We start from the raw sequence: 72,089 nt of genomic DNA, 5'->3' as shown, positions 1-72,089 counted from the left end.
GTTTTTTTTTTTTTTCTGGAAGGATTGTCTGCCTGATTTCATGTTAGCTTTATACACAAAGTATAAATATGTATATGATTTATTGAGAAATCGCTATTATTGTTATATTTAGAACACACTCTATATAAATCATTGCATCCAATTATTGGTAAGAAAACACATTCAGAAAGATTATGATAACATAGATGGTGAGTAAATTGATACTTTAATCTATACAACTTCAGAGGGATCACTCCAAAAATACTCTGTAATACTTTCTTAGTAGTATGTTCCATCCATCCATCCATCCATCGATCCATCCATCCATCCATCCATCATCATTCCATCCATCATTCCATCACATCATTCATTTCTTAATTCACTGATTTATTTTTATAACATAATGGTTATGCAAAAGGCTTTCTTTTTGAATTACTTTTTTTTCTTCCACTTAAAAAGGTTTTTAATAGAGACCTAGAGAGAGAGAGAGAGTTGGAGACAGAGAAAGAGAGACAGATACACATTGGGGATGGGTAATGATGCACCTGGTTGAATGCATATGTTTCAATGTGCAAGGACCAAGATTCAAGCACCAAGTCCTCATCTGTAGAAGGAAAGCTTCCCGAGTAGTGAAGCAAGTCTCCAGGTGTTTCTCTATCTCTATCCCTTACTATCTTCCCCTTCTCTCTTGATATCTAGCTGTCTCTATCAAATAAATAAGATGATTAAAAAACTTAGAGGCATACACCTGCAGTATTGCCTTACCACTTGTAAAGTTTCTCCCCTGCATGTTGGATCTGGGGGACTGAACCGAGGTCCTTGTGCATAGTGATGTATGTGCTCAACTGGGTGTGCCACCCTCCAGGGTTTTCCTAAGAATTTAACTAACTATTCATGCCGCATATATCATATACCAGTTATTTGATACTGAGAACTAGAGACAGAATACAGTGAAACAGCAAAATCCCTGCAATATTCTGCAGAAGTTTACGTACTGTAGTAGATAAGCAGAGAAACTGAAATATAAAAAAGGTAATGTAAACAGTGACACAGACTCTGTGAAGAGTGCAGTGTGTGAGGAAATACAAATCTGTACATAACTGAGTTTACAGTGCTTTTTGAGACGTGTCTGAGGAGGACTCTCTTGAGAAGGTTATGTCTGACCTAAGGCCCTCAGAATGAAACAGAGGCATCCAAGTACATAGTTAGAAGACAAGAGTGTTCCAGGAAGAGGAAGTGGTATTGCAGAATCATTTTTTAAGAGAACAATTTTCAGGTCATGTAAGCTAATTATTTTAAGTACCAATTTTTAACAACAAAGTAACTAGTTTATAGAAAACTGTTTATCATCAACTATATACCATGCTGCTCTGACGAAGAGAGGTCATATGGTGTGTCCTTTGTATTTTGTTGTTGATTGCACTAAGACAACTATTAGTTCTTTAGATTTTCATTTTAGATAAGACAAACAAACAGAACTCAAGAGCCTTATCCTGTTTACACATTTTTGTTCAAAACCAAGAAGTCCCATGTGAATGAATTTACAGAAAATGATGGGCAAATCACACTTAACGATGTTTTTTTTCTTTCCCCACACTACTTAATGTCTTAAATTACCTTTATTGAATAATAATAATAATAATAATTAATAATAAACTGCTGAGTGTTTATAAACACTATCCTTCCAGATGGGAATCATGCACACCAGAGCTTAGCATGAACTTTGAGTTCGGTCATTAGCTGTAGGAATTTCATCAAGAAGGGGATGCCATGCCAATTGTTGTGTTGAACAATGACCTGAATTGTCTCATACGATTTCTTGTTTCACTTTCCCCCCAGTGAAAAGTACCTTTTGCAGACTTTAGTTAGTTCAGTTTGCAAGTAAACAAGACATGAGGTGGGACATACTGATTCTCTGGGGAGTTATGGAACAGCTGCTAAATCATCAGACCTTTTTGGGCTAGTAGGTAGAAGACAGCCTTGGGAGTTTCCCAGAGAATGAACAGCAGTGGGAAGGAAATAGCTTCATTACTGATGCTACATTTAAATTCATCAGATAGCTGTTGCCCCCCAAAAAAATTTGGTTTAAAAATTTTTTTTAGTGCAATATTTTTGGCAGCAAAATAATATTACATTTCATGTGTTTGTGTATAATATTATAATGGAGGGCATATAGCATACATTTCTCTCAAATCCACTTCTTCTGAAGTGACTGGCTATTGGAATGAAAATTTTGTTTGAGAAGAGTTTAATACATTTGGAGTATAAGCCATTAGATGAACATTCAATGATCAGTTCTACCAGGGAAGAGTTTGGGTTAGTAACTGACAACTGCATGTGTTAGGGTGGAATGCTTAAAGACTATTAATCTGGTCAGTTAACAGTAGAAAATAAATATTTGTGCAGATTGTGAACTCAATGATTTTAAACCTAATAGTTAATTAGCATACTTCACTTTGGTTGGGGGCCTACTCTCAATTAAAAAGTTAGGAAGAAATGACTGCATAGTAATAGAGATTGAAAGAAACTAGTCTTTATTTTCTGACAACAAAATTCATAATAGTGATGATTCAAAGAAATGGTGTAGAATTAATAGTCATTAGGACATTGCATTAATCTTAGAATTGATTTCTACTTCTGTTTCTTTCAATAAAAGACAGTTAATGGGCATCTGAGTTTATTATTTACCAGTTTCTGCGGGAGCTCACTTGCAACTAGGAAATGGGAATTGTACCAAATCCTTTTATAACTAACTCTTATCAAAACTTGTTTGCACTGTTTTGCTATAGTTATTTTTGTCACAAAAATAAAGCATAAAATACAAGGCCATTATCACTGCATCTTGGATTTGTTATTGTATCAGTTTAATTTATATACTAGAACGTTAAAAACAAAACTTTTATTTTATGAGTGATAATGCATCACAATTTTCTTTAGAAGTATCTGTTGCCATATCTAATGTTTTCAATGTGTTGCTTGAGCACCAAGATTAAATATTTTTCTTCCTTTTAGAGTTAGCTGACTGCAAAAGGAAATGAAAGTGTCTGTAATCTATTCACTGACCAATATCTGGGTGATTGAGGAGAGAGCTTATGGTTGCTATGATGCCTCATTTGTCTGTCGTGGATGCATATTCAAACAGTTCCTCCCATAATGGTGGTGGTGAGATTTGCTGTAATTGGATTAGTGGTATTTTAAAATGTAGATTCACTGGAAGTAAATTCATTAATACCAAAAGAAGAGATGAATTAATTGTAATGCCTTGTGGTTGTGCTTCCAAGCAGAAAACCCAGCTGCTTTCCCTTGATGCATGTTGGGTTTGACGTGAGAAGCAATGGCTCAGACTTTCAGAGGAAAGCTTCCAGGCAGCTTTTGTCTTGTCTCCTGGACTATCTCCTGAGAGGCAGTCTTGCCAGCCTGGAGTCAAATAAATCCAGGCCTCAAGATTCAAAGGGGAAGATGAGCTATGTCTTTGCTCTCTTGGCCTTCATTCCAGGACTTGTGAAAATCTTTCTCCTAAGATGAATTATGGCTCCCATAAACCTTTTACTAGAAGAAAGTAAACTGTACTCATGAAAATTAAATGGTGGTATTCCAGATAATGACAAGAAGATTTTACTTCTTCTTCTCCTTTTTTCCCCTTTAATTTAGCAATTTGGTGTCTTAGTTTTTAGTAAACTTCTGAGCACTTATTTACCAGGGAGCTGGGCTATTAGAAAGTCAATTTTTATGAATTTTTCTTTTAAAAAAATCTTATTTATTTATTTATTATTGAATAGAGACAGAAATTGAGAGGGGGAGGGGAAGTAAAGAAGGGAAAAGACAGAAAGACACTAGCAACCCTGCTTTACCACTTATAAAACTTTCCCTCTGCAGGTGGGGGCCAGGGGCTTGAACCTGGGTTCTTGTGCACTGTAATATGTTCTCTGAACCAGATGCAGCACTGCCTGGCCCTTATATGTTTCTTTCTTTCTTTTTTTTAATTTCTTAAAATAATATCTTCTGTCCTTGGGGCCCTCTGTATTATTTGTCACTATAACAAAATACAGAACATAGACATAAACAGTTGTGAAGATATGAAATCATGAGAAAATTTCCTTGGAGTTTGTAATATCCAGCAACCATATCTATAGCAGAAGATGCATCCTAGGGTTAACTGTTCTAAATTTTCAGGGTTCTTGGAAAAGCCAGTGGGGAGTATGGGATTAATCAGTAAAATATACACTTTGCAAACAGTTTTAAAATAATTTTTATTAGTAACTTAATAATGATTGACAAGATTGTGGGAAAAGAGGGGTACAATTCCATACAATTCCCACCACAAGAGTTCCATATTCCATGTCCGCCACTGGAAGCTTCCCTATTCTTTATCTCTCTGGGAGTATGGACCAAAATTATCTATAAAGTGTAATTTCTTTTTTTTAAATTTATTTATTTTAATTTATTTATTAATGTTTTACATTCAACAGTAAATACAATAGTTTGTACATGCATAACATTCCCCAGTTTCCCATATAACAATACAAACCCCACTAGGTCCTCTAACATCCTTCATGGACCTGTATTTTCAAGAAAGTATTAAATACCAGGAAATGGTTTGTGTTTTATATATGTTTACCTTAGATTAAAATGAGAATTTTATAGCAATGTTAAAAATACAATCCAATTAAATTACCAATATCTTTGTTTTCATCTTCCTAGATGGAACTTTTGAAAAACTTAAACTACAATAATAACAATAAAACCACCTTGCTAAAACTATGGTACCCAACTCAGAAATAATATTTTTATAGTCTATGTCGAGTCTTTAATAGGGAACTATGGAGGGACCAGCCTGTGGTGCACCTTATTAAGCACACATACTGCAGTTTGCAAGGACTCAGGCTCAAGCACTTGGTCCCCACATGCAGGGGGAAAGCTTCACCAGTGGTAAAGTAGGGCTGCAGGTGTCATTCTGTCTCTTTCCCTTCTCTATCTCCTCCTCTCATCTCAATTTCTCTCTGTCTCTATCTAATAATAAGCAAACAAACAAACAAACACATAAACAAAAGGAAGATTAAAAAAATTGGGAACTATGTTAATCTAGTTTGCATTTGCTGTTCTTTTGTGTCCCCCCTCCCCCCAAAGAGAACACAGTTTGAATGGTATTCTACAGCAAAATGGATAGTGTGAGACTGGGATAAATCTATTAGTTGAGAAAATTGAGTCTAAAGAGCTTGAAAGTTTAACTCAGGAGCATACAGCCCCATGGAAGGTTCAAACCTGGGAGCAGTCTTTCCAATAATCTCTGCCTTGATGGACTCTTCCATTCACAGCTAATTCTTCCACCTTTGATAAGCCTGGGACCAATGTCTCAGAGACGGCATGTGTATCTCATTTAGCCTTGACTATGTAGACAACTCTCAGTTGCATGTCAAACACCACATTAATATTTTGATCTACTTTTGTTATTTTAAATTTTTCATATGAAGTCTATAAAACAGTTTAAAAACCCTCCATTTTACAGATGAAAACCTAAAACCACAGAAATCAAGCACTTTGTTAAAGGTCTCAGCTATAAGGAAGTGGACAAACTAAAACTTGAAACTCAAAACTATCTGATTTGAAAGTCCATTCATCAAGTCACCTTACTGTACTGTCTGGTCAAAGAGGCTAGAAAGAATCAAAAAGGATGAAAACACACACACACACACACACACACACACACACACACACACACACAAACACATCTTTTTTTTATTATTATTTAAGAAAGGATTAATTAACAAAACCATAAGGTAGGAGGGGTACAACTCCATACAATTCCCACCACCCAATCTCCATAACCCACCCCCTTCCATGATAGCTTTCCTATTCTCTAGCCCTCTGGGAGCATGGACCCAGGGTCGTTGAGGGTTGCAGAAGGTAGAAGGTCTGGCTTCTGTAACTGCTTCCCCGCTGAACATGGGCGTTGACTGGTTGGTCCATACTCCCAGTCTGCCTCTCTCTTCCCCTAGTAGGGTGTGTCTCTGGGGAAGCTGAGCTCCAGGACACATTGGTGGGGTCTTCAATCCAGGGAAGCCTGGCCAGCATCCTGGTGGCATCTGGAACCTGGTGACTGAAAAGAGAGTTAACATATGAAGCCAAACAAATTGTTGAGCAATCATGGACCCAAATCTTGGAATAGTGGAGAGGAAGTGTTAGGGAGGTACTCACTGCAAACTCTAGTGTACTTCTGCTTTCAGGTATATATTTTGCAGTAGTTTATGGATACGTGTGAACATATGCTCTCTCTCACATAAACTGGTGTATATCTAGGTTATGGGACTTTGTTAGAAAGTGAACCACCTGAGATGGAATTAGAGTATACTATAAAAGGAAAGGTCTCACCCGAGTAATGAAGCTGAAGGGTTGTCATTCCACACGTGAAGTCTCTGGACAGAGTCTGAGGTGAAGCATGTTGAGGTGGCCATCGTTGCGTTGGTTAGGTTGTGATCAGCGGATGCAATATTATTTGGTATGGATTGGGAGATGCACACGGGAAAGTGGGCCCTATCCAAGGGTTCCAGGACTGGGGGAAGTAGGGGCTCTATAGTGGAGATGTGAGGTTCCTGCTGTCTTAGGGTTCCAAAAGACAATGGATAGTTAATGTTATCATCACATTATTTGGTAATTGGGTTAACTTTGAAAAGTCCTTTTGTTAGGGTTTTCTGTACAGTATCCAGTATCTTGTATATAGCTGTGCTATTGGATGCTTCTAATCTACTTGGTCTAGGCTTTTGAGAGAGCCCGCATATCAAATACACACACATCATTTTTCAAGAAGTAGCTACATACAGGTAATAACAATATGAAGACTTTCTGAAATAGGAGTTTAAAGTTGGGGAATCATAGCTGTGAGAGCCCAGCCCTTCAATGGGCTGAAAATGATAAAATATTTTATATAAATGAACATTTTTTTTTCTGCAAGTGAAATACCAGACAATGTGTAAAACACCTGTGTGAATTATTTTTGCACATGAGCACTAGCTACTATTTGTAAAACCCTGTTAAGAAGTTGCTGCTGACAAAAGCTGGCACTAGGGAGCTGAACCAGTTCTTTAGCTGTGTCAGTTATGTTCTTGTGGCTGACAGAGTATTTATTCCCAGTGGTAACTGTTATAAATTGCATTTTGCCCCTTCAGTTGCTACAAGCTTGTGATGGAGAGTGGGCAGAGAGGACGACCTGTAATTCAGAATCCTTTGGAAGCTGGTTGCCTAGGAAACCATGATGAGCAGCATAATGCCCACCAAAATGTCTGTATGTCAAAAAGAGAGGGTTTTTTGTTTGTTTGTTTGTTTATAAATCACCACACCTTCCAAATACATATACTTTGTGACTCACAAAGTCTGGCCAGGGACATTGGCACCCAGTAAGGAATACATGTCAAAGTTGATCAAAGGTCAGTTATGGAGAATGAGATTTTTTTTTCATAAATGTCTTTCAAACACTTATTTTATGAGAGAAAGAGAGATACCAGAGCTTCCCTTGGCCTTAGTCTATGCTGTGCAGGAGCTTGAACCCAGGGCTTCACATGTACAAGTACTGAGTCACTTTCCCTGCCACCAAAACACTTAAATATCCAAGTTTTATTATTTGCTGTAAACCACTGCTTTCTGCTCTGATGCTACTTAAACCAGAAGCTTTGACTTAACATTAAATAGCTTTCTTCAAGGTTAACCTTAAAACATTCAATTTATCAATACTTCAAAAACATGTACATTTACTTTTAAAATTTTAAGTTTACCATAAAAGTACACACATGCATTTTATATCCATGCATATTTGCATTTATCTATCTATATAGCTCTCTCTCTATATATATCTATATTTAAGTAAAAGCTTAAGAAGTTGATACTTGTAGACCGTATTGGACCTAAAATGACAATTTCATATAGTTCAGCTTATAAATAAAAAAGATATTATAGGAGCCATTTTTGTCTTGCCCTCTTTATTCTCTTTCATTTTTGCACCAACTTCCCATGTCTTACATCAGCCTTACACTCTTGACATATTCTGAATCTAATCTTGTCTCACAGGCAATGCACATTGCATTAGCGGTTCTTTTCTGGTTACATACTTCTATCTTCACAGAACAACATACTATTATTTATTTTCTTTACAAAGTCAGGAGCAACAATATGTAAGAAAGGACTGTTTTGATTTATTCTGCAACCACTAGATTCAGAAATTATCCCTCAAGAAAATATGACAACTTAGAACCACTTCTCTGCTTTTTTTTTAAAAAAAAAATTTATAAAACGGAAAAGACCACTGACAAGACCATAAGATAAGAGGGGTACAATTCCACATAATTCCCACCACCAGAACTATTTGTCAAATAAAAGTTACCCATCAGTTAGGCCATAAAAATGTGCTATAGATATGTTATAGATGAAACTGTTTGAAATCATAAACCACCACAGGGTGGATCGGAGATCTAACTTTCTCACTGTTATCCAAAGGTGATTTATTTCCCCATTCTATATCTTTTAAATTTAATGAATTAATTAGGTAAATAGAAATAGGAAAAAGTTGAGAAGGAAGTGGGAGATAGGGAGAGAGACACCTACAGCACTGCTTCACCATTTTTGAAACTTTTCCCCAGCAGGTGGGGAAACTCAGTGCCTATTCTAATTTTCCATGAATCTCATTGTTTTTGTAGATGATTATTTATTATACTAAGTCATTAAAAGTTATCTTTGATAATCTAAATGACACTTTTCCAAAATGATATAGGTCATTGGACTAATTTGCTGTTCTTTTGTGTCCCCTCAAAGAGAACACTGATTTGTCTATTTTCACTGGAAAATTAGTGTTGACAGAAAGGAAGTTGACTCAGGGGACAGTTTATTTTAAAATTTTTTTTTTTACTGCTACTAGGGTTGTCAATGGGCTTTGATGCCAGCACTACAAATCCAGCACTCACGGAGGCTATTTTTTCTTTTTCTGTCTCCTTTTCTTCTCTCTCTTTTTTTATTTGATAAAACAGAGAGTAATTGAGAGGGGAAGGGGAGAAAGACACCTGAAGACCTGCTTTACCTCTTGTGAGGCATCCCTGCTGCAGGTGGAGAGCTAAGCCTTGAACCCAGGTCTGTATGAGGGTCTTTGCACATAGTACTATGTGCACTTAACTGGGTGCACCACTGCCCAGCCTCCAAAGCAATTCATTTTTCATTTACCCACTCTTGCATCATTTGTATGGGTCTTTTTTGGCCCATATCAAATGCCCTAGTTGATTAGCTATTGTTCTTGGACTGTAGTCTTCTATATAGATTTTTGTTGTTGTTGTAAGTTAAAATAACAGTGTTTTAATTTTACTGTTCTATTTTTTTTTTATTTTAACAGGAATATCATTCTGCACCATTCCTACCATCAGAGCTCTGCATCTCCATTCCCTCCATTTGAAGCTACAGTAGTTCAGGTATGGGGTGACTATTATTTCTGTAACTATCTGTATATATGTATATATATAATATACCCTTTCAAAATATTTTTATTTACTTATTATCAGATAGAGACAAATATAAATTGAGAGGGGAAGAGGAGGTAGAGAGGGAAAGAGACAGAGACACCCGCAGCCCTGTTTCACCATTTGTGAAGCTTTCCCCTGGCAGGTGGGGACCAGGGGCTTGAACCTGGGTCTTTGCACACTGTAATGTGTGTGCTTAACCAGTTGCAACACTGCCTGGTCCTCCCCCCTATTTTTTTCTATGTCTCTGCCTTCTCTTTCCTTTTAAGTCACACCAACACTTCTTACTACTTCTGAGTGTCCTCTTTTTCTCTTCTCTCTTCAGTTCCATGATGGAGTTGGAATTCAGAGTACTCTGATCATCTTCCCCTATCATTTTTCCTCCTCTGGGAGTATGAATCAAAAGTCCTTTTAGGGTGCAGAAGGTGGGAGTTCTGGCAATTGTTCCTCCACTGGACAGGGGTATTGGGAGGTCTATTCATACCCCCAGCTCATTTCTATCTTTCCCTAGTGAGATAGGGCTCTGGAGAGGTGAGGTTCTAGGACACATCCGTGAGGTCACCTGCCAAAGAAAGTCAGGATAGAATCATGGTAGCATCAGCAACTTGGTAGCTGAAAGACAGCAAGATATAAAACAGGACAAAATAATTAACGAACAGGGTGTAAAGAACTGAGGAAATTTATTTTAGGTCTGTTCCTAGGGGTCCATGATTTTTGTAGTTTTTACTTGAGTTTGATAACTAACATAGAGTTGGACAAAAAAATATATCTGAGGAGATGATGTTACAATTGGTCTAGAAAGTTAGATTAGGGGAGAGAGTAGCTTCCAAACTTGAAGAAAATCTATGAACAAAATTAACTGTTTACCCCGTCAACTAGATCCAGGGCCCATATATATTTATATTTAACACAGGAGCCTGTGTAACTTCTGAGTTTCTGTCAGTCTGAGCTAGCAGATCATGGTCACAGCTTGGAACATTCTAGGCTGCACTAATTTCAGGATCAGTCTTCCTCTAGTGGCAGTGTAGGATGACCCAGACTCCCTTTGGAGAGTGGGGCAGACCTTATCATTGCTACTTTATGGGGAGAGTAATTTCTGGAGTAGCCCACGAGAGAGTTTATGATGCCGTTCCTGATGGAAGTGACCAGTGATGGTTGAAAGAGGGGTCTATCAGTGTCTGGTCTCCTATATAAATTATAAGGGAAACGATTTTGTAATGAAATAAAGTATCAATACCTAGAAGTTTTGGAGGTTATAAGTCTCATGGAGGCAATCCAGAAGATACCCTTCCTAAAGGTTGTGATTGGTTTGTCTGATAGGGTTTCCTTGAATGAATCTTTCTTGTATTTTGAGCAGAGGAGACCTTGCCCAGAGAAAGCATAGATCATTCTGTCCTTGTGAGATTGAGAGTTGTTATTTATTTAGAAGCTCAGTCTGCCCTTCTCCTGCCCGTTAAAGAGTTTCAGAGCTGCCGCACCAGGAACTATTTCAGATTACAGACTTCAAAGTCAGAGTAACTAATGACCCATGTCCTCCCTTTAGTAGAGAAATACCAAAATGGTCCTAGGACTGGAGAACTAATACCTGACAGCTGCCTAAAGGTTATCTCTGAATTAAACCCCAGGAGAAATATTTTAGGTTGAGAGGGAGTTTCCTCCTTGTTCTCAGGGGGGTGAGGTGAAATAGTAGCTATTTGCAGCTCATTCAGGCATGCTCTGAAGAGTAAAACCTTACATCAGCAATTAGCAGGTAATCCTCCAGTTCCTCCAGCTGTTATAAGCACTGTAGAGATCAGATATGGACTATACACACACACACACAACACACACACACACACACACACACACACACACACACACACACACACACACTTCATATGATTTCACCTGCAAGTCCCCCTAGGATGAAAGAATAAGACCATGTGATGGTTTAAGAAGACTGTAATTTTAGCAGAACTGCTAAAGATTTTTGACGAAGGTGACTTTTACTATTTCAATTCTTTGGAACCTTTTAATTTTTTTTTCCTCTGGAAAGTGTGTTAATAATTGTGGTGCTGCTTTGCTTCCTAAATTGGACAGTAAGTTCATTCTCAGCAGCAGCAGCAGAAGCAACAACAAGCAAAGCCCAGGCTATTATATTGGCCACCATGGAGATTCTTGAAAGAACTTATCTCGTGAATGACAAGACCACCAAGATGTACGCCGTCACATTAGACAGGTAACAGCCATATTTTTTTCACTTCAACAATGTTCTGTATCTCAATATTGAAGAAATTAATATTAAACACTATTGATTCAAAATTGGAAGTTTTTGTTGTACAAACTGTGGAAATTTTATGCAATTTTGTAAATTGTTGACTAATTTGTAAAATTCTTATCCTGAAAAATGCAATACCTGCATAGTTGTTTTCATTCCCTAAATGTCTTAAATGTGTGATAGACATATTTTATGAATGTATTTTTCACCTGTATTTTTTTTCTCCAAGAAAGTAGACATACACGATATTACACATTTAATATTCTTACCTTCCCTCCTCAAGTATCCTCATGTTTATGATGGAATTTACATTTTGTTAAAGTATACTTAGAAATAGTTAAGGCTTCTCAACTGGCAAATTAATGGTTATAGTGATCTTTAAATTAACCAATTAAATTTACCAATCATGAGATATATTTATCAAACATATACTATAATAAATAATATTAAGGTAATAAATATCCTACGTAGTTGTAGCTCCTTTTGGTATTTCCTATAGTACCACATGCAATATATTTGCTCATATTTTCTGTAACAATTATTCATCACACCTGTATATAAAGTGGAGTAGAAAATATTCCCAGTCCCAGATATATGTTCTCTTCCAACATGAGTCTATGTGGAATACATGTAAGAACTAGACAATTACTAGGAGTCACTCTGGAAGCACTCAATGAGGATACCTCAAAGGAATCTAGGTCTTAGCTGGGCTATGGAGTCAGAGAATGTCTTTCAGAAGCAGCACAGTGAGAACTGAGAACATAAAAAAATAAAGAAAGAAAGAAGAAGAAGAAAAGAAAAAGAAAGGAGTTAAAATAGCATTAGGAAAACCTTACTTAGAAAGTAGGGTAGGGAGTTGGACGGTAGTGCAGTGGGTTAAGCACACGTGGCACAAAGCGCAAGGACCAGCATAAGGATCCCAGTTCGACCCCCCAGCTCCCCACCTGCAAGGGAGTCTTTTCACAAGAGGTGAAGCAGGTCTGCAGGTGTCTTTCTCTTCCCCTCTCTGTCTTCTCCTCCTCTCTCCATTTTTCTCTGTCCTATCCAACAACGATGATTATGTTAATAAACATAAATAAATAAATAAATATTAAAAAAAGAAAATAGGGTGGATAGGTGGTGGTGCCTCTGGTTGAGTGCACATGTCACAATGCACAAGGACCCAGGTTCAAGCCCCAGGCCCCCACCTGCAGAGGGAGAGCTTAGCAAGTGATGAAGCAGGGCTGCAGATGTTTCTCTGTCTCTCTCCTTCTCTATATCCCCCTCCCCTCTCAGTTTCTGGCTGTCTCTATTAAATAAATAAAGATAATTTTTATAAAAAATTAAAAAGGGTTAGGGAACGTTTTCTAGCTGAGAGAATTGACTGGTAAAGTCAGAGACATGTAAAAATAGGTGTGAATGTGTATGTGTGTGTAATTAATTCTAGTGGAAAACAAAAAGAGACATTCAGTGTGTATGTATAGTCAAGAGAAAAATCTGCAATGAGGCTGGCAAGATAGTTCACTTGGAAGAATGTCTGTTATCCATGCACACAGCCTGAGTTTGCGCCCAGTCCCTACTACATTAAAGGAAGTTTCGGTGCTACGGTGTCTTCCTTTACCTTCTTTCCATTTCTGTCTTTATTTATTTATTTATTTATTTATTTATTCATTCATTTATTTTTAACTTGATAGGACAGAGAGAAATTGAGAAGAAAGTGGATATAAACAGTGAGGGAGAAAGAGAAACACTGCAGCACTGCTTCACCACTCCTGTAGCTTCCCTCGACAGGTGGGAAGCAGGGGCTTAAGCCTGGATCCTTGTGTGTGTGTGGTTAGCTGGATGCACTAACCTCTAGTGGTCCTATTTGTCTCTTTCCGTCTAAAAAAACCTGACCCAAAGCAATGGAGCTCAGGTGATCGCAAAGGAAAATAAAAAGAAAGAAAATATAAATGGAATTCATTATATGAACAGAACTTAGGAGATTATTTATATTTTAATAATGAATTCAATAATGCAATTTTAGTAATGTTTTTTAAAATTATTTTTGAGGCCAAATTAGTTTTATAAGGAGTACTAAGACTGTGTTTGTATCAAAAATGACTAAGCTATTCCTTAGAATATTTATACCAGCATAAAAAAGGTATGACAAAGAATATAATGGTTTATTGTTCACATCATTAGAATTCTATTTCTTAGAAAATAATCAAATGTGATCTATTTGGGTCATAAACAATAAAAACTCATTTGGGCAGAAATTTTAGATAACAAATTTTCAACACTATAGCACTTTTTCAAAACGCTCTAGGCAATATTAATATTAGTAGAACATCTGTATCTTGTTGAAATAATCATCTTTTTTTTTTCTCATTAAAACAGACCACTAGCATTCTGCAATGCAAATACGTCATCAATAATAGTTCCAGGATCTCATACATGTCATATGTGGGTATGGTTTTCAGGTTATAGTTATAGTAAAAACTGCCAAATTTATTTTTCTTTTATTTTCATGTAAAAAGTTTACTTGGAAGAGATGTTTTTGGATACTTTATTTTACTGGTAAGGAAACTAAATGTCAGAGGGAAAAATGCTTTTCTTAAGGTCAGATGTGTAATTATAGCAGAACTGGAATCTGGACACATGACTCCTATTGATTAATTAAGAGTTCCCTTTCCTCTCCATCTCTTCTACATACACAATTTTCCCATGTGGTCTTCTGAATTTTTCATCTGTTTCTTTTCAAAGATCACTTTATTTATTCACTTTTTTTTTTTTTTTTGCCTCGAGGGTTATCACTGGGGCTCAGAGCAGGCACTATGAATCCACTGCTCCTGGAGGCCCCTTTTTCTTTCCCCCTTCCTTCCTTCCTTCCTTCCTTCCTTCCTTCCTTCCTTCCTTCCTTCCTTCCTTCCTTCCTCCCTCCCTCCCTCCCTCCCTCCCTCTCTCTCTTTTTATTGAATAGGACAGAGAGGAGTAACGAGGGGAGGGGGAAATAGAGAAGGAGATAGAGAGACACCTGCACACCTGCTTCACTGCTTGCGAAGTGAACCCCCCTGCAGGTGGGGAGCAAGGGCTTGAACCAGGCTCCTTGAGCGGGACCTTGAGCTGTGTACTTTTTGCGCTTAAGCCTGTGCGCTGCCTCCGGGCCCTTTATTCACTTTCTTTTCCTTACATCTGCAAATTTGCTTTCTTGTTTTGTTCTATCTTTATTTTATAGATAACTTTGTTTCCTGATGCTCCTTTTTATCTTTCCTTCTACATTTTCTACTTATCAGATTTATATTTTTATTGAACATTAGACTGTGCCCTTATAAAAGTCCCATGTATACAGCAGTATAATTTGCCTTCTACCTGTGTTACAGTTTCATAGGCACCAAATGTCCAGTTCACCCTGTATATTTGCAACAGACTTCCAAATCTGACTCACACTCTATCTCGTTTCATTTTGGTATCACTGTTTTGTTTTTAGGGTCTATGAGCTTGTTTTTCCTTAATTTTATTCTATTTCTTTGTTTCCTTATTTTCCATATATGAATAGGTACTATACTTGTCTTTTTACATCAGATTTATTCCGTTTAATAACTTCCAGATCTATGTGTTACTAATGATAGCATTGCATCATTTTAAAATAAATTTCATTGTGTATATATACCTTGTCAATTTATCTGTCACTAGACACTTAAGTTATTTCCAAATTTTGACCACTGTAAATAATGATGTAATGAGCAGAGGGGTGCAAATATTCTTAGACTTATTTAAATATTTTTCTCATATTTTACTGGTAGTTATGTAAGAAGAGATTACAAGTATTATAGGATAATCTTTATTATTATGTATTTTAAAATCTTCAAAAATGCTAACAAACAAATATACATATAAAAAATATGGACTATGATAAATTGGAATTTAGCCCAATATTGCATGCTTGAGAAAAATCTAAAAGACAATCTATACCACATTGAGAGAATAAAATACAAAAACCTCTATATGATCACCTCTTCAGATCTTTTTATATGTCTTTCTTCTTTTTTTATTATTTTTAAAAATATTTATTTATTCCCTTTTGTTGCCCTTATTGTTTTATTGTTGCAGTTATTATTGTTGTTGTCATTGTTGGATAGGACAGAGAGAAATGGAGAGAGGAGGGGAAGACAGAGAGGGGGAGAGAAAGATAGACACCTGCAGACCTGCTTCACCGCCTGTGAAGCGACTCCCCTGGAGGTGGGGAACCGGGGCTCGAACTGGGATTCTTCCACCAGTCCTTGCAGTTAACCCGCTTCACTACAGCCAGACTCCCACCTCTTCAGTTTTTGTCAGAAAAAAAAAAAAAAACCTGATATGATTCAACACTTGATTACCATAGCTTTTACCATGTGAAGGAAACTTCTTTTTCTAAAAAATATTTTATTTATTTATTAATGAGAAAGTTAGGAGAGAAGAAGAACCAGACATCACTGTGGCACATGTGCTGCTGGGGATTGAACTCAGGACCTCATGCTTGAGAGTCCAAAGCCTTATCACTGCACCACCTCCTGGACTACTGAAGGGAACTTCTTTATAGAGAAAAATCTGTGGACAATCTGCTGCTGACACCAGACTTAGTGGTGAAAGGCTGAAACTTCAGTTAAGAAGAGGAACAAGATAAGACTATTCATTGTCATCCTTTCTTTCTTTCTTTCTTTCTTTCTTTCTTTCTTTCTTTCTTTCTTTCTTTCTTTCTTTTTTCCTTTATTGGGGGATTAATGTTTTACATTTGACAGTGAACAATTATTTGTATATGCATAACATTTCTCAGTTTGCCACATAACAATACAACCCCCACTAGGTCCTCTGTCATCCTTTTCCAGGAATATACTCTCCCCCCCTCCACCCACCCCAGAGTCTTTTACTTTGGTGCAGTATAACAACTCCAGTTCAGGATCTACTTTTGCTTTTTCTTCTGATCTTGTTTTTCAACTTCTGCCTGTGAGTGAATCCATCCCATATTCATCCTTCTGTTTCTGACTTATTGCACTTAACATGAATTTTTCAAGCTCCATACAAGATGGGCTGAAAACAGTGACAGTGAAATCACCATTTTTAATAGCTGAGTAGTATTCCATTATACATACATACATACACACACACACACACATATATATATATATATATATATGCATGCCACAACTTGCTCAGCCACTCATCTGTTGTTGGACACCTGGGTTGCTTCAAGGTTTTGACTATTACAGATTGTGCTGCTATGAACATAGGTATACACAAATCTTTTTAGATGAATATGTTGGGTTCCTTAGGATATATCCCTAGGAGAGGAATTGCAGGGTCATAGGGTAAGTCCATTTCTAGCTTTCTGAGAGTTTTCCAGACTGCTCTCCACAGAGGTTGGACAAATTTACATTCCCACCAGCAGATTATCATCATTTCTATCCAACATTATATTCTAGCATTCTAGCTAGGACAATTAGCCTGGACATACATAAATAAATAAATTATTTATTTAGAATAGAAACCGAAGAATTAAAATTCTTTTAGTTGCAAATTATATAACTTGCTTATAAAAAAAATCCTATGAAGAGAAAACATAATGGTTCTGCAGAAAGGCTTTCATCCCTGAGACAGCAAAGGGCCCACTTTCAATCCCCACTTTCAATCCCTAGCACCACCATAAACTGGAGCTGAGCAATGTTCTGGTAAAAGCAAAATAGAAATAAAACAAAAAAAGTTCAGAACTCCTAAGGGAACCTCTAAGAATCTTTAGAATTGATAAGCATATTTAGTAAGACTGTGGGTAAAAGATAAATTTATAAAAATAGTATTTTTGAGTGGAACGAAAGATTTGAAAGTGAAATTAAGAAAATAATCTTATTTATAATAATATGTTGTATTGTGACATACTTGGGAATATATTTAACAAAGTGAAAAAATTGTATGTTGAAATTTACAAAGAATTAAAGAAGAATTCGTTTTTTGTTTACATGGAAAGCTACCCCATATTTATGAACAGGAAAGCAATAATAATATGACATAATTATTCAAATTAGAGTGTTATTATAATCCCTTCTAAATCTCTGGGCCTTTTGAAAAGAAATTGAAAAGATAATCCCACAATTAATATGCAAACGGAAGGTACCTGAGGGGCAAAAGAAGCCACCTCGGAAAAATAAAAGTCTTGAAAGGTTAATACAAAAGCTATAATAGTCAAGACAGTATGATGTTGGCGTAGAGATAGAAAAAGAGCAGAGAAATAGATTTGATTGTTCAGAAATCAATCCTCATATGTTTTGGTAAATATTTTTCAGCAAATGCACTGAATTACTCAATGGGGGAGATAGTCTTTTCAACAAATGCTTCCAGCCAAATTGAATATTTAGATATGGAAGAATGAACTTGAACAAGTTTCTCATACCATACTAAATTTTTTTATCTCTGAGTGGATCATAAACCTAAATGTTAAAGCTGAAACTATGAAACACTTAAAAGCAAACATGAATACATTTTTATGATCTTGGGTTAGACCAATTTCTATGCTTTCCAATTTGTCCATTTTTTCTTTTATGACATATGCTTTTGGTGTTGTATCAAGAAAGCATGAACTAGTCCACAATCATAAAAATGTATTCATGTTTTCTATTTTTTTTCCTCTGATTTCAATAAAATCAAACAACTTGTCCAAAAGTTTGTGTGGAATCATAAAAACAAACAAAAAATTACAAATAATCGAAGCACTTCTGAGAAAAAAGAAAGAAAAAAAAAAGGAGGTATCATGCTCCCCAACTTCAGTTTATATTGCAAAACAATTGTAATTAAAACAGTATGGTTACTAGACTATCACTGGACACGGGGATGAATGGGACATAAGTGAAATCCCAGAAATAAAGCTTTGTAGTATTCCATTGTGTATATATGACTTTATTTTTTTTTAACCACTTCTCTGTTGTTGAACACTTGGGTTGTATTCAGATACTGGCTATCACAAATAACACTGCCACAAACAGGGTTTTATGTACAGATCTTTTTGGAAAGGTGCTTGTGTGTTCTTTCAGTAGGTGCCTATAAGGGGAATTGTTGGGTCATATGGTAATCTGACTTTTAATCTTTTGAAAAATTCCAAACGTTTTCATGAGGATTGCACTAACAGATTTTGTTGGAAGGTTATTGGTGCCTTAATGGTGGGTATGACGTGGTAACATATATGAAGAAGAGGTATAAAATGACACCATGGAAACATACAGCTTGGGGACTGTTTTCTTTCTAAACTTTGTGCATATATTTTTTAAATTTTTATTTACTTATTATTCCATAGAGACAGAGAAATTGGGAGAAGAAGGGGAAGATAGAGAAGGAAAGAGACAGAGAGATACCTGCAGCCCTGCTTTACCACCTGTGAAAGCAGGTGGGGACCAGCAGGTGGGAACCAGGGGGTTGAACCTGTGTAGAAACATACATCTTGGTAAACCAATGTTAGCACAACAAAAACTTAAATAATACAGAGCATTCTAATTACTATAGTCTCTGTGTAAAAGAAGAATATTTATAAATTACAAAGCTAAACAAAAAATATCAGTAAGTAGGCTTTTCTTGGAAGTAGAGTTACCTACCAGTTCATCCCCTGATTTGTGCTTTCTGTAATTTCATATTTTCTATAATGAATATGCTATTTTATTCAGAAAATTCAAATATGATAATTAAAGTCATAATTATCATCATAATCTAAGCCCAGCCTACCAGGCTTTTAGTTCCAGATGATAAGACAAATGAAATAACTCAAGTGGATGCTAATTTATTTCTGTTTATAACTTTCAAAGCCATGAGTGTAAAAAAATTAATTCTAAAAATATAATTAATGTTTTCTAATATGTTCATTAAAATCAAATCTGATTAGTTCAGGAACCATGGACATTCACATTTGCATCAGGAAAGATTGGTTTTTGGTGTCATGATTGATGTTTAGAAAAGCAAACAAAATTTGGCATTGTTAAAAAAAACATGACTGGGAATTTCAGCACTGCTGTTTCTTGACTATTTAACTTTTTAACTTCGAATAATTACTTCATCTCTCTGAATTTTATTTCATCAGCTAAGAAACTATGGGATTGCCTTAAATGCTATCTTTACTCCTTTCATGTTTGAAATTCTGTAGTTCTACAAATTACTCTAATAGTTCTTTTTTATTTGAGCAGAATAGATAAGAGCACCTCCTTTAGGAAGTGTAAGTTTCAGTTGCCATTATAACTTTGACTAACAAAGAATTTATGCAAAGTTGTGCTAAGTTTTCTAAGGGTCTGTATTGTCCCAGGAAAGAAAAGTGCTGTAACAACATTATAGTGAAGAGTATGGCTGGTAATAACTGGTAGGTATTTGAGTCATCAGACTGGTTCATATAAACATATTTAAATCCACTCCTTTTCTTTGAATTTGCAGCGGTGTTCCAGTTTGTTTTCCAAAGTGAAGTAGCTGAGGAGAAATTGCATCCAAGTGTATCTGTTTCTTTTCTCATTTTTCTTTGATGTCTTAAATTACTGCTAGTGTATATTAAATAAGAACTTGACTGAAAGCAGCACTTGTGGTAGCTGATCATCCCAGAGGGAATTTCTTGTTTGTTTCTGATACCGGTATTTCTGTAGAAGAAGTTGTAATTGATAAATTCCTAGCTGGTGAGTGAATGTCCTCTTTGTGGTTGATGGTTAAAGAGGACTAGCAGGGAAGTGTTCAGTGTGCACTTGTGTTCACTTTTTACTTCTGTCTAACTCACCCACAGTGTGGGGTTCCAGCAGAAACCCTTGAATAACAATCAATGTCCTGGAGAGAAGCCAGAGGAGCTCAAGTCAGGAGCCATCTATCACTGCCACAGCAACTCCAAGGCTAGGGAAAACAGGGCAAACGAGCAAATCTATGCCAAGTGGAAACTCAGCGCTGCTTCGGCAATCTGCTTTATTTTCATGATTGCAGAGGTTGTGGGTGAGTATTTCTCCTGAAGACTTCTCTGATTCAATAAGCAACCAGCCAAAATTCTGTATTACATTGTGAGAGCAACTTAAGTTATTTTTTTTTCTTTATTGGGGGATTAATGTTTTACATTTGACAGCGAATACAATAGTTTGTAAATGCATAACATTTCTCAGTTTTCCACATAACATATAACCCCCACTAAGCCCTCTTGTCATCCTTTTCCAGGACCTGTATTCTCCCCCCACCTACCCCAGAGTCTTTTACTTTTTTAAAGCATACTTGAACATTTTCTGTAAGTATAAAATATCTGTATGCACATTGGAGACACATTGGGAAATGAAAGGAAACAAAGTAAGATTCATTATTATCCTACACTTAAGTGAAAGGTTTCAATAACATCTTGGAGTATTTTTATACAATTTATTTTCTTTCATAGTTCACAGTTGTTATTTTTTAAAGCACAATTGAGAGTATAGTGAATGTTTTGACTATATCATCAATAACATTCAGAAATGCTTTTATGCCAGAATAATCTTCTATAATATGTTCCACTAAAATTTATATAACCATTTTATCTACTAGTTTAAATTTACAGTTTTTTTTCTATTCATAGACAAAATTGTAGTAAAAACTCTTGAAGCATTCTCTTTCTTTCTTTTTCTTTCTCTCTTTCTTCTGCTTCTTCTTTTTCTTTTTCTTTCTTTTTTTTTGTTAATCCATTCTAAGAGATTCCTAGAAGTGGAAAAAATTTATTGCTTTTTATTTTTTTCATGACTCGTACTGCCAAACTTCTATATAGAAAGACTGAAACAGTTCATTTGTTTACCAGCTCTATACAAAATGTATTTTTCTTCCCAACTCTTTGCATGACTTTATCTTCTTAAATTCCTTCTTAATGTACAGGTAGATAAGATTTATTATAATAGTCACTTCTTAGGATATTTTTCATGCTTGCTAGTAAACTCTAGTTCTATCTGTGTTTTAGACAACTTTAAAGCCTCTATCTTGATCGCTGGGGTCTTTAGATATAGTTAGGATATTAAACTTTTGTTAAATTTGTTGCACATACTTTCCTACTTTCCTGTCATTGACTTTTAAAATTTTTAATTGCCTAAATAAAATTTCAGTTTTATATGACTAATTGTATCAAATATTTCATTTAATTTTTTTCACTAATCTTTTACTATTTTAGAACTTAAAATTATCTTTCTTACTAAGAAAACAACTATATTTTGTTATTTTTAGTAATTAAATATCCTTTATATCAACAAATATGAGACATTTTCCTACTTATTATAATACATCTTTCAAGATTTTACTGCTTTAGTTTTCTTACTAGTTGTTTCAACTCAGACCATCTATTTCTTCCTAGAGATACTTATATTTATAATTGTCTATCTGGTTTCCTTTGTTTTTTATATCTGTGAGTACATATTCTTTTTCTTCCCTTTTTAAATATTTTTATTTATTTATTGGAAAGAGACAGAGAGAAACTAAGAGAGGAGAGCTGTGGTAGAGAAGGAAAGAGGCAGAGAGACACCTGTAGCCCTGCTTTATCTCTTGTGAAGCTTTCCGCGTGAAGGTGGAGATGGGGGGGGCTTGAACTGGCATCTTTGCACATTGTAACATGTGCACTCAACTGGTAGCACCCCTGCCTGGTTTTTTAGATGTTCCTCTTCTTTTGTCCTGCTTTCTAGATTACATTTATTTATTTTCCCTTTTGTTGCCCTTTTTTATTGTTGTTGTAGTTGTTGTTATTGATGTCGTTGGTGTTAGGACAGAGAGAAATGGAGAGAAGACAGAGAGGAGGATAGAAAGACACCTAGAGACCTGCTTCACTGCTTGTGAAGTGACTCCCTGCAGGTGGGGATTGGGGGGGTGGGCGCTCAAACCCGGATCCTTACTCTGGTCCTTGCGCTTGGTGCCACGTTCGCTTAACCCACTGCGCTACCACCAGACTCCCAATTATTTTTGGTATACTGGAAAGTTTCTTCCTTCCTTCCTTCCTTCCTTCCTTCCTTCCTTCCTTCCTTCCTTCCTTCCTTCCTTCCTTCCTTCCTTCCTTCCTTTCTCTCTTTCTTTCTTTCTCTCTCTCTTTCTTTTTTATTGTTGTAGTTCTTACTGATGTCTCTGTTGGATAGGACAGAAAGTAATGGAGAGAGGAGGGGAAGACAGAGAGGGGGAGATAAAGATAGATGCCTGTATACCTGCGCTTAACCTGCTGCGCTACAGCCCGACTCCCGAAAGTTTCTTTCTTATACTCATTTTGCACTCAACAGTTTTTAATGTTATTATAAATGTAGGTCAGTCAGTTTTCATTGTCTCTCATTCATCATTTGCTTTCCAGAAGATATGTTCTTCTATTGTGGAAAAGACACATTTATCATTATTTTCAATATTTATATCTTCCATGTTTCTCATTTTATTATGTTAAATAATAGCATATGCTAAGTCATATCTCATGTTCAAAAATTTGTTAAGTGCTTCTGAGCAGTTAGATGTCTTTATTACATTATCACGTTAACAAATTTTGTTCTAGCTTTATTTATTTATTTATTTGCCTTTGGGATTATTGCTGGGATACAGTGCCTGCATGACTACTGTTCCTAGCAGCTGTTTCTTCCCTTCCTCTAGACAGAGGATAAAGACAGGGAGAGTAAGGTAGAGAGAGAGATAAAGGAACTCCAACACCACTCCACTGCTCATGAAGCTTCCCTCCTCTCCTCCCCTCAACCTCCAGCTTCTCCTGTGTGGTTGCCAGGGGCTCAAGTGTAGCCAGATTTGGGTGCCATTATTTGTAAATGGACTGGCAGTGCCTGTTCAGCAAACTTTCTCTTAACTAACAACAAGGCTCCAGTTCTGTTCTTGTTGGCCCAAATACCTCATGCTTAAAGGTAAGGCTGAGTGTGAGACACCAAACTACATTGATCAGAGATTTTAGGTCTTCAAATAAGGAAACTGTTACTCTAAATTGCTATGCTGAGATGATCTAAAAGATGAGTTTCTAGATGCTTCATTTCTTTGCTGGTAGGAGTAAGTCATTCTTTAGTGGGATAATAAATAGCAATAGTAGAAGACAGATCAGAACTTGTAAAATGTTTAAGATTTGAGCATGTCTGATATAATTCACCCGGACTTGTTTTCAGTCATTTGATCCAATAAAATTTCAATTTATTGTTGTTTAAGTTACTTTGAGCAAGGCATTTATGACTTATAGCTGGAAGAAATTCTAAGTTTTCCAGTTGTATAGGGAATTCAAGATATAGCTTGAGTTAGGCACTTATGACTTACAACTGAATAACCTATCTAATAATTCTAGTTTTGTAGAATATAGGCTAAAGCCCCACTAGTAGAGATAAGACTAGAATGGTAGCTGTTAGTTCATTTAAGGCCTTGAGACTTGGTTGGGGAATCTGGATTCATCCTGTAAACTTAGGGAAGTAACTGACATTAAGGGTCAAGGGAAAGCCAGATCATAAAGCATTATTAGGAGATAAAACTTGCCATCTCCTTTAAGTCATCTTAGTTTGAACTTGAAGACATTATGTTAATTGAGATAAGCCAAAAATAGGACAAATGACTGCACAGTGGAGAGGAAGGACATGAAGAAGGTGGTATGTATGAATATGTGTGCTATGCTAATGGGCTTTCAAAACTGTTGAACTGGGTTTCTTTCTGACTGATGGTGAAAATTCCTAGTTGTAAAAAGATCACAGAGGGGAGTCAGGTGTTAGCGCAGCAGGTTAAGCGCAGGTGGCGCAAAGTGCAAGGACCAGCATAAGGATCCCAGTTTCAGCCCCCAGCTTCCCACCTACAGGGGAGTTGCTTCACAAGCAGTAAAGCAGGTTTGCAGGTGTCTATCTTTATCTCCCCCTTTCTGTCTTCCCCTCCTCTCTCCACTTCTCTCTGTCCTATCCAACAACGATGACATCAATAACAACAACAGTAATAACCACAACAACGATTAAAAAAAAAAGATCATAGAGGAGATATCGTGCAGATATAAACATGCACTTTTTATTAGTAAAAATGAATATACATGGACTGAGAAATCAGTTCAATATGATCACTATTGAAAGGCATTGAGAATGGTTAGTCTATGGCCATACCACCCTGAACATGCCCGATCTAGTCTGATCTTGGAAGTTAAGTGCAGTCAGGCCTGGTTAGTACTAGGATGGGAGAATAGTTAGAAAAAGATGTCCTGAAACAGGACTATTTAGAGGAGTTAATGAAGGATGAAAAAAGTGCTAGACTGTGAGATAGGAATATAGAGTTGAGAAAAGACTAGGAAAATTCCTAAGTATCTTAGAGTAAAAAAAAAAAAATCTCGGAATGGGGGTGGGCATAAGATCCAATTCATGATAGTGAGAAAGGACCTAAGACGGATGTGACAGACAACCACCAAGTGACACCTAGCAAGACTTACCCACCAAGGGAGGTGAGAACATGTATGCAGGTGTCAATAACTGACTATAAATCATTATCCTCCCAATAACCTGATTTAATAATAATATTTCTCTGTTAGTTACAGACAGATATTTCTGGATAGTGTGATAAATATAAGCTTTACTAATAAGCTGAGTAATATCGTGCTAGAACCAAGGATCTCCTTTCTCAGAACACTAGAAATAGACCTATGGCCCAGCATTTTCTCTCCTGGGGATTTACACAAAAGAAATATAAACACCTATCAGAAGAGATCTGTGTGCACCTATGTTCACAGCAGCACCATTTTTCATAGCCAAGACTTGGAAGCAACCTAAATGAGCAAGAATAGATAAGTGGCTAAAAACTGTGGTATAAATACAAGATGGGATACTACTCACCTATTAATAATGATGAATTCATCTCCTTTGAGTCATCTTGGTTTGAACTTGAAGACATCATGTTAACTGAGATAAGGCAAAAACAGAAGGACAAATGATCTCACTTTATAGGCAGAACTTAAATAGTGACAGGGAGGGAGAACACAAAATGGAACTTGGTCTGGGCATGGTGTATTGCATCACAGCAAAGGACTCTGGGGAAGGAGGGGAAAGGTGAGACTGAAGAGAAAACCTTGGGGTCTTGGCATATGAGGCTGTGAAATGATGTAAACTGTGAGTGAGAGTGTTCTGCAGAGAACTTTTATAGGGAGATGAGAAATTGTACCCATGTGTCAGTGACTGCACATTAAGCCATTACCTCCTCCCATAAAAGTTATTTTTTAAAAAATCTTGTTAATTTAGGTCCTAGAATAAAAAAAAAGAATCAAGATTATCTCTTGCTAGGATTAATTAATAACTCAATTGATTTATAACTTATAGTTATTAATTAATAACTTAATTGATTTCTCATGAAAATGAGAGGAGACCAGCTATGATATATAGTAGTGACAGAACTTGAACCTGGAACCTTTTGGGGTCTTCAGCATGTGAATCTGGTATGTTACCATTATTGTACTACCTCCCCAGTCCAGTTACATTTTTCAAGGTTCTTGAAATAAAAAGAAACTGATACCAAAATTCTTACATATACATCAATTTTTTATAATCCCTGGGCATTACTATGCAAATTGTGATGTATTTAAAATGTTAAATAGTGTTTCCATGGGTTTTGACATTGCACATTATGTAGTAGAAAAAAGTGCTATTTGTAACACAAATAAGTTAAATATATGAGTGAATAGTACACACTAGTTGACCTGATAGTGGGAGACAAGGCTAAATGCTGTCAGATTAACATTTACTTATTTCATTCTTGCTGGTATATACCTGTTCTCCATAGGACATTTCCTGTGATGGGGGTAGATAGCATAATGGTTATGCAATGAGATTCTCATACCTGAGGTTCCAAAGTCCCAGGTTCAATTCCCCATACTACCATCAGCCAGAGCTGAGCAGTACTCTGGAAAAAAAAGTCATGTGTATTTTTAACCAATTCTCTAAATATCAGGCTAATACGGGACACAGACCCAATGGCTTTCTTGTCTTCATCACCAGACATAAGTGGAGTCTGTTTCCAGAACTCTTGACATTTCTGTTTCTCCACTGTCCTGGAGGAACGGATTACCCAGCATCTTTATCTTGTCAAGGAATCAAAGAAGTGTGTCCTCCACAAGATTACTTGATGCCTCTACTATAATTTGTTTTGCTTTTGGTTGTTAATGTCTTAACTTCCAGCTCCTTCTGCTTCCAGGTCAGCTTCCATATTCCAAGAGGGAAAATCTCTCATGAAGTCTTACATTTAGACTTTACATAACAATCTTGTATCAAAATCAAATGTATCATCTTATTTCAATGATACCATTGAAATGCTTTGGCATAAGTTACATACATCCATCACAAAGGCCCCCAGCTTCATCTAATCTCATTTTTTTTCTTTATGGTCTGTGAATGAATCCTAGACTTACACACATACAATAATGGTGAGCCCAATTTTTATTTTGTATTAAAGGAGAGAGAGAGAGAGAAGGAGAGAAAGTCTTCACCACCACCCATGGAGTGATCTTGGTGTGATCTGTGGTGGTCACATGTGGTAGTGGTACTAATAATCAAACCCAGGACCTCACATAACATAAGGCTGTGTCATCTCTTGAACCCCATTTCTCCTATATTTGCTCATGTGTTTCTTTCTTCCTGAAAAACCACATTTCTAACTAATAATATCTCTTCTATAAAAGTTTCTCAGCATTCCCAATGAGAATGACTATTTCTTTTAATTTTCAAAAATATTTTAATTTATTTATTGTTGGGAACATGTGTGAGCCTGACAGAGCTTAGGGAGAACCACCCCCATCTTTGGATGGAGGTCTGAGAAGATAACCTCTTGGTAAGTCTCTCTCAACCGAGGTGAGCATAAGGGGGGAAACTCAGACTTGGTTCTTTCCTTCTTGACTCTCAGGCCCACAGATACCCCAGTACTTCCCTCCATTAACTGCAGGCCACATGGCCGCAGATTCACTCATTCAAAGTCACCTTCTGATCACAGAAGAACACACCTTATCACACACTTCATCACATACCTCAGACCCCAGACAAGAGAAGTGCCAAACTATATGGCCTTTTGATATTCATCTTCTCTCTGTCTCACCCTACGGGTTTAACCCCTATGCTTCTCTCAAATACCTTTGGATAATTAAGTTGCTTGTGTTATGGAAAATAACTGTCTTGTATCTCATCAATTCCTGTCATACCAACCCCCTACCTTAGGGGCATGCTGACTGTTAAGAAACCTGTAATTTCTGTCATATTTCAACAATAATTAACTTCATTGCTTTTCTATTTAACTCATGTCCACGTTGCTAATAAACGGACTCTAGGATTCTGGGACTCTAAGGACTCAGATTCTAGATTCACGCTAAGAGTCCCCTGGTGTCTTTTACTTCGTGTCACCCCTGTCGTGAGCGAGAAAGAACCAGCTCATTACCTTTCCCCTGGAGGACACCCTGACGGAGAAGGAGAGAGACACCCCGAAAATTTATTATTGGATAGAGACAGAGAAAAATTGAGGAGGGAGGGGAAATAGAGAGGGAGAGACAGAGAAACACCTGCAGCCCTGCTCTACCACTCTTGAAGCTTTCCCCCTGAAGGTGGGGACCAGGGGCTTGTACCTGGGTGCTTGTGTACTTTAATGTGAGCACTTAACCAGGTACACCACCGCCTGGTCCCTTATAAAATTCCGCATACTTTATTGGTGGGAGAGGAGTTAGTGGTTTACAACTAACTGTGTGGACACATGAGTACATCCCCTCGTTTCCCCATGATAGGTGTCTAGATGTGGCGAGAATGACTTTCTGGTGCTCTAGCACATGGCATCACTGAACAGAAGGACCATGGTTTGTTTGTCTTTGTTTACCCTACCTCTCTATTGTGTACTATAAGCATTCAATAAATATTGGCAAGAGCATTGAATTAGTCATTAATAGTGTCCACACTTTCAAAGACAAGTGCACATTGAGTCATTAACTACCTCTTATAAGCAGTTTGCTCCATAGGGGTCAGTATGATTGCCTACAGTTTTCTCAAGTGATGATCCAGGTAGCTCTGATGGTTATAAAATGGTAGTCAATAACTTGGCCTCCATACTACTATATCTCTTCCAAAGCAAACCTTTACTGTTGTTTTCGACGGGTTATGTTGTTTTCTCCGGGCTGGCTTCACGGGCGGGTAACAGACGACCAGGAACTCATAGCTGGGTTGTACGCAGTATCTCTTTTTCATGCAGGACGCAGCACAATCTAAGACGAGCTAAGCTAAACTCAAGGTACAGTACTGTAAAACTCACAATGCTGTCTTTATATATACTTGCCAAGTAAGGTGGAAACAGGATGTGACATAGAGAGGGTGGAGAGAAAAGTGACTGGTGAAAATCAGGGTGTGATAAAGAAGGGATCAGGGTGTGACAAGGAGGGGGGGTGGAGCAAAAACATATCATGAAACAGTGGGGATTGAACCAATGCCCTGGAGGGAGGTGCTTGTTAACAGCAGTTATATAAATAGAATGAAGTGGTTATGTAAATAGAATAGTGTTAAGCAGGGGGGATTTAAACCAAATGAAACAGAAGGGGTCTCATGCATACCAACAATTCCCCCTTTCTTTTTAACTAATGGCCATTGCGGGGTGAACAGAAACGTATATAGTACAGGCGTTTTCAAAAGAACTGGCATATGACATGGAAAATAAAATAGGCGAGCAGCAATAACCAGTGTGATGCCAAGGGGAGCTTTTCTTGCCTCAAAGGGCAAGGCCTAGCAGGCGAAAGGGCATTTCTTGCCTCTGGGAACGCTTCATACCTCTGGGGGCATCTCTTGCCTCAAAGGGTGTTTCCAACACTTTACTTTCTTCATCCTTGTCTCCTCACTCAGCTGAGCCTGACTTAGGCTCTGTTGTTAATCCAGCACAGTTTTCGTCATCTTTCATTGCTAAGCTTGTGCCATACTGCTTATCTGCATGCAGTCATTCTCTGCACAAGGGATGCTTAGTTAACACAACTTGATTATTGGGCCCCAACTTTGGCAGTTAGGGTAATGCTAGAGGATAATTAGAAGGACAGCTGATTTGTTAGCAAAATCTTGCTTTTGGGCTAATGCATCATTCTGATTTTTGCACTGACAGCTCAGTAACAAGCTAGAAGACTACTTTGCTTCGGACCATTAAACTCTGACAAACCAGTTATTAACTACAGCTAGAGCTAGTGCTCTGTGGGGATTATTGAAATTATTAACCATATATATATATATATATATATATATATATATATTTTTTTTTTTTTTTTTTTTTAAATCATTAGTAGAGACAAGGTGAGTCTGGAGATGGAGGAACTGATGATTGACAGTCTCTGTTCCTTTGTGGTACACAAGGCAATAGGCAGCAACTGACAGGACCAATAGGTAAGCACAGGCACTTTGCTAGGAAGAAGTAGTAAGAACAATAAAGGTTATTACTGCACCCAAACAACAAATCCAGTTCAGGCAAGAGAAAACACAATTTTCCTTGGACTTCTAATTTGGAGGCTTTTCCTTAAAAGAGGACTAGGGGAAAACAAAACAAAACAAAACAAAATAAACAAATAAAAAACAGGCAGAGGTAGATACCATAATAGTTATGCAAAGAGACTCTCATGCCTGAGGCTCCATAGTCCCAGGTTCAATCCCCGCTACTACCATAAGCCAGAGCTGAGCAGTGCTCTGGTAAACAATACAGAAAAAAAAAAAAGTAAACAAAACAAAACATACTAAATGAAGAGAAAAACAGGGCACGATACCCTGAATTGGGCTCTTCCTATCCTTCATTGTATTGTTGCATGCAAGAATTCTATTAGAACGTACCTGCAAAATAGGGAATCTGTATTACTCCTCCCTTACTTCATCTGTTTGCATTTTGCCCCTTTGAAAGTTATACCCCAGTCTAACTGGGATGTTCTCCAAATGGGCTTCAAATGTTCTAATTTCTTTACCTTAGCTTTCCCAGGAAGAGCTTCTCCTTCATTATTCACCTCTACATGTTTAAGTACAACATAATACCTGACAAGTTGAATTATTTGTCAAATTAGGGAGAAGGGGTAAATTCAGAAAATGTTAAGATCCCTTCTCCTTTCAAGTTGTGTGACTGTGCATTTTCACCAATGAGGGTAGCACACACAGGAATCTGGTTGCACTCTGAGATTGGAAAGCTTTGTAACATTCTGCATCCTCCAGGTGGCTATGTTGCTGGGAGTCTTGCCATCATCACAGATGCTGCCCATCTCTTAATTGACCTGACTAGTTTCCTGCTCAGTCTCTTCTCCCTGTGGCTGTCTTCGAAGCCCCCTTCTAAGAGGCTGACCTATGGATGGCACCGAGCAGGTATAGTTCACTGAATATTAATGTCAAAGTAGTGCTCCAGCATCAAGCCAGGATGAAATGAAAAGGGAAAAGGAGGATCTCATTTGAAAATCCCTTAGAGAATGCAAAAAATAAAATAGGTAAGTATGTGGGCACATATGTCCTCAGGATTCATTCAATGAACAGATGAGTGGTGGTACCTCTTCACGGGATAAACAGAACATGTGTATCACTGTACTGGCCATCCCAACCCAAGGACCTCAGTGTGTGGTAAGTGGGTAATATTATTAGTAAATTACTCTTCCTCTGAAGGAGAGAATGGGGTAAAGTTTCTGATATTTTGCAAAGTAAGACACTGAGAGCCCAAGTGAGTAGCAGAAATTAAAGTACTTTAAATTAAAAATTAAAGAGGTGAGTTGGGGGGGTAATACGGATTTTCCAGCTTACACATAGCTATTTAGTGAATGACTGTGCTGAACTCTAGTTCCATCTGTCATCAGCCACAAAAGAAGAAGAGGAAGAGAGAAAGACAATTTTCTTTAACCTTAAAATTTTCTTAAAATGACAATTTTCTTTAACCTATTTGTTGTTGTCATTTGGGCTTCACTGCTCTGGGTCATATTTTTCAGAGAGAGATAGAGTGACAGAGAGACAGAAGGAGAGAGGTAAAGACACCACAGCAGCAAATCTTCCCTTTTTGTTGTGGGGGCTGGACTTGAACATGGGTCTCTTACGTACAAGACAAATGTGCCCCCAAGGTGAACTATCATACTAACCCTAGAAACTGTTCTGTCAGAGGACACAATTGCTTGATTTTGTCTAGGCTTTATGCCTGAGGCTCCTAATTTGTTGTTGATTTTTAATTATTTAATTTATAAAAGGTTACAAAATAGCAGGGGTACCATTTCAGACACGATCAGGCATGTTCAGGGTGGTATGGCTGTAGGCCAAGAATAAAGTTCCACACAATTCCCACCACCAGAGTTCTGTGTCCCTGTTCCCTCCATGGGAAACTGCAGTGGTTCTCCCAAGGTCACAGATATGGGCTGACTATTATTTCTATAACTACCTATTTATCTACACATATTTTGCCCATTTTTTCTATAGTCCTGGCTTCTCTTCCATTTTTAAGTCACACCTATGCCTATCACTGCTTCCGAATATCCTTACTTTTTTTTTTTGTCTTCTCTCTTTGGGTCCTGATGGAAATGAGATTCAGAGCTCTGTAGTCTTCTTCCTCCTATCATTTCTCTCCTCTATGGGAGTATAGACCAAATTTTGGGGGGGTTATGGAAGGTAAGAGTTCTGGCTTCTGTAATTGCTTCTCTGTTGGACATGGGCGTTGCTGGGTCAATCTATATCCCTATCCTGTTTCTGTTTTTCCCTAGTAGTACATAGTAGTATCTAGTAGTAGATTGGGCTCTGAAGAGATGAGGTTCCATGGCACATTGATTATGAAGTCGTCTGCCCAGGAGTTCAGGACAGAATAGTAACATCTGCAACTTGGTATCTGAAAGGCAGTAATTTATGAGGCAGGACAAAATGTTTAATAAATGGGAACCAGAAAGTAAGAATAGAGAAGGTAAGAATAGGGACTTTAGGGTGGAAAGAAGCTAGGAAGTCTATTTTAGGTTATGTTCCTAGGGGCCCATGACTTCAGTGATTTTTTTTTTTTTTTGTCTTAGTTAACATGGAGGTGGGCTAAAAATAGTGTCTGGAAAGATGTAGTCAGAGTTGAGAATAGAACTAGAAAGTGCAATTAGGGCAGAGAGTAGCTCCCAAACTTCAAGAAAAATATAATTAGCTATAAACCCTATCTATCTGACTAGGGCCCATATATATTCATATTTAGCACAAGAGCCTGTGTAATCTCTTGTGTCCCTGTTAGTCTGATCTCAAATTTCATGGTCATAGCTAGGAAAATTCTAGGCTGTACTCATTTCAGGACCAGTTTTCCATAAGTGGCAGCGTGGGATGACCCAGCCTCCCTTCAGAAAGTGGAACAGCCCCTACCATTGCTGCTCTATAGTGAGGGCAAGGTCCTGGAAAAGCCTACAAAAGGGCTTATGATGATGTTCTTGATGGAAGTGACCAATGATGACGGAGAGAGGGGTCTATTAGAGTTCTAGGCCTGGGGATGGGCTGTAGTGCAGTGGGTTAAGAGCACATGGCACAAAGCACAAAGACTGGTGTAAGGATACTGGTTGAAGCCACTGGCTCCCCACTTGCAAGGGGGGTTACTTCACAATTGGTGAAGCAGATCTGCAGTCGTCTTTCTCTCCTCCTCTCTGTCCTCCACTTCTCTCTCGATTTCTCTCTGTCCTAATAACAACAATAACAACCACAACCAGGGCAGCAAAAATGGGAAAAAATAGCCTCCAGGAGCAGTGGATTTGTGGTGCTGGCACCGAGTCCCAGCAATAACCCTGGAGGCAAAAAAAAAAAAAAAAAAAAAGTAGTCTAGGCCCAGTATATCCATGGGACTGTACTAGGGTTCCTTGACTAGGGCCCCAGGTGATGGCATGGCCTCATAGTGACCAAAGAGGCCACCATATTAAATGAAGGCTCTCAATTTTATCTCTAGTACTGTATGTACTGGAGTGGTTCTCTGGTGTACCTCTCCTCCTCTCGTCCTAGTAGGAAATTTTTTTTCTCTTATTTTAACAAATAAGTATATATCTTTTAAAAGGAAAGAAAATGTAGTTATAGAAATGATAAAATTCTGAGGTTGCCTGTGCTTTTACAATGCTTTGGGTTCACCAGTTTATTCCACAGAAGGTCTTGGTACTAGCAAGTTACAAATGTTTTCTGGCAAAAATAAGAGTTACTAAACGCATTTTTAACTCTGTGTTTCATTATTTCATCTCCTAATAAGTTTCAGTCATGTTAGCACCTGTTTAAATGAAAATCCCTGAGGAAAACAGAGGGCAAGCTGCAGTTAATAGGCATAAAAGATTTTCTGGGACTTAGTAATATGGAGCATAATGAACTCAGACACTGGCATTTTATGAATGCCACATTCAGGTGCCTCAACTTAGTGCTAAAACCTATCCACACATCTGCTTTGCAAATTACCCAGTGAATTAGTAACCCCTACCCCCGTAACTTCCCAGGGAGGAGAAAACATTAATGTTAAGAGACACTTGCAGAGGTTAAGGTGATTCACATGTTCTCTGTGTATGGGTGTCTGTGTGCTTGATTCCCTAGAGACCCTTGGTGCCCTGCTGTCCATCCTGTGCATCTGGGTGGCGACTGGTGTGTTGGTGTACCTGGCCTGTGAGCGTCTGCTATACCCCGATTACCACATCCAGGCAACTGTGATGATCATCGTGTCAGGCTGTGCTGTGGTGGCCAATGTCATGTAAGTCACCCCACATATACTGTCCAAGAGGTGGGGGATTTTGTCTGTTTTTTTCCCCCATGTTTGAGGGTGACAAAGACACATCAGAAAGTTCAAATGGCTGCTAAATTAAAAATAAGGCTGCTTGAACTAGTTCAAGCTCTAATATGTTTTAATGATGGCTTCCAGTAACTTCCTTTGTGTCAGAGAACTTCTGATACTGAGATTATCAAGCTCAGTGTTGCCTTTACTTTATGGATTAGGAAACTGAATCTCAATGAGGTTAAATAGACAATTAGGTAGTTCAGAGCCAGGATTTGAATTTAGATACACTAGGTTGAGAATAGGGCTCCTAGCTATTCCTCTGCCATACATGTTGACAGTCCACATGGAAATCAACTAACTTCTGTTCAGTTTTTGAATGTGAGCACATTATAAATGTCTGCAGAGCTGGGTTGGATTGGAAATTTGAAGCTATGTACATTAAAACTTTCTGGTTTTGAATTCTCTTGCATAATTTTCTCATAGAATAATAATTAAATTTTTGGAAGCATCTATATATGTATATATATCAATTTAATATTTGATTAATTTTGGGTAGAGACAGAGAGTAATTGAGAGGATACCAAGGTGATAGAGAGTCAGAATAAGACATCTGCAGCACTATTTCACCACTTGTGAAGCTTTCACCCTACAGATGAGGGTCGTAGGCTTTAACCCAGTCCTTGTGCATTGTAGAATGTGTACTCAACCAGGTGTGCCACCACTTGGCCCCATGATTAATTTTTATATATTTTAGCAGAACTAATAACATATCTGTTTCTCTCAAAAGTAGTGTGCCTTCATTTTTTTGTGTGTCATTGTGATTGCGTGAAAATCCTGTCTTAAAGCTTTGTCTTAAAACTCTGTTTTCCACCTGCTGGAAATTTAAAAAAAAATTTAATTAGTGACTTAATAATAATTTATAAAATTTTAAGATAATAGGGGTATTACTCCATATAATTCCTGCTACCAGAAGTCTGTGTCCTATCCCCTCCATTGGTAACTTCCCTATTATTTACCCCTCTAGGAGTATGGACCAAAATTCTTTTTGGGGGTATAGAAGGTGGAATGTTTGGCTTCTGTAATTGCCTCTCTGCTGGACATGGGCATTGGCAGGTAGATCCATACTCGCAGCCTGTTTCTGTCTTTACTTAGTGGGGTAGATCTTAGAACATTTTCTTATGTAGTTCCATAACTTGTAATCATGTCCTGTTAGACACATGACCATTGTCATTGGTCTTCTCTTCCCACAATGAACTGCACAATTGCTTATAAACATGAGTTTTGATCCTTTGGCTTGGCCTTTTGAGTTTTATCCTTTTTTGTTGATCTTTCCTATTTTATAATCTGATTCTGGGGAACCCTAGTTAACACTGATCTGTTTGTGATCGGTGACAGACAAAATTACCTTTGAAAGGATCCCATGTTCTTATCCTTGAAAATTCTAAGTAAGTTAATTTACATGATAAAAGGAACATTAAAATATAATTAAGATTGAGATTTTTTTTCTGAATTATTCAGGTAAACTAAAGGCACCCACAAGAGCAACTGTAAAAAGGAAGTATGACCTTAAAATTTTTTTCCATGTAATTAACTACTTTTTTTAATAAGAGCACTGATTAGCTCTGGCTTATGATGGTGCAGGGCATTGAACCTGGGACTTTAGAGCCTCAGGCATGAGACGCTCTTTGCATAATCATTATGTTATATACCCCCATCCTGGGAAGTGTGACTTAAAAGAGGAGATTCTATTCTGTACTACTGGATTTAAACATGGATATAGGATTTGTGACCAAATTATGTAAATCATCTCTAGGAGTTATGAAAGGTTAAAAAAAAAATCTCCCTTAAAGCCTCAAGTAAGGAATATAGACCTGTAGATACATTTTAAGACTTCTCACTTTTAGAACTGAAAGTATATGAGTTTGTTATTTTTAATACACAAGTACTCTGTGGTAATCTGTTATAGCTACAAGAAACTCACACATCATCTGCTGATCATCTGTCTTTCAAAGCAACATGATATATTGATGACATAGATTTATATATGCAAATAGAAACAGCAGAGATAGAAGATTAGTTATACTTTTTGCTGTTGTCATCACTGACTTTTTTTTCATTTATAAGTTAATTTATTTGTCATCTAATAGTTTTCACTGATGTACTAGTGTTATTTCATACTAGCATATTGAAAAAGTGTTTTGGGGTTTTATACATATGTATACATTTACAAGATATAGTATTACTTTTCCCTAAGTATAACTTACATACAGCAAAATGCCCAACCCTTAAGGCTAAGGAAGCTGTGGTGCATATACACAATGGGGTACTTTGCAGCTCTTTAAAATGATGAAGCCATCTCCTTTAAGGGCATCATGTTGAGTGAGATAAGCCAGAAAGATAGATACTAAATAACCTCACTTATAGGTAGGAGTTGAGAACAAATAACAGTATAGTAAAACAAGGTGGACTGGGTGTAGCACACTGCACCAAAGAACTCTAGGCAAGGAGAGGAAGGACAGAATGAAGAGACACTGGGTCCTGGTGTGTCTCCTAGGGGAGAGTTGGGGCTTGCCTGTGTGCTCAAGACTAAACTGTAAACCACTATATTCTCAAGAAAATCAAATAAATAAATGAACAAATAAATCTGACCTAATATATATTAAAAACTATTGGGTGCAATTTTAGACTCACAGAAAAATCAAGTATAAGGCAGACAATTTCCCCAAGCCCTGTGCCTAGCACGCCGTTAATCAAGCTTCCTATGCCAACATCCCAACCAAAGTAATGGATATGTTGCTTAAGAGATAAACTTACACTGACACAGATGCTAACCGACAATGAGGACCATCCAGTGTTGTACAATTCCAAAGCTTTGATAGATCTGTGACGTATTCATGATCATAGGATCACAGAGTAATTTTAATACTTTGTCTTTACCCCATCTGTTCATTGCTCCACATCCCCTACCCTTGGGAAGCAGTGACATTTTTTATTGTCTCTATACTTATGCCTTTCCAGGATGCTCTCTGAGAGGTTACCAAGGGGTATGGAGGGTGGAGAAGTGAGGAGGGGTTTTTTTGTGGGGGGAGATGGGAACTCAGAAGCCACTCATTTCTTAGTCCCATCTGAAGAGCATCCAAAAGGGAACATCTTGTTTCAATCCAGTTTTGCTGTAGATGAGCCAGGAAAACTGAGGGGAGGGGGAAGATTATTCCTGATTTGACGATTTCAAACTATTTTCTATTTGAAATCTTATACCTATTTAATAGAAATGCACCTGGGTCTTACAGACTGAAATCCCTTCAGTTACTTTGGACTTATATCAACAAGGAGGGAGGGAGGGGAAAAAAAGAAAAGAAAGAAGAGGGAGACTGAGATATAGAAAGAGATAGAGATAGAGGTTGAGATAGAATGAACTTCTAGAACCTATGTTAATAACACTTTTACCATAAAAAACAACTGGCAGGGAATGAAAGCATACCGAGGAATAAGATACAAAATGGATCATGGATTGTGATCAAAATGCTTCAAGATCAACATATTAACTTATGTTTATAAAAAAAGCTTTCTAAATACAAGTCATGAAAAGCATTTATCTGATAGTTCAGCTAAAAAACAAAGTATTTTCTTAGGTTGAACAGTAAATTAAGAAGGGGCCAGGTTGCAAGTTCAAGCCCCTGCTCCCCACCTGCAGGGGGAAAGTTTCACGAGTGGTGAAACAGGGCTGCAGGTATCTCTCTGTCTCTTTCCCTCTTTTTTTTTTTTTTTTTTTACTGACTTTTTAATATAAGAAGACAGAGACAAATGGAAATATACCACAGCACTGAAACTTCCTCTAGTACATTGGAAACCAGACTTGATCCTGGGTCTATGCTTGGCAAAGTAGAAAGACTGTCCAAGTAAGCTATTTTGATTGCCCAAAGATTAGCATTGTAAACAGTTGTTATTATTATTATTTTTTAAATAGAAAGCACAATGGTGTCTCTGAAATTAGAGGAAAAAATTAAAGATATGTACTCTGGAAAAGATCTTGTATCTGCCTCAGTTTTCAAGCTACGAGTTGGTGGATTATTGTTGAGTGTGCTAAACAATTGCAAGAGAGGTGTTTGATTTGCTGTCACTGACTAGATTCCTATTACCAACATTTAACTTGAATATTTGTTTGACCTTCTCACTGGGAGGGAAAAATGAGGAAAGATCAATGCAAATCATCTCCTTTAGGAGACAGATACCATGCAGTCATGACTGGGGATATATATATATAATAAAGAGAGTAATGTGTTTACAAGGCAGTTGGAAGAAGAGGAATATGAATTACTTCTCTAGATTCATATGTAAACTAGGCTGTGTCAAGGTCACATGAAGATATAGGATACTCCCAATTGAATCCCACACACACCTGGGAACTTGATGTTCAACCTAAACTTTATTTTTTTTTGTTATTATTATTAGTGATTTAGTATTGATTTACAAAATTACAAGATAAGAGGGGTATAACTCTGCACTGTTCCCACCATCAGAGTTTTGAATCCCCAATCCCTCCATTGTAAACTACGGGGGAGTTCCCTTGAGGTTGTAGATATGGGCTAAATATTATTTCTACAACTATTTGTCTATATTTGTATTTATTTGCTCTTTTTTTTTTTTTCCTATGGTCCAATTATCTCTTCCTTTCCAGGTCACATATACACCTATTACTACATCCAAATATCCCTCCATTTTTCTTCTTTCTCTGGATCCTGATGGAGTTGGAGGTCAAAGTACTCTCAACCTTAACTTTCTAAGTAGATCTTGTCCAATTTTTATTTGACTGAAACTTCTTTTGAACTTTAACCACATGTTGTAAGTGCTTTAGAAAGGCACAGAAGTTAAAAAGCATTAACCTTTCTGTGTAAATAGGTAGTTACTTACAGATAAAGATACTGAGTGAATATATCATTTTCTCTTACAACTGATATTAGAGGTTCCAAGTGCAAATACATATATACTTTTTGATATCTGAATATAGAAATATCAGCATTATAATTGAGAATCAGCCTACTCCTTGAGGACTCATAATCAGGACTGAAAAATTCTAGTAGAATTTGCAGAGGTGTTGGGTAGTATGCCACCTCCCCCTGGCTTCTGCTTAACCATATGCCTATATAGGGATTTACTGATCCAAAGCTTTGGTCTATTTACATAAATCACTTTTACATAAAGCACTCCAGGACATTGGTGGTTCAGTGATAGGATTCCCGCCTGTTCCGCCCCCTCCTTGTCACACTCTGATTTTCACCAGTCACTTTTCTCTCCACCCTCTCTATATCACATCCTGTTTCCACCCTACTTGGAGAGTATAAAAACAGCTGCTCTTCTGATTAAAGACACCTGGAAATTGCTTTCCGGCTCCGAGAGTTCCAGAGTGTATCTCCTGTGGAAGTTAGTGCGGCACGAGTTCCTGATCCCTCTCCCACGCAGCAGCCTAGATCAGCTCCAGTTGAGTTCTCTCCAAGCCAGAGAGCACTAGCTCAGGAAGAAGTACCCTCAGGCTATCCTGGCACAGAGGGGTCTGGAATGAAGATTAATGACAGAGCCTTAAGACTTGTACACGCTGTTTTCAAATACTCAAGTCTAGTACAACCTTTCGAGTCAGCTCAATTGCTTTGTATTGCTAACTCCAATTCCACTGTTGAGCTGATTTCTAGAGCATCAGTTTTATAAGACAACATCATCAAATTTTTCTACCTATATGTATTTTCAAATCTGCCACCTCTGTGGATCTTCTGACTTTATGGGGAGATAACTGTCAGCTGTATCAAACTATCTGAAAAAATATATGAATGCTAAGCCCTAGCTAAAGGTTAAGTTATCTGAAAACTGAATACTCTGTAATAGTAACAACTCAAGTGGGTAGTAGTTATTCCACTCTGCACTGATAGCCGTGGATTTAACAGGCAGTTTATCAGCAAATGAATTGGAATATATGTTATTAAACAATGAATCTTCTTTCTCCTTAACCTGAGTGGCTTAGTTCCAGAAGATTTAGAAAGGATTTTTAGGCAAATACTTTGTTTCTGGTGGCACCAAAGTCATGCGCATAAGCAATTCCACCAACTCTGGGCTGATATTTTTTATTATTAAAAAAAAAAAATCACACATTTTTAGGAGAATATAACAAATGCTACAGATGTTTATCTGGAACCAGAAAAGACCTAGAATTGCCAAAACAACCATGAGAAGAAAGAGCAGAACTGGAGGCATCACACTCCCAGATCTCAAATGTATTATAGGGCCTTTGTCATCAAAACTGCTTGGTACTGGAACATGAATAGGCACACTGACCAATGGAATAGAATTGAGAGCCCAGAAGTAAGCCCTCACACCTATGGACATCTAATTTTTGACAAAGGTGCTCAGACTATTAAATGGGGAAAGCAAAGTCTCTTCAACAAATGGTGTTTGAAAAAATGGGTTGAAACATGCAGAAGAATGAAACTCAACCACTATATTTCACCAAATACAAAAGTAAATTCCAGGTGGATCAAGGACTTAGATGTTAGACCACAAACTATCAGATACTTAGAAGAAAATATTGGCAGAACTCTTTTCCACATAATTTTTAATGATATTTTCAGTGAAATGAATCCAATTACAAAGAAGACCAAGGCAAGCATAAATGTACGGGACTACATAAAATTAAAAGCTTCTGAACAGCAAAAGAAACCACTACCCAAACCAAGAGACCCCTCACAGAATGGGAGAAGATCTTTACATGCCATACATCAGACAAGAGGCTAATAACCAACATATATAAAGAGCTTGCCAAACTCAACAACAAGAAAACAAATAATCCCATCCAAAAATGGGGAGAGGACATGGACAGAATATTCACCACAGAAGAGATCCAAAAGGCCGAGAAACACATGAAAAAATGCTCCAAGTCTCTGATTGTCAGAGAAATGCAAATCAAGACAACAATGAGATATCACTTCACTCCTGTGAGAATGTCATACATCAGAAAAGGTCACAGCAGCAAATGCTGGAGAGGGTGTGGGGTCAAAGGAACCCTCCTGCACTGCTGGTGGGAATGTCGATTGGTCCAACCTCTGTGGAGAACATTCTGGAGAACTCTCAGAAGGCTAGAAATGGACCTACCCTATGACCCTGCAATTCCTCTCCTGGGGATATATCCTAAGGAACACGACACACCCACCCCAAAAGATCTGTGTACACATATGTTCTTGGCAGCACAATTTGTAGTAGCCAAAACCTGGAAGCAACCCAGCTGTCCAACAACAGATGAGTGGCTGAGCAAGTTGTGGTATATATACACAATGGAATACTACTCAGCTATAAAAAATGTATCTTTACCGTTTTCAGCCGATCTTGGTTGGAGCTTGAAAAATTCATGTTAAGTGAAATAAGTGAGAAACAGAAGGATGAATATGGGATGATCTCACTCTCAGGCAGAAGTTGAAAAACAAGATCAGAAAAGAAAACACAAGTAGAACCTGAACTGGAATTGGCATATTGCACCAAAGTAAAAGACTCTGGGGTGGGTATGAGGGGTAGGGGGTGGGGGTGGGGGAGGGGGGGGAGGTGTACAGGTCCAAGAAGGATGACAGAGGACCTAGTGAGGGTTGTATTGTTATATGGAAAAATATTATGCATGTACAAAGTTTTGTATTTACTGTCAAGTGCAAAACATTAATTCCCCAATAAAAATTTTTTTTTAAAAATCAGATATATAGAGAAACTGAAGGGGACATAGATACACAGAGGAAGACCACACCACTATCCCACCATTCATGGAGTGTTATAGTGCTCCTATTTAATGCCAAATGACTCATATATTAGTGACACTGGCTTGCCTCCACTAGGCAAATATTTTCTGATCTAATATAATATTATTAGTGGTTTAATAATTATTTACAAGATTAAATGAGTATAATTCTGTACTACACCTACATCCAAAATTTTGGGCTACCTTCCTCACTCCCACACACCATAATTCTCCCTGTCTTGAGACAACTTGCTTTTTTTTTTTTAAGTTGATGTGTTTCATAGTCTTCTATATTTTGCATTTGAACAAAACCTATCCACAGTAGTTGTCTTTCACCTTCTTACTTGTTACAGTATGCATTATCACCTCTATAGGCAAAGTCTTCTTTTGGGCCATCAGCAAAATGGCCGTCACCTATTGTCTGGTACCTTTTACTTGTATATCAGAAGAGACAAACACATTTAGAATACGCTGATATATTTCAGTCATGTTTGAGAGAGAGCTTATATGGTAGGGTGTATGATATGGCCCACTCTGGAGCCCCAGGCACCATTGGAAGTGCTATGACAATAAAAGTGAAGTGTTTCTCTCTCTCTCTCTCCTCTCTCTCTCTCTCTCTCTCTCTCTCTCCCTCTCTCCCTCTCTCTCTTTATCTGAATGCAAATGTAACCCAGAGCAATAAAATCAGGCATATATATGGTCCTTTTTCTGTAAATATTAATCAAAACATTTAAATTTTATTGATACTACATTTATGCAAACATGGTATTCTTATCATCTACCATTAAAAAATTATTTGGTTTTCAACTTATCATGGAAATGAAATCAAAAGAAGATGAAAAATTTAAAAAGTTCAACCTTACTATTTTACTTTTTCTCATTCTGCTTTTTTTTTTTTTTTTGTATTTAAAGTCAATATACTGAATTAAGCTCCCAGCAAAGCTTAGCATGAAGTCTAGTTCAGTGCCTAACATTGAGTAGACCCTCAATTAGTTCCCTTCTTTGGTGACTTTGTAGTCTTCAGTTCAGAAGTGATACTTTTTAGATTTCATGTGAGAATAACACTGGAAAGATGAGTGGAAAAACTCAGTTGAATTGTATCCATCTGTCCTTTTCTGAAAAATTAAAAATTCTGGATAGAACTGTGTTTAAAATGAACCCCAAAGAGTATATTTTAAAGCATTAATGTGTAGCTATCTTGCGCTCTAGATAACACAGTTGTCAACTCCTCCATCTTCCATGCCTATGATTTTAAGAGCGAGTCTTATTTCCCTCTTTTAGACTAAGTGTGATTTTACACCAGAGACACTTTGACCACAATCACAAGGAATTACAAGCTAATGCCAGTGTGAGAGCAGCATTTGTACATGCCTTGGGTGATCTATTTCAGAGCATCAGTGTGCTGACCAGTGCACTGATTATCTACTTTAAGGTGAGTATGTTGGAGTTGACTTATTGTTATAGTAATTTGACAGATGAGTACAGAAGAAGTTGATCTTCCAAATGTTAACTGAATATGATCAGCCCGTGTGCTGTCATAAAAATTGCTTTGCAAAGCTCAATACTTCCTCAAGGGCAAAAATCCTATGCTGAGATTAAAGATCTATTAAAGTGCAAGAGACACATATCCTTGGGATTGTATCAAAGGTGCCTGCCTTGAGTCTATGTTGTGCCTGCCTTGAGTCTATGTTGTACTTAAAAGGAAAAAATGATGATCTCCAGTCTACCAAGAGCGAAAGTTGCTTGAAACTTGGCCATTACTCACTCTGAGCAGATAATACCCTTCCTTCTCTTCATAATCAAAGTGAAAAAGTCTTTGAATATTTTCATCACATACTCTGATCTTTTGTTTAATTGAAAAAAACCAAATCAGATATTTTGAGAGAGCACAGGCGGATGCCTTCTTCTTTACTTCATAAATTTGGAGGAGAATGTATCCCAGGAGATTTTTCAGTTGTTGGTAGTTTTATCCTGAGGAAGTTTTGCTTTTGAGTTGGACCTTAAAAGTGTTAATAGGGTGAAAGGATTATAGCAAGAGGTTTACTTACATGAGTAATCAGATTTTGAGTAGGGGACATGCATTCAATTAACAAAAGCCCCCCCCCCCCATTTCTTTTTTAGCCAGACTACAAAATAGCTGACCCAATCTGTACATTTGTGTTTTCCATCCTGGTTTTGGCCAGTACCATCACAATCTTAAAGGACATCTCCATCTTATTCATGGAAGGTAGGAGTGGTTTTTTATTATCGTTGCCACTGTTGCTAATGCTTTCTTTCCCTCAATAATCAATGGCATCAAGGAATTCTCACTATTAATTTGCTTGATGGGGGGAACGTAAACCTGCAAGACATGCTTGTGGATAAAAATAAAGTGTTTGTCAGTCATATGAGCAGAAAGATAAGCGATTGGTTTCTATTCTTCCTTCAGCAATTGTTAAGTAATATGGAACAGTGTACAAACAACAATTCATACAAACACTAAAGATAGTCATTGAAAAAAATGCGTTGCAAAAGTGTAAATTTATTCCTAATTGTATGGAGATATGAGAAATATGTAGTAAATACATTTCTCTGGCAGCACTGAAACTAACATGAAGGATTCTCCAAGTCTTTTCTTAGACTATATAGGCAATTCTTCAATTTTCACATCAAAATTATTTGAAGTGTTTTTTAAAATGCATACTGTTGATTCCATGCTAATAGTTCCCGAACCAGTGGAACTTAGGTGGAGTCTGAGATTTGTATTCCTTTTTACTTTTCTTTTCTGCCACCAGGGTTATCACTGAGGTTCAACATCTACACAGTGACTTCACTGTTCCTAGTAGCCATTTTTATTTTTTGATGGAGAGTGAGAGACAAAGAAAGATACAGAGAGAAGGGGAGACACTTGAAGCACTGCTCCACTATTTGTGAAACTTCCTACTTCAGGTTGAGACAGGGGACTTGAACCCAGGTCTTTTTTGCACATGATAATTTATGCTTTCTACCAGGTGAGCCACCATCTACCCCAGAGGTTTGTACTGAGGATGCTAGTCCAGGGACCATATTTCAGAATCGACTATTGAATTCGTCTTTTATATCATCAAATGGTTCTCACTTGAACACAATGGGATCATCACCTATGAAATCCAGTGAGACATAGAAGTTTGCATACCTCAACAGTATCCAGACAATGACTGAACTCCCCCCCTACCCCTACTCCTGCCCTGTAGCACATTATTGACATAAATAGAATCAGTGTTAATGGACAGTTGCCTTCAGTGACAGCTCACACTTTCTTAGAGTCCACTGACAAGTATACATTTAAGATGTATGTTCTTGCACCAACAAGTAAGCTCACCTGGCAGGATACCTACACACAAACCCAGCTTAAGGCCAGGCCACCAGCACATGGGGTAAGCCGTGGTGCTGCAGTGTCTTTCTATTTCCCTTTCTAAAAAAGTTAATTTGGAGCAAGGAAACCTTGGAAATAACAACAGAAATAGAGAAGAAGATGATGAAAAAGAAGAAGGAGGAGGAGGAGGAGGAGGAGGAGAAGAAGGAGGAGGAGGAGGAGAAGGAGAAGGAGGAGGAGAAGAAGGAGAAGGAGGAGGAGAAGAAGGAGAAGGAGGAGGAGAAGAAGAAGAAGAAGGAGGAGGAGGAGGAGGAGAAGGAGGAGGAGAAGAAGAAGAAGAAGCAGGAGGAGGAGGAGGTGAAGGAGAAGAAGGAGGAGGAAAAAGAAGAAGAAGAAGAAGGAGGAGAAGGAGAAGGAGAAAGAAGGAGAAGGAGGAGAAGGAGAAGAGAAGGAGAAAGAGAAGGAGAAGAAGAGATGCACGTTTTTGGCTGGGCACCATAATTATGGCAGTTGATAGTATTGACAAGAGCAAAACAGAAAATGGAATCAGCATCACTGAGTAACAAGTGAACTTCCTCAGTCTGAGGGTTATAAGAGTTGATTTGTCAAGTCACAGATGCATTCATTTCCTTTTTTGAGAATCAGATGCTGAGCTGCAGCTGTTGTTGACTTTATGATCATTATTGACTTAAAGTGGGAGACTAAAAGATAAATTGCTACACAATTTTGAGATGATTATATTTCACTTTTCTCTCAGCATAGCTCTTCTCTCACATTATATTTCTTATTTAAAGGAAAAAAAACCTAATTATCCAAACTAGCAAGTAGCTGCTATCTAAGATGCTTAGTTATTAAGCTTGGTTTTCAAATTAGGTTAGCGTAAATGTGTACTTATAGTTTGTAAAAGTTTAAAATAAAACAGAAAAGTATAAACAGTGAGGAAAAGTACTCTCATTTTTTCACCTTTGAATTTTCCATCACATTTATCAGCTGTAGCACATAAAAATAAACTGAAAGATGACTTTCAACAAAGTCTGCACATATATACACATATGTGTGTGTGTGTAATGTATGCATTTTGTCTTTTTATATACAAGAGGGGTGGGTTATGCTTTGATACATATTATATTCTTGTTTGTTCATTTGGAGATCTTTCCATGTTAGCACACACAGTGATTCATCCCATTTTTTTATCTTAACTACAAAATATTCTACTCTATGAATGTATTTGCATACATGTACTACTTTGTTGATAATACAAACTACGCACAGATTCTTCATTTTTTTTAATCTATGGATTAATTCCTTAGAAATATTATTGCTATTTCAAATGTTACAGGGATTCTAGCATTTGTTAGCTACTGTCCTTTCTCTCTTTCTTTCTTTTTCCTCTTCTCCTCCTCCTTCTCCTTTTTATTATTAAATCTTCATATCGTTTCATTTTTAAAAACATTTTAAATTTATTATTGGATAGAGGCAGAGAGAATTTGAGAGGAGAAGGAAGGTAGAGAGAGAGAGAGAGAGACACCTGCAGCCCTGCTCTACCACTCTTGAAGCTTTCCCCTTGCAGGTGGGGACCAGGGGTTTGAACCTGGGTGCTTGTATTTTGTAATGGGAGCACTCAACCTGGTATGCCACTGCCTGGCTCCATATCATATCATTTTTTTCATATCAACTTCTTCCCTACCGAAAGCGTATAGGAGTGCTCAAATCTCCACATTCTCACTATTTTGGGACATTGTGTCTCTTTTTCTAACCTAATAGGTAAAATACTGTATCTTACTAATTATGTACTAGATTCCTTAACCATGAGTTATAGAGTAGTTAATGTACATGATGGCAAGGAAAATTATTTTTAAACATTAAATTTGGCATTTCCCCAAATTAATTAATATTTTTGCCGAGTCTCCCTACAAAAAGTTTCTATTATATACTAGGGCATGAAACCAGTGGGAGCATATCTACTTGTTCAACATTAGTCCATAAAATAAACTAACAATGAATCTGTAGTCTCTCTTAAAATAAGTAGGTATATAAAGTAAGACAGAAAATTCACAGAATGAGTTTGAGGCTTTATCTCAAGGAACTTAAGAAAATGAGAGGGAGTTTTCAAAGGGTCAACTGATGCTCCCCAGATAAGATTTAGGAATGACAACCAACTTTTGTGTTTCAGTACTTAAAGTCTATATCACTTCACGTCACACTCAGAGCATTGTACTTTAGAGCTTGACATCCCTGACTATATCATAAATCTCTTTCACTGGTTGATGCTTTTTAACTTTCCTTTCTCAAGTTAACTAGGAATTGTGGAATTTATAACTACCTCATAAATAGTTATTAAATACATAACCAATCTGAAGTGCCTAGCGCAATCATGGTAGGTTTTTAATAAATATGTATTATTATTATTATTATTATTATTATTATTATTATTATTATACCCCAGTGTAGTCTTCCTCCACCTTTTTTGTTTGTTTGTTTTTGTTTTTGCTTCTGTTACTCTGAACCTTGTGCAGCTTATAGAGTAAAGTCACATGTTGACACATTATTTATTTCCATCCTGGAGCAATATACATAAAGTGAGATTAGACTTAACTCAAACTGTCAGACTTGAGGAAGAAATATCATTTTTTGTTTTGTTTTACCAGAACACTGATCAACTCTGGTTTATGGTGGTACAGGGGATTGAACCTGGGATTTAGGAGCCTCAGGCATGAGAGTCTCTTTACATAAACATGCTATCTACTCCCAGAAGAAATCTCCATAAAAAAGGTTCTTAAATCCTGAAATGACGAAGGGTTACTTAAGTAAGCCATTCTTGATTAAGTGCTTATGAGAATCATCTGAGAATTTGAGAACTACTCAATCCCAGGCCCCATTGAGGGAGATTTTTGCATCATTGATTGAGGTGGAGACTGGCCCTAATGTTTTCTAACATGTGGTCAAGATTGAGCATCACCATAAAGTGGCGCAGTAAATGGAATGCTTCTCCATCTGCACTGCACATCAGAATCACCAAAAGAGCTTTGACAGGACTGCAACTGGGTATTATTCCCAGTGTTCCTGAGTTAATTGCTTTTGAGCGTAATCTAGTCATCAGAATTTCTAAATTCCTGTCTGGTGATATTAATGCATATCCCAAATTGAGACTCCCTATTAAAGCTTATAGATTCTAAAGTCTGATCCAGAAATTTTTCTTTCATTTTTTCAAAAAAAATTCTTTAAAATTTTAGGAGAACTAGAATGAAATTGAGTTATTGTTTTTCAACAAACATACAAGGCTTTTGTTATATGTGACTCAAGTAGAGGCTTAAAAGAGGTCCTCACCAATGTGTGTGGGAACCTCACTAGGGAAAGATAGAAACAGGCTGGCAGTATGGATCAACTTGCCAACATCCATGTCCAGCAGAGAAGCTATTATAGAGAAGCCAGGTCTCTTGCAGTCCATAATGATTCTTGGTCCATGCTTCCAGAGGGATAAAGAATAGGGAAACTTCCAATGAAGGGAGAGGATATGGAACTCTGGTGGTGGGAATTGTGTTATTATCATTATTAAATCACTGAAAAAAAAAGGTTCTCTCTAAGAATATCTTTTACAGCACCACTTTTGGTGTATCTTTAATTGACTGAGATTTGCTATTGCATCAAATGCATGGTTGTGCTGGTTAGGTTATTTTTTAAAATAAATTCTCATATTAAACTGATGTCTTTTGTAATTCTAACCAATCTTTTACTTTGTTTCTATTTATCTAGCTAGACAAAGTAGATACTTGCCCTTTTGTAATTTTTCATCTTCTGTATGACAACTCTTGCATTATTTGAAAAAGCTGTCATCCAGTTTTCCTTGGCTTTCTTTTCTGTGGGCTAGAAAGTTTAGTTCCTTCAAATAATATAATAGATGAGTGACTTGCAGGTTCACCTTCATGTCATCTGCCCTATACTGTTCCTATAGAACTGAAGATAACCATAGGAATATTGCATTCACTATCTTACACAGTGAACCCTGATTAATGTTACTAATGTAATAGGAAATTTAAAAACCAAGTAACAAAATGGCATTATGATGTAAGGATCCTTATTACTTGATTAATCAACCCATTAAGTGACTTGCTGTATAACTAACATTTGTATAGCACTGTAATTTACAAAGGACAAATGTTTTCTGATTTGTGCCTCGAGTAATCTTGAGAACATATTATTCTTACCACTCCTATTCACTGCAAGTGTTCTGAGATAAGAGAAATTCCAAAATTTGATAAATATATAGTAGCTATATCCAGGGTGCTGGTATAAGATTATTTGCTTCCAATTGCCATGTTATTTCATTTTGTTTTCAGAGTGTATACAAAGATAAATGGGAAAATATAATTTGTTTAATAATATATCCTGAAAATAAAGGCCGATTACTGTTATTGGTTTCTGCATAGTCATCTCTGCAAATATTCTTTGACTGTTTGATTGATGGCAAAACCTTTGAAATTGTCAGGTGAATCTCATTTGTAAACACTTGGAGTAAGAAATCAGAAAAAGGCCTACTTTTTTGAAGGCTTTTCACTCCTGTTAAACCACTTACTAAGCTATATGACCTACTGTTTCTTCTTGTCAGGTGTGCCAAAGAACCTGAGTTACAACAATGTGAAAGAGCTTATTCTGGCAGTGGATGGGGTGGTGTCTGTGCACAGTTTACACATCTGGTCATTAACAATGAACCAAGTGATTCTCTCAGCTCATGTTGCTGCAGGTGAGTGAGTTTTGTAAATACTCCAGACAAATTCAGTCCTTACTCCTTAAAGTCACTAATTTCTGTCCCATTTTACTAATTTCTGTCAAAGTGGCTGTATGAGCCTAGTATTATCAAGGATCTTTGAAAATCACAGCTTATAAATGTTATCATAGCAACAGTTTTTCCGTTGGTATCCTTTGAAGCTAACTGTAGTAAATAGAGCATTAAAGAAAGGGTTAAAGTTCCACCCAGATATGAAAACCTAAGTGTCTGAAAACTAGATTTCAGCTGTTTGAGTTTGTGCTATATCAGTTAAGTAACTGGAATAAAATACAACAATAAGTCTTCATTGAATATCTCCTGTGTATAAAATGCATAGAAGACTGAAAGGTAAAGGAGACATAGATATAAAGAAGCAAAGAAGGCATGTTGACTGTTATTGATAGTGGTTCATTTATTGGAGCTGAGAAATAATATAACCAAATGAGACCATTATTGGATATTGAGTATATTCTAAAAACGGCTTTCTTGAGTAGAAGATAATTTTTGCCCATGATGTATTTTGAGGGGCTGGGAAAATAAGCAGTGGGAGGTCTTTACTTCCTTGAGAGATAGCTCAGACCAAGGATGATATATTTGATTTCAAAAATATAATTCAAGAAGCTATTCAGAGGCAGAGTACAGGAACACCAGTGACAACCATTTCAAGGCTTGGCTTTCTCAGACATCCTTGTGTTTGCTGAAAGGTTCAGGGAATTTACAGCATCTACTACACCTATATTTCACAGCAAATGGAAAAATCTAGAAATAATCATAGATTATTATCGAGGGAACTTTTCTGTCTTTTCAAGACATTTGAGACAAAAGGAAGACAGCAGTGAGGATTGCTGCTCTCAGAAAGGTCTGCAGGGATCTCTAAGTGCCTCCTGGCTCCTGTCTCTAGCCCTTGATATCAATTGTGATTAGATTGAAGAGTCCCAACCCAAAGGCCCAAAGGGATTGGTAAGCAGTATTGTGTAAGCAACAATTCTATCTTGTCTTTTCCCAGGATGATCTCTTTTTTCCATTATCAGCTCCTAGGAGAGCCAGACTCTAGAGAACCACAGGCAGGAAGAGTTCCCATAGTAATGGGGTACTTTGTTGCACTAGAATTCCCCCCTTGTCATGTCTGCTTGAATTTGGATTGACAGAGCTAATGTGGCTCCTTCCCCGCACTCTCCTGTGCTTCACTCCACTCAAGTCAAAGCACTTGAAACTGGAGATTTAGCTGTCGCCCCTGTGCATACTGTCAGTGCCAATCTTACTGTGGTTCTTTATCAACAGCAGCCAGCCGGGACAGCCAGGTTGTTCGAAGAGAGATTGCTACCATCCTCAGCCACAGCTTTACTATACACACCCTCACCATTCAGATGGAATCTCCAGCCGACCAGGACCCTCACTGTCTTTTCTGTAAAGACCCCCGAGACTAGCTTGACTACACTGTGGATTTCACAGGATTGACAGGTCATTGCATGCTGCTCTGCAATTTTAGGAACATAAGAAACAAACCAGAAAAACAAGTGTGAGGAATTTATAACAGAGCACCATTCAGACATTCTTCTTTGTTTACTTCCTATCCACTGTGAATGATGATACATTTAGATTCATCAGTCAATCGGATTATAAACTCATCAACAGATATATTCAGTTACAAAATCTGTTTCTAGATTATTCCTGACTAGGGCTGAGATAGCAGCTGTTTGTAACCACAGACAGCAAATTTCACTTTTTTAATAACATATGCCCAGAGTGAGGGTATAGGAAAGTATTATCAGGAAGCAGTGGCTAGGAAAAGACTCACAAAATTCTCCCTTAACACAAGAAACAAAAAATAGGAAGAGCAGAGTCAGAGAATGCGGAGGCCCAGCATCCCACTAGAACTTATCTCTCTTACCATGTTGTAATATGACTTGAGGAAATATTTTCTGACTTTCTTGTCTATCAGATTTATTATACTATTCACTCAGCAGAATAGAAATGCCCTCTCTCCATCATGTTTATAAACTATGTAGTGATATATATGAAAATATTGAATTATGTTTTACTTCTTTATATAAAAGTTCTGGAAAATAAAAAAATTAATAAAATTACTGCATTTTGAGTCTCTTAAAAATATGGTATAACATACTTTTAAAAATGGTGACAGCATGACTGTACACTTGCTTCAAGTCACATAGGAAACAAATTCAGCAAAAGAATTAGTATAAGAACTCTCAGTTCTTGAGTAGTATTTGAGAAACAACAACTACTGCCCATGTGTTGTTCTGAGCCAATCTGATGTTTCTTCTCAGATTATTTTAATATTAGGCAACTTTAGGAATTTGGAATTAGTATCATTATAGTATAGATAACAATTTTATGGGCTCAGAGGGGTTAACTTTACCAATAGCATTTACTTACTCATTCAAAAATATTTTTCTTTTGAAAAGTAAACTTTTATTGGGGCTAGGAGACAGAATAATGGTTCTATAAAAGACTTTCACACCTAAGGCTCTGAGCTTCCAGGTTCACTCCCCAGTACCATCCTTAAAACAGAGGTGAACTGTGCTCTGGTCTCTCTACAACTTTGTCTCTGTACCTCCTTCATTAAGATAAAATAAATAAAATACTTTAAAAATAAACTTATTTGTGAGATAACATTAATTTGTGATATCACATAAATTTCTGGCATACAATATTATAATTTTATATGGGTAAATACTGCATCACAATCATCATCAAAATACTGCATCACAATCATCATCAAAAGTCTAGTTTTTATAAATCGTCATTTGCCTGTTTCGTCCACTCCCTTCCCCATTTCCTCTCTTGTTAACATCAGTTTTTTTTCTATATCTAGGATCTTTTTTTGTTTATTTGTTTACTTTGTGTATTTATATTCCACATGAGTGAAATCATACACCACTTGTGCCTATTTGGCTTATTTCACTAAGCACAATATCCTCAAGGTCATCCATGCTGTTGCATGTAGAAGATTTCACCAAGCTCATTCTTTATAGTATCGCAGTTGTTCTTTAACTAAATAACACTTATACCAGACTACAAATAGTGTCAAGTGGTATGAATGAAAACTGATTTAGGTCAGTGTTGAACATCTAGGTCATTTAGGTCAGTTGAAGGTCAGTGTAGAACATCTATGAAGAATAGGTAATCAAATTGAACCCTCAACAAAATGTAAATGATAAATAAGTGGATGATGGGACAAAGCATATTCTAGAAGAAAGGCAAGCATGAATGAACATGCTAAAGAAAATTAATGGCACTTTATTATTATTTATTTATAAAAAATAAAAAGTATTCACTGTATTTCACTAAATACAAAAGTAAATTCCAAGTGGATCAAGGACTTGGATGTTAGACCACAAACTATCATACTTAGAAGAAAATATTGGCAGAACTCTTTTCTGCATACCTTTTAAAGACATCTTCAATGAAACTAATCCAATTACAAAGAAGACTAAGGCAAGTATAAACCTATGGGACTACATCAAATTAAAAAGCTTCTTCACAGCAAAAGAAACCACTACCCAAACCAAGAGACCCCTCACAGAATGGGAGAAGATCTTTACATGCCATACATCAGACAAGAGGCTAATAACCAACATATATAAAGAGCTTGCCAAACTCAACAACAAGAAAACAAATAATCCCATCCAAAAATGGGGGGAGGACATGGACAGAATATTCACCACAGAAGAGATCCAAAAGGCCAAGAAACACATGAAAAAATGCTCCAAGTCTCTGATTGTCAGAGAAATGCAAATCAAGACAACAATGAGATATCACTTCACTCCTGTGAGAATGTCATACATCAGAAAAGGTAACAGCAGCAAATGCTGGAGAAAGTGTGGGGTCAAAGGAACCCTCCTACACTGCTGGTGGGAATGTCAATTGGTCTGGAGAAAGAACTCTTCGAAGGCTAGAAATGGACCTACCCTATGATCCTGCAATTCCTCTCCTGGGGATATATCCTAAGGAACCCAACATATCCATCCAAAAAGATCTGTGTACACATATCTTCTTGGCAGCACAATTTGTAATATCCAAAACCTGGAAGCAACCCAGGTGTCCAACAACAGATGAGTGGCTGAGCAAGTTGTGATATATATACACAATGGAATACTACTCAGCTGTAAAAAATGGTGACTTCACCGTTTTCAGCTGATCTTGGATGGACCTTGAAAAAATCATGTTGAGTGAAATAAGTCAGAAACAGAAGGATGAATATGGGGTGATCTCACTCTCAGGCAGAAGTTGAAAAACAAGATCAAAAAAGAAAACAGAAGTAGAACCTGAACTGGAATTGGCGTATCGCACCAAAGTAAAAGACTCTGGGGTGGGTGGGTGGGGAGAATACAGGTCCAAGAAGGATTCAGAGGACCTAGTGGGGGTTGTATTGTTATATGGGAAACTGGGAAATGTTATGCATGTACAAACTATTGTACTTACTGTGGAATATAAAACATTAATTCCCCAATAATAAAAATATTCAAAAAAAGAAAAAGAAAAAAATATATTGACAAGACCATAGGATACAGTTCCACACAATTCCCTCTATCAGAGTTCTATATCCCATCCTCCCCATTGGGAGCTTCCTTATCATTTATCCCTCTGAGAATATGGACCAAAGATATTTATGGAGTTCAGAAGGTGGAAGGTCTGTCTTCTGTAATTGCTTCTCCACTGAACATGGGAGTTGGCAGTTTATTCATATTTCCAGCCTGTTTCTATCTTTCCCTAGTAGGGCAGGGCTCTGGAGAGGCAGGATGCCAGGACAAATTGGTGAGATTATCTGCCCAGGGAAGTCAAATTGGTGTCATGTTAGCACCTGCAACTTGGTGTTTGAAATACATTAAGATATAAAGCAGAACAAATTGTTTAATAATCAAAAACCTAAAGGCGGGATTATAGCAGATGAGATTTGGGTTCTCTATTTTGTAAAAAGCTAGTACGCCTATTTTAGGTATATTCCAAGAGACCCATGACTTTACTAATTTTCACCCGAGCCCGACAGCTTTCTAGTCCTATTTCCAACTCTGACACCGTCTCCCCAGGTTATGGCACTTTTGAGGAACTGAGAAACATTCATGCTCTCTCCAGGCTGAGCTGCCTCTGGAAACTTTGGTCTTGGCATTTTTGATACTTTGAGATGGTTCATTCTTTAGTATTGGAGTTGTCCTGTGTAAGGTTTTTAGCCATATCCCTAGGCTTTAACTATGAACACTTCCTATCCCCCAATTATAACAACCAAACAAACACAAGTTTAAACTAATTATCATGTAAGGAAGCATGGTGGTTCAACAAAGCATAGAAACATGGAGTTTGGAATGGTTATCTTTTGAGAAGAAGTCAAAACAATAATAGGCAATAACTTGAAGTACTTTATTTCACACCAGATACATATCAGTTGAATTTCCAAATCTTCCTCCAAGGGGAATGAATACTTGATAGCATTTGTCTGAGGCTAGGGGATTCTTCCTGTTATAAATTTTATTCCTGCGCCATATATGTGTGTCTTACAGCCAAAGCCATGTGACATCACTTTTTTCTCTTATTATCTCCTTGTTAAATAAACATAGATGGGGTGTGGCACTTTGATTATGCTCCAGATATGATTGTTTCTTTTCATATTCCAACTCCTTTAAGTACAGAACTGAGTGGGCAAGTTATATCAAGTTATAACAAGCCCTGGCCCTCTCAACTTACATTGAAAATGGATTCCAGAAGAATTTAAAGACGAGTGCTGTCTTTGTTGATCTCACAGCAGCCTATGACACGGTCTGGCACCGTGGTCTCCTAGTCAAGATCTCAAGATGCCTGCCTCCATGGGTGGCCAACACTATATCGTTTCTTCTCCAAAACAGAAGATTCCGGGTGCATCTGGGTGACAAGTCTAGCAGATGGAGACTTGTCTCAAGTGGCCTCCCCCAGGGCTTTGTTCTGGCTCCTACGCTATTTAATATTTACATCAATGACCTCCCAGAAACTTCTTCAAGGAAGTTCATCTACGCCGATGACATCTGCTGTGCAACTCAGGCATCCAAGTTTGACATCCTCGAGGAAACACTCACGAAAGACATGTCTCTGATATCTGATTACTGTAAAAAATGGTGACTAATCCCTAGCACTGCAAAAACGGTATCATCTGTTTTCCATCTACACCATGCCTCGGCCTCGCGTGAGCTTAATGTGCAGCTTGGCGATACGAGAATCCGGCATGAAGCCCAGCCAGTCTGTCTTGGCGTTACTCTCAATCGCACTCTGTCATTTCACGAACATCTCATAAAAATTGCAGCAAAGGTGGGCGCGAGGAATAACATCATTGCAAGACTGGCCAGCTCCTCATGGGGCGCGAGCGCTTCCACACTACGATCATCATCTCTGACATTATGCTATTCCACTGCAGAATACTGTGCCCCAGTATGGTTCCGTAGCCCCCATGTCCACTTGGTCGATTCCAAATTATATTCCTCCATGAGGATAATTTCTGGAACCATCCGTCCCACCCCAGTTCCATGGCTGCCAGTTCTTAGCAACATCGCCCCGCCAGATATTCGTCGGGATGCGGCATCATCTAAGTTCATTTCCCACGTCTACGCTCGACTGGACCTGCCAATATACTTGGATATCTTTGCCCACCCTGTCCAACGCTTGACGTCTCGTCACTCAATCTGGTCCCCTGTGCCTACACTGAACTTCTCTGTTCCAGACTCTTGGAAACAGAGTTGGCAGTCAGCTGAGGTAAAGAACAAACACCTCATCGCAGACCCCTGCAAGTGTCAACCTGGCTTTGACCTAGCACGTTATGATTGGGCCCTCCTCAATCGCTATCGAACAGGCCATGGCAGGTGCGCCGCTATGTTCCATCGCTGGGGAGCCAGAGACGACCCGAACTGCCCCTGCGGCTACAGACAGACTATGACCCACATAGTCAACGACTGCCACCTCTCCAGATTCAAAGGAGGTCTCGAAACTTTACATCAGGCTCAACCTGATGCTGTTGACTGGCTACGGAAGAAGGGCCAACACTAGAAGGAGAAGAAGAATCTGGCCATTCAAATGGAAGTCTCTGAAGAGCTGATCATCCAACTTTCCCACTCTCTATGTGCACAAGGAGAATTGAATGTACTGAATCTCAAGATTCAGATTTTGGGTTGGGGAGATAATATAATGGCTATACAAAAAGACTTTCATGCCTGAGGCTCCCAAGTCCCTGGTGCAGTCTTGGATACCACCATAAACCAGAGCTGAATAGTTCTCTGGCCTCTCTATCTCTCTTTCCTTAAAATAAAACAAATAAAAATATTTTTTAAATATTTTGATTTTGTTTATTTATGAATTTTGTCATCAGTTGGGTCTCATTGCTCCTGGATGATTTTTTTTCAGATAGAGACAGACAGACGAAGGGAGACAGGAAAGACACCATAGTGCCACTGAAGCTTCCTCCAGTGTGGTAGGAACCTGGCTTAAAGTTGGGTCACACACAGCAAAGCATGAACACTCCCAGGTGAGCTATCTCATCAGTACAAGAATTAGCTTTTAAATAGTATAGAAGAGATTAAACCAGTCAATTTAAGTTTTAATTTAAAAAGAAATGGACAGTTAGTGTCAATCCTTAATCTAAACCCTGCAATCTTTCATAGGGCTAGTGAACCTTTACCACTTTGGTAATGATGTGATGTTTTGTTTGTAGGAGCAATTGGGAAAAGTCAGAAAAAGTCTCTCAGTCCCAGTCTTTGATTTTTATATTTTATATTTACACTACCTAAATTTTAGCCCTTGCCTCTAACAAGACGTTTGGAGAGAGCACAGTTCCATTTTGAAGATGTTATCCAAAAGTATAAATGTCCATTTAGCCACTAAATGTGGTTACAGAAAACTTGTTTTTTTTTTCTATTTGAAATTCATGTGTATTAATATATAGAGAGGTCACTGCAAGAAATTTTATTTTATTGTTAAAGTTGCTAAATAATAAATGCCATGTTTATTATGAAATTTCATATACTCACTGTTCAAAATAAAATATTTCTACCTACCCAAGTGTTAAATATAGCCAGACTAACCAAAAAGCATGATAGAAACCTAGATATTCATGAAGCCAATAAATACTACTTGACCCTAGCAAATAGGAGTCACAGATAAACATTTAGCTACAAAGAGATAGAAAGCATATTGATTCAAGAAGTTTATTTACTCCCCAAGTATAAGGTGAGCACCTGCTTTGTGCTAGGCATCATGTTTTGATCTATAAAGAAGAATAAGGAATAGTCTGTGCACCTAAATCATCACTATAAGATAATATCATCTGGGGAGAGTAAAATACAATGAGGATGTTCAAGCTTTTGGTGGATCTGGTGGAACCTGAGTTTTGTGATTTTCCCTCCACTTTACTGGGGGTTAATGGCTTATAGGACAGTTGACACAGAGACACAACAACGCATTTCCCTATGACAGGTGTCTGTAAGATACTCTCTTCCCCAGCTTCGGTCCTTTTCCGCCCATTGTGCAGTTTTGTATTTTTGTGTACTCCAAAGTAATTCTAAAGAATGGCCAGTCTAAAAACCTCCACCAATAGAAGTCACTGAGTGGGAGATTAAAGCACATACTTAAGACACCTATAATTATATACTGAATTACAGTGACACAAATGGAATTTAAAAAAAAGAAAAGTGATGGGGAGTTGGGCGGTAGTGCAGCAGGTTAAGCGCACATGGTGTGAAGCCAAGGACTTGTGGAAGGATCCTGGTTCGAGTCCCAGCTCCCGACCTGCAGGTGAGTTGCTTCACAAGCAGTGAAGCAGGTCTGCATGTGTCTGTCTTTCTTTCCTCGTCTCTGTCTTTCCCTCCTCTCTCCATTTCTCTCTGTCCTATCCAACAACAATGACATCAATAACTACAACAATTAAAAAAAATGAAAAGTGATAAGAATTACTGACTAGGTTTGGCTACTAAGTTTTCATTTTGTTGAGGTGACAGGCATGTTGAACTTTGAATTGTATTTGGAGGTCCTCCAGAAAGATGAATAAAAGAACATTCTAGAAGATAGTAAAACTCTGCTAGTCATGCTTGCACTTGTCTATGAACTTTCAAATTTTTTTGAATTTTTATCTTTATTTATTATTGCATAGAGACAAAGAGAAATTGATAAGGGGAGAGGGAGATTAAAAAAAAAGGAGACAGAGAGACACCGTCAACACTGCTTCACCACCTGTGAAGCTTTCCCCCTGCAGGTGAGGACCAAGGGCTTGAACCCATGTACTTGCACATTATAATGTGTGTGCTTAACCAAGTGTGTCACTGCCTGGCCCCTGAACTTTCAATTTGAAAAGAAGAATATGTGGAAGGAACAAAATGTTCATTTCTGTGATTTTTTAAAAAACTATATAATTCTATGGCTTTATCATCATTAGTATTGCAAAAAATGGGAGTTACGGCATTGATGATTTTTCTACCACTATCACATCTAGCAGGGTGCTGGAAACCCAACCCACATTAATAATTGCTGAGACACTGACTTGGGAAGTATATGTGAGTCTTGTCATTATTTTTCATTTGCATTTGTACTTTTCTGAAAATTTGAGGGCCCAGAAAACACTGACTTTGACTGAGGAGGTCACATCTGTGCCATCTCTTCAAACCAATCAGTGCCACTGAAACAGCTACTTAGCATTCTGCTGATGGCTCTCTGCTCAGTGGAGAAAAATAGACTTGTTACCCCACCTCAGTGAGCATGTTCAGGCAACCTGGATTAGAGCCACTCCTATTCCTAATGTCTGCTGTTTCATGTGGCTCTCAAAATGAGAAGGACAATTTATGTCAATCTAAGTCTTCTGTTTTAAGGTCTAATGGATATATATATATATATGTATATATATATATATATATATATATATATATTTGCTTTTCTATGTATTTTATAAAAGGAAAACACATAGTTCCTACTATAATATTACAGATATTCAGGGATTTGTCCATCAGCCAAAGGTCTTACTCCATGGCTCACAGGTATTTCTGTTATCTCCCTAAAATTCTACTTCTTTAGTTAGCTAGGTAGAAAACTCTAGATAGTAGATGTTTTGTGATAAAGTAAAATACACTCAGCAAGGAGGATTTAAGGACTTAAGAGTAAAGAACAGAGATAACTAGCAATTTTATATGCCACACATATAAAATTTTTTTGCCATTTCCTTTTGCCATTTCCTTGCTGTACACAGAACTCTAGACCATTATATTAACTGGAATGATGTAAAACAATTCTTTTTTTATTAGTGATTTAATAGTGATTGAAAATATTGTAAGATAACAGACATACTATTCCATATAGTTCCCACCACCAAACTTCTATGTCCCATCCTATGCATTGGCAGCTTCCATAGTCTTCATCCCTCTGGGAGTATGGACTAAAGTTCTGTAAAAGAATACTTTACTCAGTAATGCTATGTTCTCTCCAGCTATCAAAACATCAATGCTTTTTATGTATTTTAAATTAATATGCTTTTTATTATTATTATTTGTTATTATTATTCAATACTCCTACAGAGTATTAAAATCAGGCCAATTTTACCACCACCCTCCATACCTAATATACTTCTCTGCCATCCAGCACCAAGTCAAGGTTTATTTAGGGCTTTATGATGATGTTAAAGTTCATAAAATAAATTTATGTGTTCCATATGTTTGGTTACAGATGGGGAATGGGAACGCTGAAGGATATAAAGGCAAGAATGTTTGTATTTTGAACATCATTTCTGTGGTTAAATTACCCGAGTTTGAATCTTAACTCTTCTCTTTATTAGTTCTGTGACCTTAAGCTTGTTATTCCAACATTTTGTCTCTGTGACAAGTAAAAGCATCCTATTCAGTTGTATCAGTTATTTAATAAATTTGGATACTTAAAGAGGTTGGACTTGTGTAAAACTTGTAGTTAAGACTCAGTGAATGCATGAGTGGTGGCATGAAAAGTGGATGTGAATATATGTGAGCACACTGATTTAGATCATGCCAAATTTTCAAAGATTTTGAGTCATCAACACAAGTTCCACAACAGAGACAAAAATGTTGGTGAGAATTAAGCAGTCCTTTCTCTCAGGTAGAGTGATTGAGGCTTAATGAAAGGCACTTACTGAGTGTTAACCTAATGAGAGAGTCATGGATTCATTAAGATAGTTGAATCCATTTATGAGACCCTTTGAAAATGTAATCTTTGAAGTAGTCATTGAATTAATCACTCAAAGTGAACTTAACATAATATATAATGAAGACTGAGTCATAGATCACATTGACCAGTTACATGTTCTGTGAGATATTTCTTCTCTCTGTGTGTCTCTTCTTCTCTCTCCTTCTCCCTATCTCTCAGTGGGTGGTTGCTTACTCTAATCAGTTGCATTTTCTTTTTCTGGAATTTAAATTGCCTTTGGCATATTTGGATCCTTTACTTATCAGCAAAGTTAATAAAGTCAAGCATATTCTGTAATATTCTGGTATAAAAACAAACAAGAGAACATCAACAACCAAAAATGCTCTGATCATATATGTTTTATAGATTCTTGGATAACGTTGCTGCCTGCTCCATCCCATTCAATAAAATATGATCTAGAACCCTGCAAAGGGATAAGTTTCATTAGTTACAATTACAATTAACTTTGGAGTACCTCAAGAAGTTAAGTTTCCCAGCTCAGCCCCTTATATTCCCTGGGTCTTGGATCACACAGAACCTAGTTACAGAAATCATTGAACACACTAAGCAAATGTGATCTTTGACTATCCACATTGCAAGTTCTGCTTTGTGTGACAGTGATGAAACCATTTAACAGTCCAGCACAGGTGGATGTTAAAAAAAAAATAGGTGACCATATGTAGTATGGTTTCCTAACTTTCAGATTTCACACTTAACATTTGTCATTCTGTTATTGAGCACCTGTTTCAATTCTATTTTAAAATGGTAGTGTATGTTCTTTAAAATCAAAATCAGGAAAAAGAAAGTTAAGGTTAAATCAGCATCATATTTTTTACTTTTTATATATTTTATATTATAAAATTACATGTCTACAGGGGTTTGAATCTACACCATTCCTACCACCAGAGTTCTGAATCTTCTCTTTCCCCACTGCAATCCACCACATTTCGAGAAAAGTTGTAGACATGGGCCAACCATCTTCTCTACAACTATCTGTCCACATTTATACATAGTTACCCCTTCTTTTTCTGATTCACTCCTCTCTTCCCCTCTAAGATACTCATGACATCACAACTATCTCCATATGTCCCTCTAAGCCACTCATAGGATTGTAGCTACCTCCATCCATATGTCCCTCTCTTTTTCCTTCTCTCTCTCTGGGTACTGATGGAGATGGAGTTCAGAGCCCTCTTATCTTCATTATATCACTTCTTCCCCACTGGGGGTATGGATCAAGGTTGTTTATGGGGAGCAGAAGGTAGGAGTTCTGGCTTCTGTAGCTGCTTCTCTGCTGAGCATGGATGTTGACAGGTCGATCCATACTCCCAGCCTGTTTCTATCTTTCCCTAGAGGACCAGAGCTCTGTAGATGTGAGGGTCCAGGATACACTGATGAGGTTGTCTGAGTCAGGCAGTAACGCAGCAGGTTAAGCACACTGATGAGGTTGTCTGCCCAGAGAAGTCGGGGTGGAGTCATAGTAACATCTGTAGCTTGGTGTCTGGAAGGTGGTATGTCCTAAATTGAGACAAAATGGTTAGTGAACAGGAACCAAAAAGTAGGATCAGAGCAGATGAGATTAGGGATTTTAGGGTAGAAGAAAGCTAGGAGAAACATTTTAGGCGTTTTCCTGGGGGCACACAACTATAGTAATTTTGCTTGAGTTTGGTGGCTAGCCTGAGGTTGGATGAGAATATTGTCTGAGAGAATGGTGTTAGAGTAGAGAAAAGGGCTAGAAAGTTGGATTAGGGTAGAGGGTAGCTCCCATTATTATGAAAAAAAAAATCTGTGGCTAAAATTAACTGTCGCTGTCCTGCTCCAGGGCCCATATGTACATGCATATTTATATTTAGCACCAGAGCCTGTGTAACCTCTAAGTCCCTATTGGTCTAAGCTTATAGTTCATGGTCATATCTGAGGAACATTGCACATAAACTTTTTTTTAATGGCAGAAAATGTCTCATGACACTAGTCTGAACTGTAAAGAGAATATATTCTTCCATACCGTCTTTGGGGGAATAAATAGGTCCAATAGAGATTGAAATTAATCTAAGAATCAGGATCACATTTGAAGTAATTCTATGTTTTGGCATACAGCACCATGGGAAGGAAGGGGCAGAATGGTTAGAGTCAGAGGTAGCCTTTGGTAATTGTAAAACAAAAGCAAAAACAGAAAAGGCAAACTTGTGTTTCTTTAACCATTAAAGACAAAAAGAGAGATAGTAAGCTGACTTGCACCTCTTTGGGGTGAGTCTACTGAGTCATAGGAAGCAATGAATGTGTCAGTATAATTCCCCGGTATTTCTCTACTTCAAAAAGGTACCCATTTGTTAAAAACACAATTGTCCTATGGACAGTCATTAAAACCAGTGGCTGTCGTACACAGTCTGGGGTTACCCCAGATCTGTAGCATTTCCCCAGATCTATTTCTCCAGATCTGTAGCATTTAGAAATCTTCTAAGACTACAGAAGAAGAAAGGGTGTCAGCTATACTAATAATATTGTAAACAATGGTGAGTTAACAAGTACAAGTTTCGAGTCTCATTTGAATTTGAACTACATTTTCCAAATGGGAATTGGTAGGAACTTGATAAATGAGTGCTATTTCTTTTCTGTTCCCTGCCCATTTCCCCCAGGATAAAGAGGGGATTTTTATTCAATACATACAAGGGATTTATATACAAGTATTTCTGTTGTTGTCCTAGTCTCTAATTCAGATTTATCTCTGACATGGCAAAAGTCTACAATCAAAAGAAGAAAATGAGTACCTTGTGTTGACACTTCTTTTTTTTTTTTATTTATAAAAAGGAAACATTGGCAAAACCATAGGCTAAGAGGGGTACAGCTTCGCACAGTTCCCACCACCAGTACTCCATATCCCATCTCCTCCCCTGATAGCTTTCTTATTCTTTAACCTTCTAGGAGTATGGACCCAAGGTCATTGTGGGATGCAGAAGGTGGAAGGTCTGGCTTCTGTAATTGCTTCTCTGCTGAACATGGCATTGACAGGTCGAACCATACTTCCAGCCTGTCTTTAGAGCAATGCTTTCTGTAAGTAATTAATAGCCTAGAAAGCTAAAGCTCCTTTTCTGGGTTTCTCTTCCTCCTAGAGGTCAGCACCGTGTATGAATTTGGATGGAGAAAGGGCAGTTTACATTCTCCTGCCTCAGTAAACTCTGAATTTCTAAACATCAAGCAGATTTCTTTCTATTTACTCTCCATTTCCCTACAAACATAAATGTTAGAGAAGATTTTTTTTTAGGATCTCAGGTTAGATCATTTCTAAAAAGGAAACTGATGGAAATACTATTATCAAGCACAACTGACAAAGCTATGTGATCATTTTTATTATTATCAGAATGATTATAATTTTAGTAACTCCAAGCACATAAACATTTGTGCAACAGGAGAATCCCTACAATGTAGCTGTTAGAAGAAAATATCTAGTGTGTCCCTTGAGATTGTCTATCAAATTTAATTCATTGTCAACTAACTTTACTAATACTTATTGACCAACTGCATGTCAGGCATAGTCTCATGGAGCTCAATAATACTTTTAAAATGTTTTATTTATTTTATTTTAATGAGAGAGAAATACAGGAGAAAGACATATAGGAAAAGATCAGAGCACTGCATAGCTTTGGCTTATGGTGGTACTGGGGATTGAATTTGGGGCCTTAAAGCCTCAGGCATGAAAGAAATTCTTTTGTATAACCATTATGCTATCTCCTCCAGCCCTCAACTATACTTTGTATATGTTTATTTAATCTTAATAGTTTTTCTTTGTACAAATGATTGAGAAACGTCTGAAAAGCCTAAATATTTAAGACAAAATCCTAATACTCATCAGCTAAGCATTAATTCTGATAAATAAACACACCTGCATGAGTTTACTCTGAAAAATAGATTTCCTATATGTATTGCTGAGGTATAATCAAATTATGAAGGCAATCTCATTTCCTGATGAAATGTTACTGCTTGTTCCAGAATTTGGTGAAGTATTTCTTTCACTCCACTTCCTTTCTCCAATTACTAAATGTCAATGCCTGTCACTGGACTATATAAAATATTAGCAAGTGAATTGAGGATTAGGTAGCCTTGGGATGTTACTGCTGAAAAAATTAAATAAAATACTTCAAAATAAATTATCCAAATGGGTGAAAAATCTATACACTGAAACTATAAGATAAAAAAAACACCTGCAGAGTGCTGACCTGGTGTGGTGGCTCTGCACATGGGCTAAGGCAGACAGAGCTTCAGGTTCAAACCCTGTTCTCACCAGAAGCCAGTGGTTCACCACTGGGGGGGGGGGGGGACCTAAAATTCATGTGCGAGTACAAATGACTGAAAATACAAATCGATCTTGAGCAAGAACAAATTTGTAGATGTCATACTTTCTAATTTAAATACGTATCTTAGTTACAATAATTATCCAAAACAGTATGGTACTAAAATTAAAACAGATACTTGGACTGATGAGACAAAACAGAGATTTCCCAATATAAATCCATGACATATATCCAGCTGATCTTTAATACTTGTGCCAAAAACACTTAATAGAGGAATTATATTTTCTTCAGTAAATATGAGAGATGCCTGTGCAGAAGAATAAAATTATGCCCTTACCTCATATTATGCATAAAATAAATTCAATATGGATGAAAGAAATAACAGCAAAATCTAAAACTATTTACAATAAACATGGAGGACAAACTTTTTATTTTTAATCATTTCATTATGGGGTTAATGGTTTATAGTACGGTTGCTGATTTGTGGCTACAACTTTTATCTCTTTGTGAAAACTCCTCAAGATTGGTCTGGACAGTGGTATTTAATTTAACACTAAAGGCAGAGACAACAAATCCCAAAAAGAGAAAAGGATGGGCAATGGTCCGAGTTGGAACCTGCACTCCCCACCTATGGGGTGATGCTTCAAAAGCAGCAAGGCAGATCTGTAGGTGTCTGTCTCTTTCTCTCTCTATCTTCCCCTCCTCTCCCAATTTCTCTCTGTCTTACCCAATAAAATGGAAAGAATGGCCACTAGGAGCAGTGGATTCATAGTGCTGGGACTGAGTCTCAGTGATAACCCTGGAGGCAAATATATATATATATATATACATACATACACATGATTACTTGGAGATTTTTAGTTAAACCCTTAAGGAGGGAGCAGATGAATCTAGCTGCCAGGGTGGATAGCAAGACTGGAACCAGCAGAGTCTTATCTGTCATTGTATTTCATTAATGGTTCTCTCTGAAGTTCTTCACAAGTAAAATGGGAATAAGAATCCCAAGTGTTCTTAGTCATTTCAATTACTAGGGAGATAAAATTGAACATTGTAGGCAAAAGTGTTTTGTGAACTAAACACTTCTTTGACCATCACTTATTATTTTTGCTCTTACTATTTGAGTTAGCAGTAACTGCAGTGACTACTGCATAATAGTGTTGTACAACTTGTAGAGTAGATTTGCCTATTTCCTGCAGAATACATCTATCCCTCTTCCTTTTATCATATTGAAACCATACTAATATATACACTAGTCATTTGCTTGTTTGACCTGTAGAGAGTTGCTTATTGAGATTTTTCAGTAATGTCACATGTCCAAGAGGCTTGGAAATAAATGTCAATGGAGCTAAGGTTGCAGATACAAATTAGTGGAAGCTAAGAGATAATTCTTGTGCAGTCACTGTATTTAGTTCAGCAAACATTGACCCAGAACCTTTTATATGTCTGGGACATTATCTGGGGAACTCAAGATGATTCAATGAAAATAAAAAATGAAGCGGAGAGTACTGACCTCTCCTTTCCCTGAGCACTGTAAACCAAATTGTAATACAGGACTTTAGTTGATATGTCTTATTTCACCTATGGGAATGTGGACACAGTTAGATTTCTCCAAATGCCATTTACCTGGCTGAAGCAAGTAATGAAGTAAAGAAAGCAATTATCACATGCACCCTGTGACTTAGAACAGGATCATACTACTAATTAACATCTTGGGGAAAATAGCTCCACTACTAAAGATAACCTTGACCTTCAGACAATCCTTGAAATGGCTGCAAGTTTTACAAGGTATTGGCTTGAAAAAGCTTGCTAGTAGTTTGCTAGTAAGCTAGTAGCTCCTAGTAAGAAAAGGAATTTGACATCTGCTCCAGCAGAAGTATTATTTTAATGGCAAAGTCATAAGCCCCCTTTCCCAGTGTACAACCCCCTTAAAGTGAGGGGTTAGCACTGGTGTTGATTCAAACCAGGGTTTCACCTTATTAAAAAAGGGAAAAGTCTGTTTTCCAGTAGTCCAACACAGCTGACAGGAATGAGATGAGACAAAAGAAAAATCAGCAGCCTGATTGATATGAGTTCCTAGATATCACATGCCTTTTTAGGAGAAATTAGCATCTTAGACAGGAGGGCTTGGGGAATTTTAATGTTAAGTTGATTAGAAGCCAAATAGCATGGTTTTGTTTGAGGCCTCACAGGTGTCCTGAGAGCTTGGTTGCAGTGGTCCAGATGGTCTGTTTTGGCTGTGCTGTACTCAGTCTTGAATCCAGCCAACTCCATGCTCCCAGTTCAGCTCCGAGCAGGAGAGGTTGCCCCTACCCCCACCTCCTCATAATACCCACAAATGATGTCCTGTCTCAGTGCTAACTGAATATTAAATGATCAAAAGAATAGTACAAGCCAATTTTTGAATATTCCTTCAAACATCATGTGCAGGACACAGGGACACAGAGTTGACCACCGAAGTGTGACAATAAAGTCTACCTTTTTCCTCACTGATAACTGTCGGACTGATGTATTGATATGATGTTGATGATAACAGTGATGTCTTGGAAGTGTCAGGTACTGAGATGAGAAATTAATTATAGTTTCCAATTTAAACCTCAGCAAAAGGTAATCAGATATGCATACCAACCTCCATGTTAAAGATGGTAAATAGCACAGAGTGTAAATGACTTGCCCCCAAATTAGTAAGATTAGAACTAAGACTGACTAAATTGAAAGTAAAAACCCTGTGGTGAGGGGGAGGATGGACATGCAGCTTCCTGGGCCAGCGGGGGGAGGGGGTGGGGGTGGGAGGGTGGGATGGGACACAATCTTTTGGTGGTGGGAATGGTATTTATATACACATCTATTAAATAGTAGTCATATAAATCACTATTTAATTAATATAAGAGGGGGAAAATTTATTGTATGTCTAACAAAGGGACTTTTCAAAGTTAACCCAATTGCCAAATAATGTGATGTTGACAATAACTATCCATTGTCTTCTTGAACCCTAAGACAGCAGGAACCTCACATTTCCACTATAGAGCCTAAACTTCCCCGAGTCCTGGGACCCTAGGGTAGGGCCCATTTTCCCATATGCTTCTCCCAATTTTTATTAAATAATATTGCATCTGCTGATTGCAACCTAATCAATGCAATGAGTGCCACCCCAGCATGCTTCACTTCAGACTGTGTCCAGAGACTTCAGGTGTGGAACAACAACCCTTCAACTTCATCACTCAGGTGAGACCTTTCCTTTCATAGTATTCTCTAACTCCATCCCAGGTGGTTCACTCCCTAACAAAGTCCCAAAACTTAGATATAGACCAGGTTCCAGGAGATAGAGCATATGTCCACACGTATCCATAAACCAGGGCAAATATATACCTGAAAGCAGTAGTACACTAGAGTTTGCAGTGAGTACCCCCCAATACTTTATCTCCACTATTCCATCTTTTGGGTCCATGATTCTTCAACAATTTGTTTGGCTTTGTATGTTAACTCTCTTTTCAGCCACCAGGTTCCAGATGCCATCAGGATGCCGGCCAGGCTTCCCTGGACTGAAGACCCCACCAATATGTCCTGGAGCTCCACTTCCCCAGAGACCCCCCCTCTAGGGAAAGAGAGAGGCAGACTGGGAGTATGGATCGACCAGTCAATGCCTATGTTCAGTGGGGAAGCAATTTCAGAAGCCAGACCTTCCACCTTCTGCAACCCACAAGGACCCTGTGTCCATGCTCCCAGAGGGACAGAGAATGGGAAATCTAGTGGGGAGGAGACGGGATATAGAGATTGGGTAGCAGGAATTGTGTGGAGTTATACCCCCCCATCCTATGATTTTGTTAATGTCTCCTTTATTAAATAAAAATAAAATAAAAATAAAAAAGAACTAGACTTAAACACAGGTTATTTCTTTCCAAAACACTATTGTATCTTCATTATATACTTCTCTCCAGCTCATTTCTCATTAATGTCATGTGAAAATTAATTTTTTAAGTGACCCCATCCAAAAATGGGGAGAGGATATGGATAGAATATTCACCAAAGAAGAGACATGTGAAAACATGCTCCAAGTCACTGGTTGTCAGAGAAATGCAAATAAAGACAACAATGAGATACAACTTCACTCCTGTGAGAATGTCTTATGTCAGAAATGAAAGCAACAACAAATGTTGGAGAGGTTGTAGGGACAAAGAGACCCTCCTGCTTAGCTGATGGGAATGTAAATTGCTCCAACTCCTGTGGGGAGCAGTCTGGAGGACTCTCAGAAGGCTAGAAATGCACTTACCCTATGACCTTGTAATTTGCCTCCTGGGGTTATAACTTAAGGAACAAAACACATCCATCCAAAATATGTTGATTTACCTATGTTCATAGCAGCACAATTTGTAATACCTAAAACCTGGAAGCAACCCAGGTATCCAACAAAAAAATGAGTGGCTTGAGAAAGTTGTGGATGGATGGAATACACGATGGAATACTACTCAGCTACTAAGAATGATTAATTCACCCTCTTCACCTCATCTTGGATGAAGCTTGAAGATACCACGTTAAGTAATATAAGTGAGAAAGAGACAGGTGAATATGGCATGATTTCACTCATGGACAGAAGTTAAGAAAAAAGAACAGAAATTTAGAATTTGGTCTATGTTTAGTGTATTTATCAAAGTCAAGGACTCTGGTGGGGGGTTCAGGTCCTAGTGCAAAATGGTGGAAGAGGACCTCGGCAAGGAGTTAAGAGTGTTTTGCAGAAAACTGAGAAACCTTACGCATGTACCAACAACTGTACTTACTATTGACTGTAAACTTTTAATCCCTTGAATAAATATTTAAAAAAATAAATAATCAGTTTTGGGGTAGTTTTATTTCCTGACCAGATACCAAAGCAACAAAATTACTTGCAGACTATAGATGAGGATATGAAATAGGAGTTGAGGTGAGCAAAATATAAGTATAGAATTTAAGGCCATGTTATTCATTTATATTCAGTCTCCAGTATCCACTACTCCAAGGAGTCATAAATTTTGCCTTATTTGAGAAAGACAACTATACTAATAATAATGGTGATGATGATGCCTACAAAGTGTCAGATAAAATTTTCCCAGCTATTGAATACTACTCAAAATTTTATCAAAGTTCATTAGCTATAGAATTATTATTATTTTAAATTTCTTTATTGGGGAATTAATGTTTTACATTTGACAGTAAATACAATAGTTTGTACATGCATAACATTTCTTGGTTTTCCATATCAATACAACCCCCATTAGGTCGTCTGTCATCCTTCTTGGACCTGTACCCCCTGCCCCCACCCCATACCCATCCCAAGGTCTTTTACTTTGGTGCAATATGCCAATTCCAGTTCAGGTTCTACTTATGTTTTCTTTTCTGATGTTGTTTTTCAGCTTCTGCATGAGAGTGAGGTCATCCCATATTCATTCTTCTGTTTCTGACTTATTTCACTTAACATGAATTTTTCAAGGTCCATCCAAGATCGGCTGAAAGCAGTGAAGTCACCATTTTTTATAGCTGAGTAGTTTTCCATTGTGTATATAGACCACAACTTGCTCAGCCACTCATCTGTTGTTGGACACCTGAGTTGCTTTCAGGTTTTGCTTACTACAAATTGTGCTGTCAAGAACATATGTGTACACAGATGTTTTTGGATGGATATGTTGGGTTCCTTAGGATATATCCCCAGGAGAGGAATTGCAGAGTCATAGGGTAGGTCCACTTGTAACTTTATGAGAGTTCTCCAGACTGTTCTCCACAGAGGCTGGACCAATTTACATTCCCATCAGCAGTGCAGGAGGGTTCCTTTGACCCCACAACCTCTCCAGCAATTGTTTCTGCTACCTTTTCTGATGTATGACATTCTTACAGGAGTGAAGTGATATCTCATTGTTGTCTTTATTTGCATTTATCTAACAATCAAAGACTTGGAGCACTTTTTCATCTGTTTCTCGGCCTTTTGGATCTCAGGCTATAGAATTATGACTACAACCTTCACACATTATGTCCTAGAAAAATTGAATGCCTAAAGATATTTTTTGGTCTTGTATGTGTCTCAATTTATTCTACTTAAAGCATGGAAAACTAGAAATTGTATACTCTATTAACTTTTGTTGAAGCAAAGACTTTATTAGAAAAAATATATATATATGGGCTGGGTAATGGCACACATGGTTGAGTATACATTAAACAATGCAAAAGACTTAGTTTTGAGCTCTCACTCCCCTTGTGCAGGAGGGATGCTTCATGAGTAATGAAGCAGTTCTTCAGGTCTCTCTCGCTCTCTCTCTCTCTCTGCCCCCTTTTGATTTCTCTCTGCTCTATCAAATAAAAAATAGAAAGAATGGAAAAGGAAAAAACAGCTACCTGGATCAGTGGATTTGTAATGCTATCTCCAAGTCCGAGCAATAACCCTGGTGGTGGATTCATAGT

At 37.6% G+C, this 72,089-nt stretch overlaps 1 protein-coding gene across 2 annotated transcripts; it reads left to right on the top strand.

Moving 5' to 3' along the window:
- Positions 1–11,617: 11,617 nt before the first annotated feature.
- On the top strand, positions 11,618–52,112 carry SLC30A8 (solute carrier family 30 member 8). 2 transcript variants are annotated; one of them, XM_007516653.2, is made up of 9 exons: positions 11,618–11,688; positions 14,271–14,280; positions 20,475–20,661; positions 30,834–30,980; positions 34,167–34,320; positions 43,391–43,541; positions 44,231–44,336; positions 50,050–50,184; positions 51,490–52,112. In XM_007516653.2, exons 1-9 carry the CDS (start codon positions 11,618–11,620, stop codon positions 51,633–51,635), a joined length of 1,107 nt encoding a protein of 368 aa, XP_007516715.1. In that variant the 3' UTR covers positions 51,636–52,112. The 2 variants fall into 2 exon arrangements, with proteins under 2 accessions (XP_007516715.1, XP_060059928.1); XM_060203945.1 differs by lacking the exon at positions 14,271–14,280 and having other exon boundaries at positions 20,462–20,661.
- Positions 52,113–72,089: the final 19,977 nt, after the last annotated feature.

Source organism: Erinaceus europaeus, chromosome 1 (genome assembly GCF_950295315.1).
Source record: "Erinaceus europaeus chromosome 1, mEriEur2.1, whole genome shotgun sequence".
NCBI classification, from domain to species: Eukaryota; Metazoa; Chordata; class Mammalia; order Eulipotyphla; family Erinaceidae; genus Erinaceus; species Erinaceus europaeus.
The sequence above is the reverse complement of the archived record's forward strand: the minus strand, read 5'-3'. Positions and strand labels throughout refer to the sequence as shown.

Coding starts and splice junctions, on each gene's coding strand:
- SLC30A8 (XM_060203945.1), top strand. CDS start 11,618: ATGGAGATTCTTGAAAGAACTTATCTCGTGAATGACAAGACCACCAAG. Junction 20,662..30,833: donor CATGATTGCAGAGGTTGTGG/GTGAGTATTTCT, acceptor TGCATCCTCCAG/GTGGCTATGTTGCTGGGAGT. Junction 30,981..34,166: donor CTATGGATGGCACCGAGCAG/GTATAGTTCACT, acceptor TTGATTCCCTAG/AGACCCTTGGTGCCCTGCTG.